Source organism: Bos javanicus, chromosome 2, assembly GCF_032452875.1.
Source record: "Bos javanicus breed banteng chromosome 2, ARS-OSU_banteng_1.0, whole genome shotgun sequence".
Taxonomy (NCBI): domain Eukaryota; kingdom Metazoa; phylum Chordata; class Mammalia; order Artiodactyla; family Bovidae; genus Bos; species Bos javanicus.
The window spans coordinates 118,798,954-118,869,560 of record NC_083869.1 but is presented as its reverse complement, the minus strand read 5'-3'; the positions used below and the strand labels follow the sequence as shown (position 1 = coordinate 118,869,560).

The following is a 70,607-nucleotide window of genomic DNA, read 5'->3' as shown; positions in this document are numbered from 1 at the left end:
TGGCAGCTGGGAATCTGGTCTTGACCTTGCTGTACCTCACTTTCCTCATCTGTAAATGAGGCTAACGATAGTAGACGCCTCACAGTTTGTTTGGAGGAATGAACGGATTTTATTTATAAGCGTGTAGGCCACAGTCTTGAGACGTGCCCTGTGAATGGCGGAGGCTGCTGTCTTAGCCTTCCTGAGGTCTCCTTGAGGGGTGGGGTGTCCAGGGGTGGAGGCGGAGCCAAGACTGGGGAGTGGCTGAGAAGACATGTGAGGACAGTAAGGAGCAGATGTGGGCGGCGGGCAGCACAGCTGGGGGGCAAGAGGGTCCAGGGGTCAAAGGGCTTTTGCATGAAAATAGGGGCTTGGCTTCACCCTTACAGGGATGGAGAAGCTTTTTCATCCTCCAACCCAGGATAAAAAATTTTTTTTAATTAAAATTAATTCAAAGATTTCCAGGAAGGAAATGAACATTGTTTACTGCAACGGCAGAGGGCTGAAGATGGGCTCATTATTAAGGTGTTGCGAGACAATTCATGGCAACAAAAGGACCTACCATTATATCTCCATTAACAATTTTCATTTTCATGCAGCAAAGATAAAAATATGTGTCCATGAGAGAGGGCTGGGAAGGAATGAAGTGAGGAGAAGACACTCACAAAGAGAAGTAGGACAAGCATTTAATAACTAAAGTGGGAGATTGTTACACTCCCAATGGACACATGGGTTAAAGAAGGAGTGCCCTTTACTCAGCAGGAAAGTGAAAAAAGGAAAGCCTCATGAAGAGAAAAGTATTCCAAAATGATCCACTATTCCCCCAAGTCCTCAAGAAACGTACAGTGTAACTGGGAGCAGGTGTCAACGAGCCTGGGAGGCCGGAGGTGAGAACCTCCCAGGGACCGGGCAGGAGGAGGGGCTGCGGCCTTGTTAGCCAAGCCCCAGTAGGAAAGACCAGGAAGCTCCCTCCATGGTCCAGCCCAGGACACCGTCCCCCTAGAAGGCCAGACTGCCCAGGGCCTTGAAGCATCTGGACAAGAAAGCTAGGGGTGGTAACTTGGAGGCATTCACGTTCAGACTCCCTGGAAGTGCTAGCCCCACTTGCATAACTCGCTGGCCAGGATCATGACAGGAGCCGAAAGGAGAGCCCAGACCCAGATATCTGAGCATCCAGAACTTTCTGCCTTCACCTCACGCTGTACTTCCGGAGACAGCCGGAAGGGGCGTGTGGGAGGGGAGGGTCGAATTCTAAAGCTTTGTTGCCCGCCCCCACCATATTGTGCCTGCTATGAAGCGCCATGACCTTGATTCTGTTAGCTGCCCCGAGTGCTGAGTTTCCGGGTGGCTGGACACTGTTGGTCTCTGCAGGTGCTATTAGGGTTCAGCTGTCTTTGCCAGACGACTAGGGTGCCTGTTGCAAGCAGTCCTCAGGGACTCGGTTCAGGCCTCCGAAAAGGGCCTTGTCTGCACTGCAGTGGACTGAGTCAGGCAGGCTAAAGGCACAGATCGAGTTTGGGGACAGATGTGTGGCTGGGCCTGGAGGTGTGGTATTGAGGGTGTCTCCCTGCCTGCCCACCCTCAGTTTCTCCTGCCTTCACGTCTCCGTTGAGCCTGCCTCTTATTTCTGGGAAACCTTCCATCAGGAAGGGTTCATTCTCCTTGTTGCTATTTTTCCTTTTTTTCTAAGCAACCCTTGAGGCAGACATAACATCCAGGAGGTCTCAGCAAGTACCAGATACTTGCTGGGGCTCTGACCTCTGCTGTCATGTCAACTCCTAAAAACAGTGTTCTGAAGCAAGTCCTACTGTCTGTCTTGACCATCACTGCCTGGTGAGGCATTTGTTGATTGAATGTCTGATCCCTAGTTTAGGCAGCCAGCCGAGTTTGCCAAGTGGTTATCTTGTTCAGTCACTAAATTGTGTCCAACTGTTTGCAAGCCCGTGAACTGAAGCATGCCAGGCTCCACTGTCCTCTACTATTTCCCTGAGTTTGCTCAAACTCATGTCCATTGAGTTGGTGATGCGCATGGGCCAGGCTCCTCTGTCCATGGGATTTCCCAGGCAAGAATACTGGAGTGGGTTGCCATTTCTTTTCCGAAGGGATCTTCCCAACCCAGGGATCAAACCTCCTGAAACTCCTGCATTGCAGGCGGATTCTTTACCATCTGAGCCACCAGGGAAGCAAAGTGGCTTATATGGGGAGTGGCTACTGAGCCTGGCTGGCCTGAGGCTTTAGGAATTAGGCTGCCTCTGATGCCAGTGGCCCTTCTATCAGACCCCCAACCATCCCTTTCCCTTCCCGATTCCTTCTTGTTACTGCTGTTTCCCTCACTGCACCCTGACCCTGTCACCTGAGAGAGTCTGTGCTGTGTCCGGTCCCTGAACTGCCCCAGCCTGCAGTAACTGGTCCTGAGAAGAAAAGCTCTGGACTATGTCAGACCGTTCTGTTTTATTGGACAGCTTCCTGTATGACGTTTGAGTCAGTGTATATGTTCCTTGGGGCCCCTTAAACTCCCCTGCCCCTGCTGCTGTCTGGCCAGCCCTCCGATTATGCAGAGAAACCCCTGAATCCCCCAGAATGCCAAGCTCCTCTCCGCCTTGAATCTGCACTAAGACTGTTCTCTGTACCTCCAGTATCTTCCTCCCCAACCTTGTCCTTGCCCCTGTTCCCAGAGCAACCCCCTCTGGGCAGGGTTGAGAGGCATCCTCTGACCCAGCACTCACAGCCTGCAATGCCCCCCACCCCCACCCCGTGGACCACTCCTCACCTGGAGGGGATGCTCCACGAGCACAGGAAAGGCTCTGATGCTAAAGGAAAGAATAAAGCAGCGTTGGGAGAGGGTGTGGTGATTCCCCAGTGCTGTGAGCTGCTCTATGGCAAACAGAATGGCTTGTTCCTTGATCTAGGAGTGACTTCCAAGCTCGGAGGCTGCCCAGGAACATGCTGAGAGTGAAGGTTCTAGCTCCACTGCCCTCCTGCTCTGGGCTCCCCAGCAGGCAGGTCAACAGGGACCCACCTGAACTCCCAAGGCCTCTGATTTGTTCCAGGTGGTGAAAGGTGGGGCAGGACCAGAGGGGCTGGTTCTGGGACTTTTAGCAAAACCTTCTAAGAAAAAGTCTTCAGAGTTTTGACTTTGATTCCCCAGGGCAGTGGCTGCGGTGAGGGAAGGAGAGGAGCTGGGTAGAGAGGCTGGAGCCATGGGTCAGCCCTGGACAAATCTCTGCCTGGTCCATCCCTAACAAGCCAGCACACTCTGAATCTCTCTGGACCACACGTTCTCCTGCCAGGGCTCAACCATCACTCCCTTGATGAGGATCGTTAGCAAAACTCTTCAAGAAAGGAGGTGGAAGATAACTTGTTTGTGTTAAACGGGAGGAAATATGGACACACGGATGCATACATGCTGGTGCAGAGAATCTGAAAGAAGCTGCAATCAGGGGTCCCCCCAGGGGAGATGAGTACTGGATTGGGGGACAATGGTGGGGCACAGACATTTTACTCTCTGTTTACATATGTATTTGAATAACATGTATGCATTCAGAATTAAAAATAAAAAGCCACAGCAATAAGACACAGAGATACTCATTAAAAAAAAAAAAAAAAAGCCAGAACAGGAGATGAGTGAGACTCCCTTTGAGGAGGATCTGTGTGGTGAGTCACTCTCTGCAGGGTCCCCAAGGCTGACCCCTTCTCAGGGCTCCCATGCCCCATGTCCTGGACACCTGCCTGTCTTCTCCTTATTGCTTTCCCCCAAGATTCCTGGCCTCCTGCTGCTGCACTCAGAGGGGCCTCACCTCTGCTTAGACGGGGCCAGGGACCTGGGGTGGGCTCGCTTGTGGAAGGCCTGTCTTATGCCCTGCCAGCCAGCGTGGGGTACCATGGCCCAATGCAATGAATGAACTTGGTTCTACCCATCACACAAGCACCGCTATGATGGGATCGGGGACAGTGAGAGCTTAAAGGGCTGTCATGGTTCTGTCAAGCTCTTCCTTGAATGATGGGGGGGCTCGGGCTGGGGAGGGCCAGGTGATTCACCCACAGTCACACACAAGCTGTTGATTACTTGGAGACCACATATGTGGGAATGAATCACCAAGGCCCACTTTGGAGAGTTTCTATTCCTGGAGGCGTCTGAAAGCGACGGCCTGCCAGGCCTGTAACATCGACCTGTGCCTTGGTCTTTAATGGGATTCCTAGTTCCTCCTGGGCAGAAGGGGAATCTGCCAGGCTCCTTTCAGCCCAGACTTCCCTGCATCTCTGGAATCTGCAGAGGTTCCCTGCTGGTAGCATCCTGGGGCCCAATGGTGAATATCAGCTCTTGCTACACTGGAGAGACCTCTGCTCCCAGGGCTCCTGAGAGCCGTATCACCCCAGGCTGACCCCAATCCCTGTGGAAGCTGGGCCCAGAGAAGCCAGGGCTGGGGAGCAGCCTGGCAGCCGTGCCCTGTCCCTTGAAGACACGCAGGCAGGGGCTAAGGTGTCCCCCTAGGCTGTCCTTCCTAGCCCCCAAGTCCTAAACATGAAGGCTTCCAACACCACCCTCCTTTCTGTGGGCAGCAGTTCTGAATCCTAAACCCCAGATGTGCTGGAAGCCACGAGGGCCCTTTTTCAGAAGCTTGCTGCTCCTGGCGTGACACCAGGCTCTGAACCTCTGCTGTGGGTGATGTGTCCTCTTTCAAAGGTTCCTCACGCCCCGGCTCAGGCAGTGGCTCTTGACTTGTTTTCTTTTGTTGGAAGCTGAGCGAGTATGCAGACCCTCTGAGAGGGCACAAGAGCCCAGAGCCTCTTCCTGACCACATCCCCCAACCCCTGCCCAGGCCACATTCTAGCCATACTTAGGAAGGAACTCCCACCCCCACCCCAGGGAGCCCCTCTCCAGATCCTAGAGGAGAAGCCTTTCTGCCAGATGAGACTGATGCAAAACGGTTTGATATATGTGATCCCACCCCCTCATTTCACAGACGAGGAAGTTCAGCCCCAGAAGGGGAAGTGCCTCTCCCCAGAGTAAGGTGGTGACCATGCTGGGAAATGACATCTCACACCTCGCTCAGCTGCACTGGACTCCCAGGAGGTAACAGCCCCCAGGCGGCTCAGAAAACCCGATGCACCCGGAGTCCACCCACTGACGTTGGTCTCGGGGACCGCGAGGTGACTTTCCTTCGGGGTCTGGGCTCCATCGGCAACTGCCCCGACTCGCCTGGCCGTCTTAGACGTCAGGGACAGCAGCAGCCCCCCCGGGCAGCCTTCGTGACAGCAGCAGCAGCAGGGGAGGACTGGTCTGTCCCTGATTGCAGGTGACATTTTCTATGAATCCTCAACTTCCTCCTGATTTGACTCAGAGTGGCAGCATGGGCTGGGTGGGGAAACCTCGCTGTAGGCAGCCCAGGAGCCGTCCCCAAGGGAGCTCGACTTGCGTGTCCCCACCTCCCTCCCTCGGGTCGGCTGCCTGCTGCCCCGGAATTGGGGCCGGGAAAGCACCAAGAGGCCAAGATGACAAGCTCTAGGAATCACCCTGCAGCCACTGAGCAAAGTGCTCACGGCAGGCTAGAGCTGCACTCGGGAGCCCAGGCCAGCCCCTTGCCAGCTGGGTAATTTCCCTGGTCTCAGTGTACCTCTCAGGGGAAAGGGAGCAATAAGAATTTCTTCCTCACAGAGCTCTTGAGAGCAGTAAGTGATGGAAGTGCTTGTCCCACAGCTGCCCACCCCGTAAGCTTTCAGCAAGCTTTGGCCACTGTTATATCTTATAACTAGATTATTCTCCAACCCTCATCAAGTGTCTCTTGGAGAAGCTAGAAGGGAAGTTACAGCATTTCTTACGAGTGGAAGCGGAGAACAGGAGGTGAAGGAATGTCTGTAGGACTGGCCTGGAATAGGCTGTGTGCTCCTGGGGCGGTGAGACAGGGGTGGAGGTGTGCTCAGGGCAGCCCTGGACTCCACAGAAGGCTTGGTGCTCTCGAATCTGGCCAGTCATCCCAGCTGCACAGGGCACGCCTATCACCCTGGAGCTGCTGCAGACCAGGCCATTCACTCGGCCCCTCTTTCATTGAATAAGTCCTTGTTGAGGGTCTGTTTTGCGTTTGCTTCATGAGGTGGTATAAAGCGCAAAGGATATATGGTCATTGTCCTGGGGTTGTTGGAGGAAAGCAGGGACTTGCCCCAGTGGCAGGTGGCCCTACCCGGCCATAGCAGGGAAATCACATCAGATGATGCTGGTGGTTTGTGAAAGTGGATTGAAGGAAGGGATGGGGTTTTTAGGATGGGAGGTGAGTCTGAGGGGGTCAGACTGTTGGGTGGTGCCAGCTGCTGAAAGGAGTGAGAAAGGGGTTTACCAGATGGATAAACCCCTGGATTTACCAGGTCTTCTTGCTGGTGATAGGTTTTCCAGGTGGCTCAGTGGTAAAGAATCTGCCTGCCAATGAAGGAGATGCAAGTTAGACCCCTGGGTCAGGAAGATCCCCTGGAGAAGTAAACCCACTTCAGTATTCTTGCCTGGGAAATCCCATGGACAGAGGAGCCTGGTGGGCTACAATCCGTGGGGTCCCAAAAGAGTCGGACACAATTTAGAGACGAAAACAACAACTTGCTGGTGATGCTAGTGGGGGTGGGGTAAAGGAAAGATGGAGAGGTCCAGGATGTGAGTCCATTGGAGGCCCCTCACTACCTGTTTGAGCTTGGGGGAGTGCTTTGGTTTCTGTGATCCTCCTTGTCTTCGTCTGTAAAATGGGCATAATTATAATAGCATCCCAGAAATGAGCGTATTGAGTTCCCTCCGTAGAGCACTTAGCACAGAGCTGGCCACATCTCAAATCCCTGAGCTCGTCTCTGCACTCCCCCACCCACCCCTACTCCACCCTCACCAAGCTTAGTGTGCAGCTATAGCAAAATTCTGGACTCCCGGAAATTCTGTGTGCTCCATCCCCTGTGTCCTGTTCTTTCTTAATCATGATCCCCAGAAGCCCAGCTCAGGTGTTAACCGATGAGTTTACTCACATTGAGGTGTTAGTAGCAGATAACTGCATTCAAATAAATGCTTATTTTCTGCCTTCAGGGCTCACCACTGCCTCCCCAGAGAAAACTGGAATTTCAGGCGAGGATGCTCCTCCTGCCATGACACCCCTTCAGCTGTCCTGATGCCGCTCTGCCACCAGCTGGCCCTCCCACCTCTGAGTTGGCTCACACCTCTGCTCTCTGTGTGGATGAAGGATCACGGCAGCACAAGAGAAGCTTCTTAGCCTGCAAACCACCTAAGGTTGCATTTTTCCCATTGCTGGTGTTTTCTGGAAAAGCCAGGACTTTCCAGAAGTGTGTGGCTTGGTCTGAGCCACACAGCTGGGTTTAGATGCTCTTGCTGTGGAGACATGGGATCAGGGCTGCCCCAAGAGGGGTGCTGGGTCCTTGAAGGTGTGGGTAGCTCTGGGTCCTGACAGCTGCAAGAATCACAGCCCAGCGTGGGGTCAAGTTGGCAGTCAGAGAGCCACCATGGGCCCCTGTCCCCAGGGCTGGGCGGTGCTGTGTGGATTAGAGAAGCCAGACAGGCCAGAAAGAGGCCCCACAGCCAGAGAGAAGCAGAAGCAGAGCAGGGGCCTCAGGGCTCCCAGGCCCATCCTCTTTCATGTACAAGATGTTTCCTCTCTTCACCAAACATTAGAAAAACACATATTGCCAGAATATTCTATCTCAGCCTTTTTTTTTTTAAGCCTTTCACATATGTGGATTTTTTTTTTATATAACATTCCAAATAAACAGATATTCTGCCTCTGCCTGCATATCTCTGGGGACAGAGAGCTCATTGCACGGCCAGTTGGTCTGCTCTCTGACTTCCAGTGGAAGATAGGTCTGCTTCCTACAGCATCTGAAACTTCCTGTTATGGCCCCATGGAGTCATACAGTGGAGCCTATCTTGAGCCTTGGAGATGCTGATATAACATCTCCAGAATGATGGAGGCATCTCCAGATGACATCTCTAGAATAGCTATAAAAATATCTATACTTCTATGGCTTATGAGCAACGCTAGTCCTTCCTTTATGTCCTCCTGTGTTGGGGCATCCTAGGCTCTCCACATGACGCCCCTGCAGACTGACAGCCTCTGGGGCCTGGGTGCAGTGCAAGGGCCACTTGTCACATGTCCCCCATGTTCCTCTTCTAGAGTGTCTGTGTGTAACTGGGTTCACCTCATTTCTCACTGTCTTTCCTGTCTGCAAGAATACTTAGAAATGATTTTCCTTTCAGCTGTGACTTCACTGGTGTTTCATCTGTAAATATTTGTTCCTTTCCAATATTTCGGCACTGTACTTCTGACTTTATCTCTGACACATTACTTAAGAGACTCCTTAACAAGAATGCATGAAAATGCCTATTGTATATTATGATTAATACCGTCAGTGCTGCAGCAAATACTTATGTTTTCTTACTGTCTGCAGAAAAACGATCTGAAAATTGAAGGGTGAAATTGCCATTGCCTTGGAGTCCTTGGCTGGGCCCGGGAATGGGATGAATTTGGTGAAAGATACTTGCCGTCTCCATAACAGAGTGTATTCCCCCGATTTATGACTTGGTCCTCACTAATTTGTTAGTTCTACATTATTAATTGAGCTGCTCAGAGCTCCAAACAGCTCTGTCTGCTTGATCAATGATATTCTAAGAGGGGAGCATTAGGGTCTCTATCTGCAATTGTATTTCTTTCTCTACTGTTTTGCATTTCTGCTTGTTCCCATCATGTACAGAAGTACATGGAACATAAATTTTGTATTTTAATTGTTTATTATAGCATTTACCTTGTAGGGTCTCCGTATTAAAAAAAAATGACACTGTCACATTTCCTTCCTTTCTAGTGGTCTGTGTATCTGATAATCCATAGATGATCTCATCATTTTACTCAGCTTATGCCTTTTTTTGGGGTGTTTCTTATCAACACAAGATGATTGGGTTTTAATTTTTTTGATCAGATTCCCCCCTTGACAGGGAGTATTGCAGTTAATATAATTATTAGTCAGTATGGCATCACCGACTCGATGGACACGAGTTTGAGTGAACTCCGGGAGTTGGTGATGGACAGAGAGGCTTGGCGTGCTGCAATTCATGGGGTTGCAAAGAGTCGGACATGACTGAGTGACTGAACTGAACTGACTGAACTGATTATGATTTGATTGTAATTGTTACATTTGTCTAAACCTCCATGGGGTTGCCCCTCTGCTCTCTATATTGAGGTATTGCAGTTTTTTTCACTTTGTTTCTATAGTGAATTTTCTCTTCCTTTTGTCCCTTTAAAATAGACAAGATAATTTAGCCTAAATAACCACTTTAGAAAATAGTCAAGTTTAACGACTACATTTATTTCTATTAATAGCTCTCTCAACTTTGGGAGAATTGTGCTTAAAGATCTTCCCTCCTCTTCACCCACTCTCTGGCCCTTGAATGATCATCTGGCAGTTTGAGTCTCTTTCACATGGTTCCTTCCTTCTTAAAGTGAAGTCGCTTAGTCGTGTTCTATCTGCAAACCTGTGGACTGTGTCCAGGTATTTTCCAGGCAAGAATACTGGAGTGGGCTGCCATTTCCTTCTCTAGGACATCTTCCCGACCCAGGGATTGAACCCAGGTCTCCTGCATTGCAGGCAGACGCCTTACCATCTGAGCCACCAGGGAAGTCCTTCCCTTTATGTTACACACAATTTTGATGATGTGATGACTGACATGCAGGCAGAGGAAACCTTGCTTTTATCATGGATTGGTTTCTTGTGGCTATTCTCTGGTCTCTTAGGTGGCACCGGCTTTTTGCCTGTCCAATTCCTTGTCATATCATGCTTTGTTCTCAAGTTCCTCTGATGCTACATGTTGACATCTTTGACCTGGCAAGATGTATGCCTCATCAGCTGAGTATCTTTCAGTTCAATGCATTCCTTTAAATTCTGTGTAAACCTCCCTTCTACCCCCGCCGTGCCTACAACACAGACTCAGATGTTGCCTCTTTGAAAGGAAAGTCAAAAGCTGTTGCTATTTTTCTTCTTTTGCCCCAGCATTTAATACATTAAACCATTTAAAAATTGTTTTCATTTCATTATTAATTAGAAAAATACACACACACACGTAGAAGAAAAAGAGAGATAAAGATAAAAGATTTAGTAATCACTCACCATTTAACCGTTTGAATGCAACCAGTGTTTGGCATATGGAAATTTTTTTTCTAGGTTTCTTCCTTGTGTGTGGGTTTTTTTAATCATATTTGAAATCATTCTGAATGTATAGTTCTGTAGTTTGTGGGTTCTTTATTTAGCGTAGTCAGCATAAACATAATATAGTCAGGCAAAAATTTTCCATTGAGTAGATTTACCGTAGTGAAATTGAGCTCTTGTTGACATTTAAGTGAATGCATGTATTTTTTGCTATGAGAAAAAGATGCTAAAGTGAACATATTTCCGTACACATTTTTTCCTTTTTTTTTTTTGCATAATTTACTTAAGGTAAATTTTTAGAATCACTGAATGAAACCTTAAAAAAGATTTCTAGGGCTTGTAATATAAGTTATCAATTTCCCAAAGTTGGGTACATATCTGTATGCTCACTAGCATATTGATGATTATTTTATGGAATCCTTGTCAGCATCTCTAGATAATATAAGCAAAAAATTTATTTCTTCGTAAATCTTATGGGAACCACTTGTGTCTTTTTCTGTTAATCTATTGTGTGTCTTGATATTACTCATTTTTTAACACTCTTCATAGCAAAGGAACATCATTTATCTAACTTATTTGTTGTATTTGCTTTCCTTCAGTATATTCTTAGATGTTAAGCTTTTTTAAACAAAAAGAAAATTTCTAATTTTTGTACAGTCAAACCTGTTCTACCTGTTTTCTGATTCTTTTGCTTTTCAATTATTTTAAGTTGCAAAGAGCTTTTCCTTCCTTCCACTGGCTTTTATGAATTGGCCACTAAGTTTTCATGTAGTTTTACTATGGTTTGATCTCCTGAAGTTTTTTTCGCTTATGAATTTGGAATTTCTTTTTCTACTAGGTGTGAGATGAGGATTCGAAAGTTAGTTTTTAGCCCCCAAATTCTTCACTGATAGTCTTAACATCATTTATTGACTAAGCTTTCTATTTGAGTTATTTTTTATTTATTGTTCTTATACTTTTCCCTTTTTATTGATTGATTTTTTAAATTTTTATTGGCGTTTATTTGCTTTACAATGTTGTGTTAGTCTCTGCTGTACAGTGAAATGAAGCAGCTGTATACATGTATATATGTATATGTGTGTGTGTGTGTGTGTGTGTATATACATGTATATATCCCCTCCCTCTTGGACCTTCCTCCCACCCCACCCTCCCATCCCTTTAGGTCATCACAGAGAACCAAGCTGAGCTCCTTCTGCTATACAGCAGGTTCCCACTAGCTATCTATTTTATACATGGTAGAAGGCAATGGCACCCCACTCCAGCACTCTTGCCTGGAAAATCCCATGGATGGAGGAGCCTGGTAGGCTGCAGTCCATGGGGTCGCAAAGAGTCAGACATGACTGAGTGACTTCACTTTCACTTTTCACCTTCATGCACTGGAGAAGGAAATGGCAACCCACTCCAGTGTTCTTGCCTGGAGAATCCCAGGGACAGGTGGGGCCTGGTGGGCTGCCGTCTATGGGATCGCACAGAGTCGGACACAACTGAAGCGACTTAGCAGCAGCAGCAGCAGCAGTGTATATATGTCAATCCCAATCTCTCAATTCGTCCCACCTTCCCCCTTCCTCCTCTGTGTTCACATGTCCATTCTTTACATCTGTGTCTCTACTCCTGCCCTGGAAATAGATTCATTTGTACCATTTTTTCTAGATTCCACATATATGCATTAATATATGACATTTGTTTTTCTCCTTCTGACTTCACTTTGTATGACAGACTCTAGGCCCATCAACATGATGGAGAGGATGTGGAGAAAAGGGAAACTTCATGCGCTGTTGGTAGGAATGTGAATTGATACAGCCACTGTGGGGAACAGTATGGGGTGCCTTAAAAAACTAAAAATAGAGTTACCATATGACTCAGCAACCCCACTACTGGTCATATACCCTAAGACTTAGTCTTTCAGTTGTATCCTATTCTTTGAGACCCCACGGACTGTAACCTAGCAGGCTCTTCTGTCCTTGGGATTTCCCAGGCAAGAATATGGGTTGCCATTTCCTTCTTCAGAAGATCTTCCTGACCCAGGGGTCGACCCTGCAGGCAGATTCTTTACTGCTGAGCCACCAAGGAAACCCATAGTCTGAGAAAACCATGATTCAAAAGGACACTTGTATTAATTCAGGGGAATACCTCATTTCTTCTTATTGTTTCTGTTAATTGTCTAGCATGTTGTTTGGAACTTCTGGGTGTCGGCAAGTGTCCAGTTTCAATAAGAATGCCTCTTTTTTTTTTTAAACTATTAAATGCAAAGTTGGCCGTTAATGTGAACAGGTTACTCTTTATCAGGTGTAAGAAGTATCCTTCTCTTCCTTCATTTAAATGACTTGTGGAAAAACTATCATACAATGCGATGGCTTTTCATTTTTGTCCTAATGATGTAACGCACAATATTAGCAAATTTCCTAACATTGAAAAAAGGTCTTACATTTCTGTGGTGAATATGACTTGGTAAAATGATGAGTTATAATTTTAGTATATTGAGTTCTATTTGGTAATATTTTAACTCAGATATTTGCATCTATTTTCATACATGCATTTGAGCAGTTTTCCTCTTTTGTGCTACATTTGTCAAGTTTTGGTGTTTGGGTAAATTAGTTTTATAACAAATTCTTGATTATCATTATCTTGTGTATCTGAAACTATTTATAGAGTATGGGAATTATCTGGTCCTTGAAAGTTAAAATATGCTAGAGCCCCCCACCTCTAGATATATTAAAATCTATTTATTCTTTGATAACATTCTCAGTTTTACTCATGGCTTTTGATCTAATCAATACCACTTGTGTTAATTCTTGTATTAATTGTGGTAAGTTATGTTTTGCCCTTAAATTGTCAACTACTTCATGGTTTTTAAGTGGATTAGTAATGAGGTAATTTCTTTTTATTTTTTTCTCTCTCCTCTATTAGTCTTAGAACACCTTCTCGTTTGTAGTTTTGCTTGAATCTTGTTTATCGATCACAATTATTAGAGGTGTTTGTATTGTTTAGTTTACTCTTCACCTCCCTCTCTCTGCCAAAGAATTAAATTTACAGATTCTGGTTATTTTCCTCTTTGCTAATTCTTTTATTTTCACTTTTATCTTTATAAAAATTTCCTCAATTTCTCTATTACTTTAGTGTTCTTTTTTTCCCTAAATGCCCATGTTGACTGTTTCAATCATTTATTTAGTTTTCTTAAAAAAAAAAAATTCAAGCTGTCTGGGCTATGTATTTATCTCTGAGAATAGTTCCAGCTGCATCTTGTGAAATTTTTTTTAAACAATCAATCCAGAAAGCTCTTGTCATTGTTGACTATGCCCCATGCATTTTGTTTTGTAATCCTGGCTTTACTTCGTTTTTAAAAAGCCAATTTTGTTTATTTCCTAGGCTTCTGTGTATTGTGGTCAGAGTATATACCCCACAAAATTTCTGCTTTTCTTTTAATGGAAAGCTTTGTTCTTGCTAGACAGGTAATTTATCTTAACAACTTTTTCTCGGATACTTGAGAAAAAACCAGACTATTTATTTAAAATAAAATCTAAGATATTAATTAAATTATATTCATTACATTATTTATATAATTCTGTATCCTAATTTACACTTTACCAATTTGATCTGTTCGAATCTATTCCACATTAAAATCTGAAACTGCCATATTTTTGCCAATGGCTCTTGAATTTTAACAGTATTACTTTATGTACTTTTATACAACATCATCTAGTGCATAAATTACTATATTTGTCACAATTTTTCTTTTATTAATATAAAATAAGCTCTTAATCCTGATGTGTAGTTTTATTCTTAATTCTACAGTGCTAGGTATGAATACTGCCACTCGGACTTTCCTTTTGCTCATATTTGTCCGATATCTCATCCTGGGACTTTTACTTTGAGTATTTCTGTCATTAAGTAAGTGTGTCCTTTACAAGCAATAAAGAATTGCATTTTATTTTGTAATTGAACTGAAAACATTGGTTAATTTTTAAAATTTTAAATCTCCAAAGTTTATTTGGAGAATGTATTTATTTGGAGAATGTAATTTCTATGCTTGGTTACTTTTTCCCATTCTATTACTCCTTGACTGTTTTGTCTGATTTGTTTCTCTTTATCAACTTTAGTGATTTTGAGGATAAGCATCCTGTTTTTAATAGTCAGTTGTTAGGTCAAGGTTTAAAAAATCTTACGCTTTCTGTAACTATCAAAGTTAAAAAAGAAGACAGAACAATGACCTTTAATTTCCCTTTTATGTAATGTTTTCTTTTCCCGTGTCCCAGTACTCTCTGTCATGCTTGCCCTCTGCAACCCAAGAATATCTTCCTTCTTCATTACTTTATCTGAGGTATTACAGCTTGTCTTTTTTAAAGACATGGAAGATCTCTTAGGGCTTCCCGGGTGACACTATTGGTAAAGAACCCACCTGCCAATGCAGAAGACACAAAAGATGCTGGTTCAATCCCTGGGTCAGGAAGATCCCCTGGAGGAGGGCATGGCAACCCACTCCAGTACTCTTGCCTGGAGAATCCCATGGACAGAGGAGCCTGGTGGGCTACGTCCACAGGGTGGCTCTGAGTTGGACACGACTGAAACAACTTAGCATGCACGCAAGATCTCTTTTACTTTTTTTTTCTTCTAAATCTGTAACTATATTCATCATAGCTTTGGTCTCTTTCCAGTTTCCTGCTTCTGATTCTCTGAACTTGCCCATCTTGATGTTTGCATCTTTTATTGTTGGCATCTCTTGGAGAGCTGAAGTTCTGCCTCTTGGAGGCAGTTTCCCCCCATCCCCTCTGAAAGCCATACATACCTAGTTGGCTTTTTATGATCTTCACACCTGAACAGCCACCCAATTGGGCATGAAGTTCTTATGCTCAAATTTAACCCCTTGAAACTTTTCTGGTGTTATTTTTTTCAGAGAGGTTTCCAGGAAACTTGGTTTATTTATTCACAAAGTTTGTAAGCTTTTATATTAATGACATTTAAAGATGTTAAGTACTGGAGGAGGGCATGGCGACCTACTCCAGTATTCTTGCCTGGAGAATCCCCATGGACAGAGGAGCCTGGCGGGGTACAGTCCATGGGGTCTCAAAGAGTCAGACACAACTGAGCGACTAAGCACAAAGATGTAAGTGGGACATCTGAGAGTGGCTTTCTTTCCAAAAACTGCATAAAACATGGTTCCTCTAATCCAAGTTCTCGTCTTCTCTGTGGTGTAATTCAGCCTGCCTCTCAGGCATCAGCTGCTTGCGGTTAACAAAGTTCCTCTCGGGCCCTTCAGGTCTGTTCACAGACTCAATTTGCTTGATCCATGACCTTTCCCCATTCATCTTATTTCCTTCCTAGTATGAAGCTGGGACCAGGGCCCTGGTGACTGACAGTCCAACTGGGGTCATGCCCACCTTGAGCTGGTTCTAGCCAATGACGGGGCTCTGAGGAGGCACTGGTCCTGGGAGATTCCTGCTGGACATGGAACTTGAACAGGTGACTTGTGCTTCCAGTATCTTCGACGACCTGAAGAGGTCTTCATCATTCTTAGAGCTGCACTATGGTCTGAAGTTCTTCCTACCCAACTCTTCCTTCTCTCTCTCCTTACACAGGTGTCAGACTGCTTTGCGGTCTGAGGGCTCTTCCTGTCCACTCCTATTTTTGTTGTTGTTTAGTCACTAAGTCCTGTTTGACTCTTTTGTGACGCTATGGACTGTAGCCTGTCAGGCTCCTCTGTCCATGGGATTCTCTGGGCAAGAATACTGGAGTGGGTTACCATTTTCTCCTCCAGGGGATCTCCCTGATCCAGGGATCAAACCCACAGTCTCCTGTATTGACAGATGTGTTCTTTACCAGTGAGCCACCAGGGAAGCCCGTACACTCTTGTCTCTCGCCCTTTATCACACTGGCCTTTCCCTTAATATATCTGTCAAATGCCTAAAACTGTCTCAGCATTTGCTTCTCGGCCTCCCCCCTGCACCATCTTACAGTTGATTCAGTCAGTTGATTCAGTTGATTTGAGCGGATCCCAGAGCTGGCCAGAACAGGTGCCATCCACAGCCCCAGACAACAGGTCTAGAGTGGGAGGTTGCTAGCCACCACTTCAAGTGGATTGCTTTTTATTTGCAGCCCATCTTTGGGGGAAAAAAAAATGACTTTTACATCTTGCTGCAGCCTGGAGGTTTTTTTAATCTTATTCCAATGAAGTTCCTGATCTTTTTAGAAAAAAGATTGTTCCCTTTCAGAGGGGATTCAGGGGATTAATTTTTCAGATTCTTTGCTCACTCTACCATTAGCTGGAAGTATTTTTTTTCAACCTGGTTTCTTATTGCCAATCCATGGTGTGCTTTTCTAGCTTCAAAAATTAACATTTGAAAAGCTCACATTTGAAGTCGTTCAGCAATTCAAATGTGACCTTTAGGATTTCCCTGCTGGAGGACACTGATAGCTGACTTTTATCTTTTCCACAGGAATACTTGTACACGAATAATTGGTACAGTCAATTCAGACAAGCACTGGAATCTTAGAACCATTTTTTTTTTTTTTTACCATTTCTGTTAGTTTTTCATCAATTTGTTCAATTCACCCATGTTTTGGGCTTGAATTTGGGTTTATCTTTAAACATCACTAATTTTTTTTTTCCTTGGCCACTTTAGTTCTAATCTTTGAATCAGAAGCAATGAGCTGGGTTCACACATGGAGTCTGCGTGAGCATGACCCAGCCCCAAACGGATGCCCCAGGTTCCGTTTTTTTGCAGTCTTGTTGAATCTCTTTAAGCACAAGCTTGTATTTGCTCTTATCTTTGTGGTTCTTGGTTTTCTGTTGTTTCTGATGTTGAAGGTGACTTCTCTTAGCCAAATGAGTCTTCCTTTTTGGTGCTGCAACACTTTCAGTTAGATCCAAATTGGGTTCTTTTCTGTTCTTTTTGTCATTTTTGAAACTTATCTTGTTGGTTCCAAACTATTCTAGCTATTTTTTTTGAGATAAGCTTGTTGCATAGTTGGGGATATTCAGCTGGGAGAGGGCAACCCCCCAGCTTACAGTTAATTTATTCCAGGCTTCTAGGGTTGGGGCAGTTAAGTTCCACCTGGGACTTACACTGCGCAACTCCAGGAGGTGCCATTCACACAGACCACAGGAGTCTGAAGCTTCTGATATGAGTCAGTACATTTTCTTAGATCTTCCATGATATAAACCTATAAGAAAAGTTAGCACATAGGAAAGTGTTGAATTTCTGGAAAGGCACCAAATAATGTATATTATATATTTACTATATAGTGCTCAATGGATGAGAGATTAAATATATATATATATATATACACACACACATACACACATATATTTCTGTTTTTGCCAGCAGTTAGAGAGGATTTGGGAATGGCATTCTATACAGGGTCTTAAAAATACTCAACTGCTGCCTTCCCAAGGGCTTGTGATCTCTATCTGTCTGCTGGTATCCAGCGACCATCTGCAGCCACACCTGCAACCTCGGACCTCTTGTTCCTGAAGCCAGCTCTAATTTTCTCTCTGTTCAAAGGCCTTTCTTTGCCTTAGGGAGACCTCAAGCCTTCACTTCACTTCCTGGTGACTCAGTGGTGAAGAATCTGCCTGCAATGCAGGAGATGGAGGTTCAATCCCTGGGTGGGGAAGATCCCCTGGAGGAGGGCATGGCAACCCACTCCAGTATTCTTGTCTGGAAAATCCCATGGACAGAAGAGCCCAGTGGGCTACAGCCCATGGAGTCACAAAGAATTGGACATGATTTAGCGACTGAGCACACACACATGCACAAGCCCTCACTTCACTCCCTTTGGGCATGTTTTTTCTTCCATGTTTTTCCAGTCTCTGTATGGTTTTCTTCTTGGAGAGCAAGAGGCTCTAGCAGCTTCAGGCTTTATCCTCCCAATTTCAAATCCCAAAGAAAAAGCCCCAACACCCTTCCTAGAAACCCAAGCAAGAGGTTCATTACTTTTCATCTGCTCTGGGTCAAAATTTCACCCCTGGACCTATAAATGAACCAATGACAGTGTCCTGGGGAATGTGATGCACTGATTGCCACCAACTGGACAGTTAGGGGTGGGGTCAGCTCTGTCCAACCTTAGGGGTGAGGGTGAGGTGGAGCAGAGGGGCAACATACAAAGAGGAACTGGATTCTGAAAACAGCATTTGAAGCTGTACAATCTGCAGCTAAAGTCAGCAGTGCTCTAGTTTTCTTGTTTCCAGTCCTGTGAAATTCTCTTTGATGAAACCAGTTTGGGTCAGGACTTATGGTCTTGCTGATACTTTCAACAGAAAGACTTCTGATCAGAGAAAAGGGAACAGAGAAAGGGTCATGCGTATTCTGTTTTTGTAAAAGATAAAGACACATACACACACGTATGTACGTATATATCTATCTGTATATATATATACACACACACACATATATATATATATATCACAGTGATTACATCTGGGCAACAGAATTAGAAGGTGATTTTCCTTCCTGTGTTTTCTAATTGTTGTTTGGAGAGCATAGATTGCTGTGTGATAAAGGGGATGTGTTCATGAGTCTCGACAAAGTTGTTTGACTCCATTAGTTCTATAGAGTAAGAGGAACTTCATCTCATCTATTGTTGACATTGTAGGAAGGAATATGAGCCAGCAGAACCACAGTGAAAACTGCTCCTTCAACGATGTGAAACAGCTGATGGAAACTGTGCAGTTGGCTGTCCACATCCCTACCTTCATTCTCGGTCTGCTCCTCAATGTGCTCGCCATCCGAGGCTTTAGCTCCTTCCTGAAGAAGAGGTGGCCTTGCTACACTGCCACCTCCATCTACATGATCAACCTGGCAGTCTTTGACCTCCTGCTGGTGCTCTCCCTCCCATTCAAGATGTTCCTGTCCCGAAGGCAGGGCTCCTTCCTTCCCTTCTGTACTCTGGTGGAGTGCCTCTACTTCATCAGCATGTATGGGAGCATCTTCACTATCTGCTTCATCAGCCTGGACAGATTCTTGGCCATCCGGTACCCAATCCTGGTCAGCCACATCCGGTCTCCCAGGAAGATCTTCGGGATCTGCTGTATCATCTGGGTGCTGGTGTGGGTCGGGAGCACTCCTGTCTATAGCTTCCATGGCAAAGTGGAAAATTACACGTGCTTCAATAACATGACTGATGGCACCTGGAGCGCCAAGGTCTTCTTCCCTTTTGAGGTCTTTGGCTTCCTTCTGCCCATGAGCATCATTGGTTTCTGCTCCTCCAGGAGTATTCACATTCTGGTTGCTCGTCGGGACCACACCCGGGACTGGGTCCAGCAGAAGGCCTGCATCTGGACTATTGCAGTCAGTTTGGCTGTCTTTGTGGTCTCCTTTCTCCCCGTCCACCTGAGTTTCTTCTTGCAGTTCCTGGTGAGGAATGGCTTCATCGTGGAGTGCAGAGCCAAGCAGAATATTATCTTGTTCCTGCAGTTGTCCATGTGTTTCTCCAATTTCAATTGCTGCCTGGATGTTTTCTGCTACTACTTTGTCATCAAAGAATTCCGCATGGACATCATGGCCCACCGGCCTTCCAGGAGCCAGCTAGTCCACCAGGACACCCTGACCACCATGGCTAAGGGAAAAAAGTCATGCCTGGAGGAAGGAAACCTCAACCTAAATGCCATAGTGAATATCCCTTCCCAGGGCCCGGATGTGGTGGGCTGACAAGTGGTGCATTTACTGGTGTGCCCTCCCTCTGATGGTCACTTGAATGCCATCTTTGCTCGCTGTGGCCCCAAAACCTTTCCTCTGAACCCAGACAACTTGACATAAGCCACTCAGTGTCAGTATCTGGGGAACTCTGAAGAACCCAGGTGAATTCTCAATTTCTCAGTCTCCAAAGCAGGAGGCCTTTGACTATGTGGATCACAACAAACTGGTAAATTCTAAAAGAGATGGGAATACCAGACCACCTTACTTTCCTCCTGAGAAACCTGTATGCAGGTCAGGAGGCAGCCATTAGAACTGGACATGAAACAACTGGTTCCAAATTGGGAAAGGAGTACATCAAGGCTGTATATTGTCACCCTGCTTGTTTAACTTATATGCAGAGTACATCCTGCAAAATTCTGGACTGGATGAAGCTCAAACTGAAATCAAGATTGCTAGAAGAAATATCTACAACCTCAGATATACAGATGATACCACCCTAATGGCAGAAAGCAAAAAGGAACTAAAGAGCCTCTTGATGAGGGTGAAAGAGAAGAGTGAAAAACCTGGCCTAAAACTCAACACTTGAAAAACAAAGGTCATGGCATCTGATCCCACCACTTCATGGCAAATAGGTGGGGGAAAAGTGGAAACAGTGACAGATTTTATCTTCTTGGGCTCCAAAATCACTGTAGATGGTGACTATAGTCACAAAATTAAAAGATGCTTGCTTGCTCCTTGGAAGGAAAGCTATGACAAACCTAGACAGCATATTCAAAAGCAGAGACATCACTTTGCCGACAAAGGTCAGTAGAGTTGAAGCTGTGGTTTTTCCAGTAGTCATGCATGGATGTGAGAGTTGGACCATGAAGTAGGCTGAGTGCTGAAGAATTAACGCTTTTGAATTGTGCTACTGGAGTAGCTCTTGAGAGCCCCTTGGACTGCAAGGAGATCAAACCATTCAATTCTAAAGGAAATCAACCCTGAATATTCACTGGAAGGACTGATGCTGAAGCTCCAATACTTTGGCCACCTGATGCGAAAAGCCGCCTCATTGGAAAAGACCCTAATGCTGGGAAAAATTGAGGGCAGGAGGAGAAGAGGACGACAGAGGATGAGATGGTTGGATGGTATCACTGACTCAATGGACAGGAGTTTGAGCAAACTCTGAGGGTTACTGAAGGACAGGGAAGCCTAGGGTGCTGCAGTCTACGGGGTCACAAACTGTCAGACACGACTCAGCAACTGAACAACAACAAACACACGAGGCAGAAGAACTGAGAGAAAGAGACCATTTGAATAAGGCTGTTTTCCAACTCTCCTCTGTCCTTCTGTTAGGCTAGAAGATTCTGGGAAGGAAGAGAGTTAGGAGAGAGAATCAGGAGGGTTGGGCATGGAGGAAAGATGGAGTGGGAGGGACTGATGAAGCTCCTTTTTAGTTTGGGATCCCGGGGTGGAGTGGTTGGACTTTCTGGTCTCTTCTGGAGCTCTGTTGACCAATGACCACATAGAGATGCCAGCAGAGGGGGTGACTGGGGAGAGCAAGTATGCACAGAGAACCCCAAGTTTTCTTTGGGCCTTGGAAAGGCCTGAGAGGTCACCCAAACCTTCCTGTCCCCAGGAGAAAGCTGCAGAGGGACTGAGGGGGACTGGTGTGGACCAGGCTGTGTGAAGCTGTGGACACTATGTGGAAGCAGTGGGGACAGAGTGAAAAGCTGTTGGTGGCACCTGAGAGCCATGAGGGGACAGGATATACCTGGGAAAGGTAGGCGACAGAACAAGAGCTGGAAGTGGACAGCCCATTCCTCATTGCTATCTGAGCATCTGCTGCATGGAGTTTGAGCACTGGCCCAGCGGGGAGGAGAGGCAGTAGTGGCAAGCCTGGGAGAAGAAAATTCCCGGACGTGACCAGCCTGCTCTGTTGAACAGGCTGGGACGTTGTTGGTTTAGTTTTAGTTTTAGATTTAGTTGGATTTCGTTCCCTTGAGAATGATGAGAAGGAATCTGGCTTGATTTGGTACAGCCAGAGAAGAGCAAGGTGTTTGACTTGCCCATCAGAGTCCTGGCTAGGCAGCTGGCTATGGTGGCACTGTTCACAGAGCTGTCCCTGTTCTGTGGCTGGGAGGGAGAAGATGAGAGAGCCAGGGACAGGGATGGAGGACCCATCACAATGAAACAGGGCTCCTGGCAGTTCCTGGCTGGAAACTGTAAATAATTGACTCAGGGTTTGGACTGGGCTTCTCTGATGCTCTAGACAAGGTGCTGTGGTGACAGCTGAAAGCCTGCAGATGACTCAGCTGCTCTGGGGAGTGAAATGATTATCAGGATAAATTATAGGGTGGTTTGCAAGATGGAGTGAGTGGGATGAAAAGTGATGAATGAGACGATGTGCACAGAGGGGAAGAAGTCTTTAGGAGGAAAAGAAGCCACCTTCTACCTGCAGCGTAAGAGGGGAGCGGATGGGGGGAGTGCAGTGGGGGAGAAGAGGGCGATTTAGATAAAACCCTGAGTGGGGATGAGGGGAGGTTGGGTAATTGCCCAAGTCTTGAAGTGCTGGGGTTCTGCGAGGGGTGGGGTGGGGGGTGGGAGTGGCAGGAAGGATGGAGGGCAGGGTGGCTTCCTGCCTGAGAACCCTCAATTTGACCGAGAGCAGTTGACGATCAGGAGCCTCGCCTTCTCTTGCCTCCCCTGTGGTCAGTGGTCAGGTCCCATTCCGTGGGGCTGGAGGGAAGGGTGAGGAAGAAAGGGTAGAAATGGAGCAGTGATCATGCCCAGGACCAGAGACTCTGGCCCTCAGACGGGGCTGCACGGGGTGCCAGATAGAGTCAGGGCTCTGTGGACCCCAAGATGAGTACTGCCCAGCTGCCCCAAGCCCTGAACACTGCTCCTCCTGCCTAGGGCTACATGGTCCCATGGCTATCCTGGACGGAGGCACACCTGTGCCACTCTCAGAAAGCCAGACATGCATCAGCAGGACACTCGGCTGGATGCTGTCAGAGCCCAGGGTGGGTGGAGTTATGAGTCGCCCCTCCCCCAGTTTCTCTCTTTGAGCCAGAAGCTGGGAGCCTGCCTGGTGGAGCTGAGTGGACAGTTCATGCCACCATTGCATTCAGGGCCAGACAGGCTTCTAAAGAGGAAAGGGATGAGGGGACCCTGACAACCCATCATCCCCAGTGATGGAGATGTCTGTAAGCATACAGTCTTGTGGGCAGCATGACTCTGCCTAAGCCAGGAGACAGAGGGTGGGAGGGGAGTCTAGACTCAAACTGTGTAATTAACTGTTAGGTGTAGGTCCTTGGGGGGATGTGATGGTATGGGGGGATGTGATGGTATGGAATGGATGTCACAACTGTGGACCTGTGGGTGAGCTGTGACTGATCCCAGTACTCTCGGGGGGAGGAGATGGATCTGCTGTCTCTCCCCAGGGGCACCCATCCTGGCCTGTGGGGTGGGGCTGGGCACAGGTCCAGTGCTGCAGGCCAGGCTTCTCTGTAGGAGGGTCCACCCTCGGGGCTCAGCCTGGCCCCTAATCAGCAGTCAGGCCCAGCTGACACAGGAGGGGCAGAGGGGCAGGATTAGGGTCAGGGTGCTGATGAATCCACCTGCAGCAAGTAGCAGTCTGTGAGTTGGGGACAGCTGTGGAAAAACCGAAATTGTCACCACTAAAATCAGTGCAGGCTTAGGGACGTCGTCTGGGCATATATGTGACCTTATTTGTACTCCTAATCTGAAAAACTCTGAGATACACTTGCTATACGGACATGTATGAAACTAAGACAATTAATTGGAAATGGCAATTTGATTGATCTGATTTTCCAAATAAATAGATTCCTGTGATGCTGAGTAATAAATAGATTCCTGTGATGCTGAATAACCTTGTGTTAGGCTACACTTATTGGCTCCAGAAAAGAGCTGGCAGCTGATGGCCCTCGTCAGGGGACCCAGTAATCTTGGTCAAAGGAACTATGAAAGGGCCAGGTCAAAGAAGCCACCTAGACACTGAGTCTGGGACCACAGAGAACTGCACTCTGGCCTCACAAGCATAGCTGGGACCTGTCCCAAGTGGCCAGGAGCCAGACCCTGCAGGGTCACAATGCAGCTCCTCACAGTCACTTGGATATATCTGGTTCTCTCTGGTGGCAGCTGGGCCCCCTGGACCCCACAGGCTGTGGTGCTGAGTCCACCTCACCCTGCTACTGCCGTCTTGTCCCACCACCACCATGATGCTGGAGCCACCTCCAAAGGCTCTGGTTCCTCTGCACACATTGTGCAGCCCAGCACAGGAGACCTGCTGACCATGAACAGGCTGAAGACACAGGGCCAGTTCTCCAGGAGCCTTCCACCAATGACCCCTCCCTGCTCTGACTGCCCACTGAGTGAGTCCATTTCGCCCAGGTTAGATCTGATTTTTCCTTCATGGCTCATCCCATGTGAGTACTTCTGACCTATCCAGCACTCCTTGAGAATGTGAACAGCCAGGTGCTGCCTGTTCTCCTGAGCCTCCCAGAATCCTGAACTCAGTCCAGCTGTGGCCTGGGTGCCAAGGGACGACTGGGGATACCCATGCTCCATGATGGCTGTTGTGGACTGAATTATGTTACCCATCCTCCCCACCAAATCAGGTTTATTATTTTCTTGGTCTCCAAAATCACTGTGATGGTGACCACAGCTTCAAAATTGAAGATGCTTATTCCTTGGAAGGAAAGCTATGACAAACCTAGACAGCATATTCAAAAGCAGAGACATCACTTTGCCTACAACGGTCCGTAGCGTCTAAGCTATGCTTTTTCTGTAGTCATATGCAAATGTGAAAGTTGGACCATGAAGAAGGCTGAGTTCAAGAATTAATACTTTTGAATTGTGCTGGAAAAGACTCTTGAGAGTCCTTTGGAGTGCAAGGAGATCAAACCAGTCAATCCTAAAGGAAATTGACCCTGAATATTCATTGGAAGGACTGATGCTGAAGCTCCAATACTTTGGCCCTGATGCAAAGAACCAACTCATTAGAAAAGACCCTGATGCTAGGAAGGATTGAAGGCAAAAGGAGAATGTGGCAGCAGAGAATGAGATGGTTAGATAGCATCACTGACTCAATGGACATGAACTTGAGCAAATTCTGGGAGATAGTGAAGGACAGGGAAGTCTGGAGTGCTGCAGTCCATGGGGTTGCCAAGAATCTCAAAGAGTCTGATACAACTTAGTGACTCAACAACAGCAACCCCAATCTGTATGTTGAAGCCCTAACCCCCAATATGATGGTATTTGGGGATGGGACCTTTGGGAGATACTTAGGTATAGATAAGGTCCTGAGGGTGGAGCCCTTGTGTTGGGATTAGTGCCCTTATGGGAAGAGACACCAGAATGCTTGCTTCCTCCCCCTCCTTTCACTGAGAAAAGGCTCTTTGAGGACACAGTGAGAAGATGGCCGTCTGCAGCACAAGGAGAGAGCCTTCAGCAGACATCAACCCTACTGCCACCTTGATCTTGGACTTCCAGCTGCCAGAACTGTTGTTAAAGCCACCAGGTCTGTGGTATTCTGCTCTGGCAGCACAAGAAGGCTAAGACAACAGCCATCTTCGGCTGACCCAGAAGCCACCCCACATCTGGACCACGATGTCCCTTCAGGGGGTAAGGATGGATGCTCCCTTGAAATATCGGCCTGCAGGGAGCTTTTACATGGAGAATGCTAGTCCACAAACTGCACTCGCCACTGTATTCCTGTTGAGTCTTTCTCTCTCCGGAGACCCTGTGAAGCCGAGAGTCATTGTATGAATGCTGTGTAGCTGCCACAGGATACAAATGACATTTGCAGTGAGATGACAGCCTTGTTAGCACAAATAAACAGAGTGCACGGAGGCTTGAAATTGTTCAGACCTGGTGGGCGACTGTAGAGACTAACAGAGGTTAAAAAGCATTCTGTTGAAAGATAAGAGAACAGTTGAGAGGTACAATTGTGTGGGTGTGAGGAGAGTCTGGTGTGCAAAACAGTTAAGAGGTAGAGACAGAGGCGTCCCCACATAGGAACCGTGTGGGGATGGTGGTCATAGCCACATCAGACCCCCCTCCATCAACCCAAGAGCGTAGGCTGTGCTATGGGCTGTCACCTGCCAGGGCCACTGTTAGACCCCACTTCTGAGGGGGACAGAGAACTCAAAGGTCTGCATAAAAGTGCCACAGAAGGTCTGGGGAAGGAGGATTGGGAATAACCCCTGAAATCTCCATCACAGCCACCTCTTGCTTTTTTTCACCTAGAGGCAGCTTCTCCAGTGTTCGCAGAATGCAGAGCCATGAATGGACATTTGATGGAGAGCGTATGGCAGGCAGGTCAAGGTGGGCACAGGAGCCTGGGGTGGAAGGACCAACAGACGTCTTTCTGCCCTAACACTGGCCTGAGCATCCCATCCTCCCACCCCCACCATAAGCCTGCGAGATGTGTCCTCCAAACAAAGGCACTGCAGGAGGGCCTACAGGGCGCTTGATCGGGAGCTAAATGTGCCCCTCAGGGCTTTGAGGTCTTTGAAGCCTTGTCACTTCAAAGGCTGACGTCACTTCCCCTGGGGAGAGGGGCCCTGAGTTCACCCTGAAGCCTCAGACACACTTTGTTCTGTGGCCCTCGAAAGCAACCCTGCAGGGAGGCTGTTGAGATCTGGGAATCCGAGGGGCACCTATAGTCATGCAAGAGGAACCTCAGGGTGCGTCTGTGTAACGAACGTCTCTGTGAAGTGTGTTCCCGGCCAGAGAGCCCTCTCTGCCGGTGGCACATTGTGGATGGTGGTGCACAGACATGTGTGTGTGTGGCCTCTCATTCAAGGTGTGAGGGCCAGTAGAAGCCATAGAGAAGTTAGGGAAGAGGTGCAGTTATCAGCTTTGACCTGGCTAAATGCAGAGGATCCAAGAAGCTGATTGTCATGGCTGGTGGTGCCTGAATGACCCTGACTTGGGAAACATAACAGGCGTTCAATGACCCAGGGACCATCGTGTGAGGTCCAGGATCCAGCCACAGCTCTAAGGGTGGATGGTAGGGTTTCATCCTTCCCTGAAGGACAGGAGGCCTCATGGCCAAAGGTCTGAGATGGTCAAGGAAGCTTCCAAAAGACCTGGGACCAGACAGGTGGGCAGACCACCCCCAAGATGTGCTGGATGTTATTGGCCCTGGGTTCTGGGAGGGGCCACCTCCAACAGCAGATACAAGCCTCTTGGCTGTGCTTTCCTTCCCATTTTTCTGAGTCCTCAGCACAGACTTCAAGTGGTAGCTGGGTTCACCTCTCACTGATTGGAATCACGCACATGCAGCAGAGTGGAGCAGGTGTAAATGCAAAACCAGGAGGCATATGGGGACCTTGTCAGCACATCTGGGGGCAGGAGACCCAGAAGTACTCGGGGAGGGAAAACTGGCAGGAAAATGCACTCCTGCAAACTAATAAAAGATGGGAGCAAGGTGAACATTCTTGGAGTATGAAGAAAATTTGACTTCAAAGGCTGGGACATTGAAGTCACATGGATGAAATGGGGATGAAAATTGATGTCATGGAGCTGGAAACTTGATATTTCTCTTTTTTTAAAAGATTTTTTTGGATGTGAACCTAAATTTTTAAAGTGTTCATTGAATTTGCGACAATATTGCTTCTGTTCTATGTTTTGGCTTTTTGGCCACGAGGCATGTGGGATCTCAGCTCCTGGGCCAGGAATCGAACCATATCCCCTGCACTGGGAGGTGAAGTCTTAACCACTGGACCCCCAGGGAAGATTTCCTCCCTGGGACCTCATGCTGCAAACCCATTTCTAGAAAGAGACTGGTGCCTAATCTGTAGGGCTGCTATAACAAAACACTGCCAACAGAGGGGCTTAAACAACAGAAATTTATTTCTCACAGTTCTTGCAGTCTAAGTTCAAGGTCCCGCAGCGTGTGGTTTCTGGTGAGAGCCTTCAGGTGCCTTTTCAGTGTGTCCTCAAAAGGCAGCTCAGCTGGTAAAGACTCTGCCTGCAATGCAGGAGACCCTGGTTCGATCCCTGGTTCAATCCCTGGGTTGGGAAGATCCCTTGGAGAAGGAAACAGCTACTCTCTCCAGTATTCTGGCCTGGAGAATTCCATGGACTGTGTAGTCCATGGGGTTGCAAAGAGTCAGACACGACTGAGCAACTTTCACTTTCACAAGGCAGGGAGAGAGGGCAAGAGAGACAAGCACCTGAGCTCTGGTATCACTTCTTATAAAGACACCAATCCTGTCAGATCAGGATCTCAACTTTACGACCTCATTTTACTTAATCGCCTCCTAAAAGCCCTATTTCCAAATGCAATCACATTGGGGGTTAAGGCTTCAACATATAAGTTTTCTTTGTGGGGGAGGGACAGTTCAGGCCTTGCATACAGATTTACTCTGTGACCTGGAACAAAAGAATCACTGTGCTTCTTTTGTTTCTTCAATGCATATATAACCTGCTCTGAGCTCAGCAAGCCTTACTGTAGCTCCAGCTACAGTATTATAGTATACTCTGTATTACTGTACTGTATATTACAGTATACAGTATATTCCAGCTCCATCATCTGGGGCTCGCTCCCTCTCCCAGGACATACCTAAGCCCTAGGAATGGGGTCCTTTGATGGCTGCCCTATTTACAGGGGCCTCTGAGTCTCAGGTCCTACTGGTCACAGCCACGGTGTCCATGTAACAGGCTCTTCAAACACTTGGGCAAGAAGCTCCTCCCTGCAGCCCCTGAGAACTCAGTGTTAAGTGGTCTTTCTCCTTCAAGCCCGAGGCTCTCTTTGGCCATCCTGACACTCCATGGGGTGGCAGAATCTTGTCCTGGCTCTTCCAAGGAACCAGCCCAGGCCTGCACTCTTCCAGGTTTGGGGGCTGGTGCTCTAATCTTGAGCCCAGCCATACTCCTCTGTACCCCCTAGCCCCTAATCCTGCAGGGCTTTTTTTTAAACCTGACCTTCGGATGCAAAACCTGACTTCCTTTTCAGATAGAGGTAACAGAAGAGACTTCTCACCAGTGTGCCCTGGTCCTGTGGTCCTGATGGGCAAGTGCCCTTTGCTTCTGCAATGGAACCACCTTCAGCTCCAACTCAAGTCCACTGACCTCATATTTCCTGAACAGCCACTGTGTGTCCACTCCTGTGTGAGACAAAAAGGACAGAACTGGAGGCTCAGAGCCCCTCTGAGAGATGTTGAATACATGGGGATCGGAGAACAGGGCGAGTCCTGAACCCATACCACCTGTAGATCTTGTATGTGGCGTGTGGTTTCTAAACTTAAAAAAAAATCACAGTGGCCATTTAAATGACAGGCCATGGTGGTCTGATATGTAAAATGATAAAAGAAGAGCAACATCGGGGGTGGGTCCCCCAAGTGTCGCTACAGAAGCACCCCAACGCAAGCTGGCTTAGCTGTGGGCTCACAGAAGGTGTCCTGAAGCCTGTGGTCTGAGTGGCCAAGACCGTGGGGCTCTGGTGGTACCCACAGATCCCCCCACTGCCACCTACACCTTCTCCCAGCCCCACTCTCTCCTCTGAAAGACCTGGCTTCCTCCCCAGACTGAAGCCTAAGGGTGTCTTGCAGGTTGGGTTTCCTGAAAAGCTAGCTGCCTCTGAGATGGAGCTTAGCATGTGGGTGGTTTTTCAAGGAGCCTCCTAAGCAGTGGGGGTGGGTGGGAAAGTCGAACTGGGATGCAGGCCTGACGATGCCTCAGCCAGTGCCCACAAGACCCCTTCAGCCCTGAGGTCTGTCCCGAGTTGTCCCAAGTTGGAATGGGACCCACGCCTGCAGACCGCAACTGACCCAGTCTCAGATGTCAGCCTTGGAATTCATGACCTAGCGTAGGCGGCTCCCTGCACCGAGGGCCTGAGAGCTGCTGGGCGGTAGGTCACTGCAGGGAGGCCCGGGCCACTCCTCCACCCAGAAGTGAGCAGGCCTAGTGCCCAAGCCACTCAGCTGGATGTCCAGCTGGGTCTGGGAGGCGTGATTGAAGGATCATGTGTGGCTGGCCCCAGGAAGCAAGTGGCCGGGTCTGGGAGAGGTGGGAAATCACAGAGGGCAGAGTGAATCACCTTATTTCAGAAAGGAAAGCAAAATGGGCAGCTGGGCAGAGAGAGCCCTCCGGAGCAGAGGTGGCGAGAGACCTCAGTGCCCAGGTGCGGGGTCTTCAGAGAGACCAGACCAAGGGGCCCTGCCTTGAAGTGTCTTTGGGACTCTGTGAGGGCGCGGAGTATGTTCAGGGCAGCTCCCCGATCCTGAGTGGGCCGATGGGGCTGGGGCTGAGTGGTGGGCTTTCTCAGCACGCAGCTAATGCCTCTTGTTTCCTGATAGCTGGGCGGCACAGAGGATGAGCTGAAAAAGCCCCGGTATCCGTCATGTGAAAGAGTGATGTCCAATCCCAAGGACCAAGTTCAAACATGTCACCTATTCAGGGCTCCCTCCTCCCTTGATTGGGACACTTGGGGGCTGTTAGGGACTGAATATTTGTGCTCCCCTCTCAATTCATACGTTGAAATCTGCCACCACCCCCGCTCCCCCGCTCCCCAGTGTGATAGTATTAGGATGTGGGGCCTTCAGGAGGTGGTTAGGGTCATGAGAGTGAACGGGATTAATACCCTTATCAAAGAGACCCCAGAGAGCTCCCTCACTCCTTCGGCTGTGGGAGGACACAGTGAGAAGTTAGTTAGCAGTCCAGGACTGGGAACAGGACTTTCACCGGATCCCAGCCGTGCTGGCGACCTGATCCCAGACTTCCAGCCTCAAGAACTGAGAAATACCTTGGTTGTTTAAGCTGCCTGATCCATGGCATTATGTTATAGCAGCCTGAAATAAGACAGGACCCAGTTTAGTGATTAGGGAGACAGAAAACGCTGGGATTCCCAGATGGCGCTGCTGCTAAGTTGTGTCAGTCGTGTCCGACTCTGTGCTACCCCATAGACCCTGGGATTCTCTAGGCAAGAACACTGGAGTGGGTTGCCATTGCCTTATCCCCCAGGTGGTGCTAGTGGTAAAGAATTCACCTGCCAATGCAGGAGATATAAGAGACCTGGGTTCAATGCCTAGATTGGGAAGATCCCCTGGAGGAGGATATGGCAACCCACTACAGTATTCTTGCCTGGAAAATCCCATGGACAGAGGAGCCTGGTGGGCTACAGTTCATGCGGTCACTAAGAGTCAGATATCACTGAGCACATACAACTACTTGAGAAAATTGTTGTTTACAAAAATTCCCCTTCAGAAAACAAACCATTTGGGAAAGTCCTTGTAGGTGAAAATTGTGGAACTGTTCCAAGAGACAAGGGGGCTGTGGCCTGTTGCCTCAGAAAGGGAGGAAGGAGGGAAGGAGTTGGGGTTAGGAAGCGGGGAAGAACCAGAAGGATGGTAGAGGGCATGTGTGACCTGGACCACCTCTAGTTCATGGTGGACATCTTGCAGCGCCTGGTGGGAGCAAACATCATAAAACCGGGGAAGGAAGGTTTGGTGGCTGGTGGCTAGAAGCAGCACGGGAAAGAAAGATGCTGAAGGAGGTGAGCCCTAGAGTGTGTGTCTGTCCTGGGGAGAGCTCTGCCCCCTAAGCCCCCTAAGACACTGGGGTTCCAGTCTGGTTTATCCAGGCCTGCAAGGGACAGGGGAACCAGGGTAAACCTAGGGGACTGAAGATTGCCTGGTGCCTGTGGGATCAGACCTGGCCACAGTCACCCCAGGTGAGTTGAACACTCGAGCCCCTGAGACCACCTCCCTCCTGTGGACTGAGCTGGCTACGGCCCAGCCCTCAGCCCTCGAGAGTGAGCTACACTCAATTTGAGCTTCTCCGGGCCTTGCAGGCAGTCTGCCTGAGAATGGTGAAAGCTCAAGTACTTGGTTTATTTATTTAATTTTTTTTTGAAAGTGAGAAACATCCCAAGAGCTTTATTGTAGAGCAAGGAACCTGTCAGGAGCAAACCCATGAGGGGCAAGTCCCTGCCACAAAGACAGAACCCAGGTGCTCAGGACCACCTGTGAGTACAGGTGCCTCGACACCTACTAGAGACGAAAGGCAACAGCACTATGATTTCCACAATTTCCTCAAGGCAAGTTGGCATTAGAATACGGAGCAATAACGGCAGGGTAGCATTTTGTGAATCCAAGGATCTGGGGTCCTGGTTCAGTTTCAGAGAAGGTAAGGGCCATGACCAGGGAAAGGAGTTGAAGCCCAGCCTCAAGATCTCCAGCCACTGCAGTTTCGGTTAGCAGGAGGAAACTAAGGCCCCCAGGGCATTGGGGTGCTCAGGCTCCTGGATAGAGAGGCATGACAGTCGGATCTTGGGGTTCACTCGAGTCAGGAAAGGGGACTCCCCACACTGGAATCGCTGTAGCTGAGGAGCTTCTAATGGGATGATCTTGGAGGGTTTTCTCTCCAGCTCAAAAGAAAGCACCATAGGGCGGAGGACAGAGAAACTGGTCCAGAGGGTCCAGAGGAAGAGAATCAAGGGCTCATCCACCTCAGCTGAGGACTCAAGTTGGGCTCCAGGCCCCGTAAATTGCAAGGCCACTTTCCCCGGCCCTCGGACAAACTCGAGGAGGGAGGTCCACTCACTGGGACACAGCCCTAGAACTGCTGCACTTGATGATTTCTACAGGTCACCACAGCTTCTGCAGTCCCATCCTCCACCAGGAGCCTGATGCTGGCCTGGCTTACAAATGTCTGAGTGGGGCAAGCGGGGCTCTGACGAGGACACCTTCCCTGTGGGCAGATGCTGGTACAGTAAAAATATGGAACGCTTCACAAATTTGCGTGTCATCCTTGCGCAGGGGCCATGCTAATCTTCTCTGTATCGTTCCAATTTTAGTATATGTGCTGCCAAAGCGAGCACAAGTACTGGGTTTAAAAGGTCAAGGCTGACTCCTGGCGCCTACCATGACTGCTGCGTGCTCATGGCCACGTTATCCCATTCAGTGCACTGTGCCTTGGCTTTAAATGGAAATAACAGCTCTAGCTACAATGTAGCAACACACAGAAAATGTCTGGCATGTGGTAAGGGCTCCATAAATATTAACTCTTTGGATTGTGGTGAGGTTCTTCTTCTTTTTTAAACAAAAAAAAAAGTGGCCAGTTGTTCTCTGAGTGGCCATGCATCTTAATCAGTTTTGTGGCATGGATTCCTCCTGCAGTTAGGGGAAACCCATGGACCTTCCCCAGGATCATAGTTTTAAATGCATGAAGCAAAATGCAGAGGATGTCAAGGGAAACCAAATATACTGAGATACCTTGATCAGAATTGAAGAGTAGTTATGTAACAATACTGAGAACTTGGATAACATCTAGTGACAGGTTCAATAACTTATCATGATCTTGAATTAGTGATGAGCTGAGCTGAAATGGTATTTAAAAATATCTGCAGTAACCGTAGTGTGATGTGAAAATAATAGCTGTGATTTCTATTGCTGACAAAGTCCCAGGCACTGTCTATACTCCTGTGGTGTGATGCCTATGAGCACCAAGGAAGGCAAGGCTAGTTTCAGTGGCTGATTAGTGAACATAAGTACATAAGGCTTTTCCTGCACCAGTTCATACCTTGCCCTTGAATTCCACTCCTGATCCCCAGGTTAAGAACTCCTGATTTAGGCAGAGACAAGGAGTACCTGGAATGTATTTTCTTCCTCTGGAGAAAGATCATTTGTGTGCCCTCTTTATTTTAACTTTAGATTTATTTTTTATTGAAATGACATTGGCTTATATGTAAGTGTCTTGTGTACATCATATTTCTACTTCTGTATACCCTGTAGTGTGCTCACCACAAAAAAAAAAATGTAGTCTTCATTCATCACCATAATCACCATCCCCTTTACACAATACACACCCCTTCCTCTCTGGGAACCTCTACCCAGTTCTGTGTAGCCTCTTGGTTATACAAATGTGGGCCAGCACAGGCGCCAGCCTCTTCCTCTTGGGCTGTGAGCTGTCGGGCTTAGCAGAAAAGGACTCACCCCTGCTGGTATCCGTGAGGCTCCCTGGCACTCTCTGAAAACAAAGACACCCACATCTCAGTCCTCATCTCTGAGATGCAAAGTCAGGCACATCTGTCCTGGTGAGCTAGCGTGATCCAAGGAGCAGTGGCAAGGAAGAGTAGAGAAGCCCTCCAAGTAAATCGCCTTGAGTGGAGGGGGATTTTGGCTGATATGCTGTTCTCATTTCAAAGGCGGAAGGCTGAGGCTAGCATGGAAGGAGGCTAATGCTAATTACCATGCCCACTCAGCCGCCCCGCCCCAGGGGCCATGATTTGGGAAGTGATGACTGAGTGTGGGGAAATAGACTAAGAAGAGAGGTAAACTTGCACCTTGGAGAAGGCAATGGCACCCCACTCCAGTACTCTTGCCTGGAAAATCCCATGGACAGACGGGCCTGGAAGGCTGCAGTCCATGGGGTCACTGAGGATCGGACACGACTGAGCGACTTCACTTTCACTTTTCACTTTCATGCACTGGAGAAGGAAATGGCAACCCACTCCAGTGTTCTTGCCTGGAGAATCCCAGGGACGGGGGAGCCTGGGGGTCGCACACAGTCGGACACGACTGAGGTGACTTAGCAGCAGCAGCAGCAGCAAACTTGCACCTACTCCATGAAGGGCGCCCATCCTCTGGGGCAGCAGATGGTCCGTGAGAGCAAGCTTCAACAGTGACACCTTGTGACAGCAAGGAGCAATGGTAGCAGTGGGCTCTTGGGACCCTGGTTCTCCTGGTGTAAGGAAACGAAGCTGACCTCCCCTTGGATGCTTAGATTTTTTAAAATAATTTTGGGAAACTCTCTTCTTGCCCAAAAGACACACAGGGACCAAAGCCATGAACTGAGGCAATGAAAGAAATGTGAACATATTTGTAATCTAAGTTGATGAAGCAGGTCATACCAGCTCCATTATCATCATATCATAATATACGATAATTTACTATTATTACTGTTCCTCCCATGTGTTGCTGTAATAAGTTCCGCTCTCAGAGGATGAACTTACATAACCTTATCATCACCCCATAGAGCATCTCCAATCACACCAGCAGATCCAGCTTCTGGTGCAATTGAGAATTCTGTTTCCCAATTCCTCCAGCACCCCCTCCCCAGTAGTGCTCCCCACTCCACCACCATCTGCTTTCTTCCCACTCTTCAGCCTCTGCTCTTAGGAGTTGTTACTCCTGGTATAGCTGTTTGGCTATGTGGTTCTTTTTGGGGGGGATATTTACAATGAAACCAGACAAAGCTGTAACTCAAAGAAGGAATCAAGAGAGCAAAAGCATTAGTCACTCGGTTGTGTCTGACTCTTTGCACCCTTGTGGACTGTGTAGCCTTCCAGGCTCCTCTGTCCACGGAATTCTTCAGGCAAGAATACTGGAGTGGATTGCCATTCCCTCTTCCAAGGGATCGTCCCAATCCAGGGATGGAACCTCGATCTCCTGCATTGCAGGCAGATTCTCTACCATCAGTCTCCAGGGAAGCCCCAAGAGGACAAAGGGGAAACACTTTTAGAAACACCCCCATGCTTCTGAAATTACACAAACAGCCTGCATGAGTAAGGTGCTGCAGACTTCCAAGGGCTGTCGAACACCCAGTATCAGCGCACCTGGGGAGGGGTCCTCAGAGGCGAATGGGGGTCCCTGAGCAGAGAATGGGGCTTGAGTACATGTTAAGTTGCAGTACATTATAATCCATCTCTATTAGCCCTGTGCTTCCATAGAGCATCCCACACTCAATAGCCCACATCAGTCATCCATTATAGGAGAAGGGAATCAGAGACGTGTTCCATGTGAGTCAGACACACAGACTTGTAGGACCCAGGGCTAAGATGGAGGATATTGCAGTTTCCTGGAAGGCTCCTAAGACTATTGTAGGGACGTTGGAGGGAAGAGTCAATTCTGACTCCATGTTGGATCTGTTACTTTAACCTTTGCTTCCTGTTGCTTTTGTTCACTAAAAGCATACTGCTTATACATAATGGCCTGCCTTGGGGAGCCCTGCCCCTCTGCCTGAATATTAAACCAAAGTGCCTTTGTTCAGGATGCTGTTCACCTGGGGAAGGCTACAGGAAGGAAGGCTTGCCATTCTAGGACATATTTGCAAGACTGCTGAGCTTTATACTTTGCTTCTTCACTTCCTCCCATCTCTCTTCTGTAAAAGAACCTGGCATCCAGACCCCAGTAAGATGGTTATTTTAAGACATTAGTCTGCCATCTTCTCGGTCATCCAGTTTTCTTAATAAAGCCATGTTCCTTGACTCAACACCTCATCTCTTGGATTTATTGGCCTGTTGTGTGGTGAGCAGAGTGAGCTTGGAGTTGGTGAAGGGGACACAAGTGTTCCCACTGAATGTGGGATGAAATCGCCTTCTGTTTGGAGATTAAAGTAATGGTGACCCCACAAAACTGAGGACTTGGGGCTAGAAATAGGTATAACAGGACTTTGCCTTGGAACGGAACCTTTTCACAGATGTGGAAACAGATGTGAACGGAAGTTTGAAAGACGGCAGCTCTCTAACTCCTGGGGGAGGGCTCTTTCCATGGCACCACTTTGGGTCTCTTCTTGGCCCCCCTCCCCTCCCTGAGATCCTCTTGGGGCTCTTCAGACACCCTGAGCTGTCATGGCATGACCAGTCTGCCCCCAAGATGAATGCAGCATGCCTGCCAGCCTCCCCAAGTCAGCACCTTATAGAGAGCAGATTTCTCTCCTCTGTTCTGCCTCATTTGTTCCTCCATTACTCAGGGCACCAGCCATGGAGCTCTAAATAGAAACAGTCCTGCTTAATTGTCTCTCCCAGTGAGCACTCTCATCCCCCTCTCTGCCTCGAGGGTCTGGCACAGGCTGGGTGCACAGTGGAATCGTTAAATGCCTGCTGACTGACAGCTTCAGCCAATACCATTGTCCCAGCCTGCACTTCAAGTCAGGAGAAAATGGGAGACTTGACTACATCTGGATCCTGGGCCCCATAGCACCTGCTGGAGGTAACAGAGAGTCAGGGTCCCCTCACCACATCGCTCATCCCCAAAGGTACAGGGAGCTTCAGTCCACCTGGTAGGAGTGATGACTATGCTGGGGAGACTGGGGTGTCCCACATCACCAACTGCAAAAAAGATCACATTTCTCATAAGGTTCAAATAAAAACTCCAATGTTAAAGCAAGAGGTACTTGTGGCTTGAGATAAAGTCTCCAGTGACAGTGTCACATAGGGATTCAAAAAGTGCAGAATCTGAGTCACTGAGACTTGGGGGGAGGTCACGGGCTTTGAAAGCCCCTGGTGGCTCAACCTGGCCCAAGGGATGGTGAAGACACAGACACCCAGGAGGCTATTGAAACGTTGAGATGAAAATGTTCCATAAAATGTGAAAGGGGAAAGGAGTATTATTTTCAAATTAACATACTAGTCACCTTTTATGGAATTAAAATATATCTTTAAAAATCCACATATCAACTACTCTCTGACATGTTTAAACAATGAAGCTTCAGCTAGACAGCACCCTCCTGCCCCCTGGACAGGATGACCAAAAGTGTCAGCCTGTCAGCACTGTGGATTTCCCAGGACATGCGACAGTTAGTGGGAAAGCTGGCAAAGTCTGGGGCACACCCAGACACTTTGGTCACCTTATGTTCATCAGCCTGGCCTCTTTCTATCTGGGGCATCTGCCTGCTGCATTTTGGCTGATGAATCCACATGGGTTGCTGGTAAAGCTGCATGCCCAGCAGAGACAGGTACGTGTTGCTGTCTAACAGCAACGGATTCAAACAACTGGTTGTAAGAGCAAGGCCTGAAGATGGTAGCAAGGGGGGTGGAGAGGCAATGGTGCTGGGGATCTTGGATATTAGTGAGTGAAGCAGCTGAGATCTCTTTGGGCCAGAATGATGAAGAAAGTCTCCTGGGGAGCTGGAGCCCAGCCAAGTCTTGATTGAATGAAGAGGAATCCATCACTGTTGGAGAAGAAGCAAGGCAGTGCCTTTATTGATGTATGAGGCCTCCAGTGTCCATATGTCAATTTCTGGGGGAGAATCAGGTGGGTCCCTTGGCTGTTCCTGAGCCAGTTTCTGTAACCAGAGGATGAGGTGTTGATCAGCTAGATGGTCTCATGACTGTCTCAGAGCGGGCAGAGGGGTGCTGATTGTCCACCAAAAGCATCCCTCAGAGAGGAAGAGGAGCTCCGAAAAGGAAATAAGTGTGGCTTAGGTTTGAGTTCCTTGGAAAGCAGAGCAGGAAGCAAAGGCTCTGTTGTTGTTATTGTTGTTGTTCAGTTCCTCAGTTATGTCCAACTCTGCGACCCCATGGACTGCAGCATGCCAGACTTCCCTGTCCTTTACAATCTCCCAGAGATGGCTCAAACTCATGTCCATTGAACCAGTGATGCCGTCCAACCACCTCATCCTCTGTGGTCCCCTTCCCCTGATGCCCTCAATCTTTCCCAGCATCAGGGTCTTTTCCAATGAGTTGGCTCTTCTCATCAGGTGGCCAAAGTATTGCGGCTTTAGCTTCAGCATCAGTCCTTCCAAGGAATATTCAGGGTTGATTTCCTTTAGGATCGACTGGTTGGATCTCCTGGCAGTCCAAGGGGCTCTCAAGAATCTTCTCTAGCACCACAATCCGAAAGCATCTGTTCATGAACAGTACGAAAATGTAAAAAGCCTCAGTGCAGCCCGTTTATTAGGGAGCAGGAGAGGGAGAAGGACTATGTCTGGGATGGAGGGGAACCCGTTCTGGAGAGAGTTATGGAGCTGAACACAGCTTAGTAACACAGGTCACTGGTTGCTCAGTCTTCTAGGGCCATCCTCTGAAAAGCCATCCAATTCTCAGCACGGTCCTGCAGAAGAGAAGGGAGACCAGCTGTCCACAGGCGCTCATCTCTCGTTGGTTCACCTGCCGGGTGTTACTTGCCAGGCTTCCCAGCTGCTCAGGGGCAGGTGTGGGGGTCTCACACCCTCATGGTGAGGGAAGCCCCAGGCAGGAAGTATACAGTGTGGACAGGAGACTGGAGGCCACTGGTCCAAGTCCACACAGAGATGGTGGCCTCACAGCAACTCAACGACCCAAAGATAAGTGAGAGGGTCCAAAGTGACACTGAGAAGCGTCGGATCCAGAGGGGCCCGGATAGTGCTCAGTGAGATAAGAGTGACCACTATCCCCCTCCACACCCTCTGGTCTCTTGCCTCCGCTGACGCTGAGACCACGGCCAGCCGGCATTTGTACAGAGACAAGCAGGGCTGGAACAGTCTCTGGGTCAAGGATAAGTCAGCTATCTCTAGTGAGAACCAAGGGACAGGTCTTCGTGCCCCACCCCCCGAGGAAAAGGCAGGAAGAGCTTCTTTCAGTGGAACCCAGAGAGATCTGAAAAGGTTGCTCAGTGGTTATTTCTTAATAATTAAGCTTCCCTGGGGGCTCAGATGGTAAAGAATCTGCCTGTAATGCGGGAGACCTGGGTTCAAGTTGGGACGATCTCCTGGAGGAGGGCATGGCAACCCACTCCTGTATCCTTGCCTGGAGAATCCCCATGGAACAGAGGTGCCTGGTGGGCTTCAGCCGATGGGATCGCAAAGAGTCAGACACAACTGAGCAACTAAGCACACACACACACAAGCTTGAAGAAGTCACAAACTCCAGGAGCCCTGTCTTAAATGTAGTGGGGTCTGTGTGGGGCAATGTGGGACTCGAGAGTTAAACAGCGAGATTTGAAATGTTGCCAAAGGACCTGGAGGAGCTGCAAGCACATGAGAAGCCGAACATCTCAGAAGAACCAGGGTCCGCCCAGCACCATCTGTGGGCAAAGAAAGGGGAAGGATCTGGTCTCCAGTCCCCATGGGGCAGGACTCTGCTCATCTCACCATGTCCAAGTCAAGCCCCCGCCCTCCTCTCTCTGCAGGTGCCAAAGGTCATGGAACCCCAGGAGCTGTGTCCCATCCCTTGGCCTTGAGGGAGGATGTGTGTGAGGGTGGCCTTTGGTGGCTGTTTGTGGGATTTGATCATGTCTTCCTGTGCAGGAATGGTCAAGGCTTCTGTCTGATGGGGACCTGGCCAAGGTCAAAATGACAAGTGAAACAAGTGACATCACGAAACTGTGAAAACATGTGGTCTTGATGACAGAGTTTGTCATTTAATGTGAACCCAGCACATAGGTTCCCTGCTTTGCATTTTTGGCCCCCATCTCCATGGTACCCTGGAGTTCCCCATCACAACACTTAGCACACCACCCGACAACTTCCAGTTTACTCTCTATCCCACCAGACCTGGGGCCCTGGGGAGGGCAAGGTCCGTTTCTTTTTCGCCATCCCACGCCCAGGGCCGGCCACGCTGCAGGCTCTCAGCCATGCTCTGAATGCCAGTGTTTTGTATCTTGGTCTAGATGGCAGGTCTACCTAGGCCAGGGAGGCTGGCTATGCGGTCTGTGAGCTCCCAGAGGGCAAGGCCATGTCCTGCTCATCTCTGTCCCCATTCCCCGGATAGGACCCAGCAGGTCGGGGAGCTCAGAGCTCTTTGTTGAGCAAATGACTGACATCAGCTCCTCACTCAGCGCCTTTCTGGCTCCATCTCAGCCTTTGGTCCGGGTGAGCCAGAGCTTTCCTTCTCCTAACAGATTGGAAAACCGGGACAACACCCTCTCTGTGCAGAGGCAGGAGGGGATGTGGTGGGGTTTCCTTTTTGCCCCCTGAGGACAGCGGTGTGCAGTGTTCTCATCTGTGGATGCCCACTTGCCCCAAGGAGGGGCAGCCGCTTGACTGCCCCACAAATCTGGTAGGAGACAGCCCTCCTGAATCAGCACAGCAAATTCCCTGGGCTCGGGACTGCCCAAGGGGGCTGTTAAAGCCTGGGACTTGGTGTGCATCACCGAAATACTGTTCTTCCCAGGGCTTGTCCCAGTTCTGGGAAATGCGAGTTGCGTTAGCAGCAACAACAGGCAGGAGTATAACGCCAGCTGGAGGGAATCCAACTGGAATTGCTCCTGGTCTCAGGCACCGTCTCTGCTCAGCAAAGCCCAGCCCTGGAGCCCTGGTGACCACAGCCTCCCGGGGAATGATGGCAAGAATGGGGCCATCAGGCCCTGCTGGGGGGATCTCTGGAGCCAGTGGGGCAGCCTGTGTGGGGCAGCTCTGCTCTGATGGGTTCCTTGAGAGAAGAAATGACTTGGGTGGGTCACACTGCAGGCCAAGGAAGTGGGTGCAGCCTGGGCGGTCAGAGGCTGGGATGTCCTCCACGACACCCAGGAGGTGGGGACACTCCTGAGACAGAGGGCATCTCACCCCTCTAAGCCCACACTGTAAGGCCCCAGTCAGCACAGCCCAGGCCTGCCCCTGCCCCCCACTCTGGCCCATGAATAGGGCATCTCTGAACACCCAGAGAATCAGGTTTTCCCCTCTCTTTTGAAATGGGAAGAAAGGCCTTTGGCTTCTCAGATCGGTTAGAGCTGCCTCATTTCCCATATCACTCAGTGTTTCATCAGATTGCTGCCAACTGCTTCCAGTCGCCCAGATCCAGAGAGCCCTGGGGATGCCCCAACCCAGCCAGCTGCACCCCTGCTTCCCTCCAGGAATGACACAGCCTGGGCCCCGCAGAGTGGGGGTCTCGGTTCACTAATGACCTGCCAGGGCTGCCCTGGCAGAGGCTGGGGCAGGGGTTGCAGGGGTGAGGGTCGGGGGGTCTGTCCTCTTCCAAGCCTGGAGTCACCACTTCTTTCTCTTCTCCAGCTTCATTCTTTCCATCCCCACTAACTTTACAAGAGAAGATTTTGTGGAGGCCCCAGGAGTTCAGTTATAGTTTTACAACCATCAGTTATTCCCAAATGGTAGGAGCCCATGGGGGAGGGGCTTCGTGTCAGGAGGGGCTTCTCCTGACACGAAGGGGTGGGCAAGTTTAGCATCCTTACACAGGAGGGGAGGGATGTGTCCCAATCTGGGGAAATTGATGGAAGAACAACACTGCCCCCCTCCCCAGAGGTGCCTGTAAAAGACCTTCCAGGAGTGAAACCCAGAGCCTCAGGCATCCTGCTGCATGGCCAGGAGAAGGGGAGGAAGGCTGGGGGATCTCTGGTGAGGACCCTAAATAGGCCAGAGACCAGAGAGAGGAAACATCAAAGGCAGACACCGAAAGGCCTAATGGTGGGGAAAGTTTTCCACTGTCTTCTGGGTGTTGTGTGTGTTCAGAATTATCTGATACTCATATTGAATTCTTTTAAGCTCCGGACTGCGCTTATACACTCTTCCAACTATTGTGAGCTCAGTCGAGAGCTTATCTAATCCTATCCATAACCAAATCAGATAAAAATTATTATCTCCCATTTACAGAGGAGAAAACTGAGACTTGGGGAGATTAAATAACTTGCTCCAGTTCACTGTAGCCAAAGACAGCCTCAAATAACTTCATCCTCTCCTGTACACGGGTGTTACTTTCTCTGCCTAAGAGATGGAACTTATGGGGACTTCCCTGGTGGTCCAGTGGCTAAGAATCCACCTCCCAATGAGGGGGACTTGGGTTTGATCCCTGGTCAGGGAACTAAGATCCCACATTCTGCAGGGCAACTGAGCCTGTGTGCCGCGACAACTGAGCCCACCGACTCCAGAATCCACACGTCACAGCGAGAGAGAAGCCCACGCTTCTCAACAAAAAGGTCACGGGTGACGCAGCAAAGATCCCATGTGCCGCAGCTAAGACCTGACACACCCAAATAAATAAATGAGTTTTAAAAAAAAGAGAGAGAGAGAGAGAGCTTATATCGCTTCTTGAATCTGGGTTGGGCCCAGAACTTCTTGACCAATAGAACGGAGAGGAGATGAAGTGCTGGGACTGCCAAACCCAGGCATTAAGAAGGCTTAGGGGCTGTGACTTCCTCCCTTTCGGAACCCAACCTCTAAGGTGTGGGGAACCCAGGCCGTCCGGAGGAGAGGCCCACTGGGAACAACATCAAGGCTCTTGGCTGATGGGCCCAGCTGAACCCTGAAGTGATGTGAAGCTATCTTAGAAGTGTATCTTCTTTCCCCCATTAAGACAACTCAGCTATGATACATAGGGTAAAGTCCAGCTGTCCCCACTGAGCCCTGCCCAAACTGTAAAATCTTGAGTAAATACCTGCTACCCTAAGCCACGGGTTTTGCAGTGTTTATTACGCAGCAATAGGTCACCAAACAACTGCACAGCTGGTAAACGGCAGCAATGGGATTCAAATCCAGATCGGGTAGTCTGAGGTTCACTCTCTGACCACTGTATCCCAGGGCTGACCTGCCACCCTGACATGCAGGGCATCATTTGACCCATCGCCCCAAGATGAGGCTGTGCAGACTTCCTTTTATGTCCAGGATGCAGGCTGGATACCCTCCGTCTCCAGGAACCCTGGAGTGTCTGAGCCTTCTTCCTCTCACAGCTGCTGAAACTCCCAGCCCTGCCTGGAGGATGCAAAGTGCTGGCCTGGGGGTCAGACTCACTGCTCCAGCCTCTTCTCAGCCACTGAACCAGCTGTCTGCTATGCCCACGGGGGCCACTTCTCCCCACATCCCCCTCTGGGTGTAGATGAAGAGTCCGCCAGCTGAAAGAAAAAGAAGTCAGAGGCAAGCGAGGTCGCAGAGGCTGTCCTATGTCTTCCTGCACCTCATCACTGAGGTCAGCTCCCGGGAGGAGACTTGCTACACCCTTTGGGGATCTGAGAAAAGAGGAAAATAGTGTCCCTTAGTCAGATTGCTGTTGTTCAGTCCCTCAGTCTTGTCCGGCTGTTTGTGACCCCATGGACTGCAGTACGCCAGGCTTTCCTGTCCTTCACCATTTCCCAGAGTTTGCCCAAACTCACATCCATTGAGTCAGTGATGCCATCCAACCATCTCATCCCCTGTCGCCCCCTTCTCCTCCTGCCCTCAATCTTTCCCAGCATCAGGCTCTTTTCCAATGAACCGGCTCTTTGCATCAGGGGGCCAAAGTATTGGAGTCAGATACTCCAAAATAAAGGACTTGGAAAGGAGGTGGCCCCAAACCAATCCTGCAGCTCTCACCCCTCCCCCACTCCAGGATGCTACCTGGATAGAGCCTGGATAGAGTCTGGAAGGAGAGAATGAATAGCATCCTACGTCACTCGACCTTTTGCTAAGTGAGAAGGGCTTCCCTGAGACTGCCAGGGGACTTGTTTCTGCTGCTGAGATGGGCGATCCTGAGGACCTGGTGAGTGATCAGCACCTGAAGAGTGACTGGCTGTGGCTGGAGCTGCCTGCGTGGAGCACAGAGCAAGCAGAGGTGGCTGTGCAGGAGAACCAGTGCATTGAAAGATACATGAATGTCTCAGAAGCTGTTCTGGGTTAATTGAATCCAGCCAGGGAAAACTGGAACTGGTGGAGCGTTCAGTGGCGCTGAGATGAAGCAGGAGGTGGGGGTTGGGGGGAGGGTGGATCAGAGGTTCCCACAGGTGCCAGAAACTCCATTCAGTTTCCTCTCCTGTCCCTTGTCTCCTCCCAGGCCTGCGCTAGCCCCTCTCCCCCATCAGCTGGTAGCCTGATGGGGTGGGGAGGGGGCAGAGAGGAGGGCTGGAAACACAAGGCAGACAGTGGGGAGTGGCTGGAGGGGCTTCCCTGCCTGGACCAGAGGGGCTTCCCCATGGTATGGGTCTCCACAGTGGAGGGGGCAGCTCCAACGTCCATGAACTTTGGAGTCTCCACTATTGTGCATAACTCCAGGCTATAATTACTGAAATCGGATTTTTGTGGCTAAAATTGACCTGAGGAATTTTTATTATCTTGGATTGACCTGAAAAATGAAGAAACTGACCTTAGATTTCATCCAGGGTTGGGGAAGAACCAACCCCACAGAATGGGTTTGAAAAGGACAAGGGAAGAGAGGATGAAGTGGTTTTCTGACTACCCACCTTGCTCAGTAAGACTGTTATACAAACAAGGAAGAATTCGGTGAATTTAGCCAGCAAGGGATTTATTGATAGGCTACTGGATGGCTTGGAAAATCAGTGGGCTGGAAAGGCAGCTCCAGTGACTGGGTGGTGACAAAGGGGACCCTGAAGAGGATGCCACTACCTCCCTCTGCCCACAGGGCACTGGGGGATGCAGTCTTCATATGTTTCTAGAAATTATAACAGGGGGCAGCCACCATCTCCCCCATCAAAGCCTCGTTGGTGGGGAAGATGCCAAATCCAGGCCCATGATTCAGGTGCTGGGCCCTGGAGGAAGGGGAACTGACAAAAAATGTACAAAAAGGGTGAGTCTATTGATCACTCTTAAAATGGAAGTAACAGCTGCATTTACCCCCCAAATTATCAAGATGACATTTTCTGCCACCAGGCTCAATAAGAATTTGAAAACTAGACTGCTCTACAAGATAGTCGAGAAAAAATAAAGATGCTTTCTCGCATGCCTGAGTTTGCAGCTATGAGATTCCTACTCACCCCAGAGACGATGCAAGAAATGAACAAACTGAATCAGTGAAAGCCCCGGCTTATGCTTGAACACAATGGGTCATCTGCTCAGTAAGCGTTGGATAAGGATGCTGGTTAAAGTCATGGTCTTCCTTCTCGCCCCCTCCTCTCCCCCCTCAACTATCTCGCCACTGCCCAACTAGGGGCAGAGCCTTCCCCCCTGAGGGGCCAAACGGGGCATGTGAGTGCTTGGTCTCACAGGTGGGAGGCTCACTCTGTGTTCTGGGCTACTGGAGCCTGTGTGGCAGACAGCAATGCCAGGAGACGCAGCATTGGGTGGGTGGGGGGTGGCAGGATCAAGACCTTGCTGATGCTCTGGACCCACCCTCCTGAGCTGGCATCACCCATCTCTGGAGCCCCCCAAGCCCTGGACTCCAACATCCCTTCCAGCCCCCCACCCTCTCTCAAAGGACTCAGCCCCAGAGGGCCATAGGTGCCATGTCCTCTGGCCCATGGAGGGCGGACCTCTTGCATTTCTGCCCTGTTGCATTTCTGCCCACCCCCAGCCCCAACCACTCCTCCTCACCGCCCTTCCAAGCCCTGATAAATTCCTGGGACGCCTACTCTGGTCACTGTGAGGTCTCTCTTTCCTCTGAGTCCCATGCTGCCAGGTCACATGCAAACCAGTGTTTGTAAAGCTAGAAAAGACTTAGTCTTTTCAGAATGATTTAGTCCAAACTCTCCACTTGATTTACTTTTTGGCTACACTGCGTGGCACGCGGGACTGTTAACCCACCATAGCTGTACAACCACACCGGTGATCACTGGCAGAGTCCAGACCCCCGGACCCACAAACCCCAGCCCGCCTTCTCCCTCCAGGGGTGCTGCACACACTGCCTCGGGTGTCTGCTTCACACATGGGTGCTGTGCCTCCCCACAAGGGCACGTCCTGTGGGGATGGGCTCTTTCTGCTTCTCAGGTGGGCAGCAGGTGGTGCCCAGAGCCCACCAGGCATCTCTGGGGTGGGCAGAAGCCTGTCTAGCATTCCCTCCCTAAGCATTTATTGATGCTCTGAGGTCTCTTATAAGTAAGACTCTAGCACCAGTGGGTGGTAACTCCTTCAGGCAGAAGGCTGAGAATGGTTTCCATGGAGACCACCCAGGCTCTGGTTTCCATAGCAACGCTTGCAAGAGGTTAGAGCTTCCTACTTATGTCAGCTTAACATTTCCAACTGCTGTACTGGCCAACCTGGGACTAACGCAGGGTTTCCTTTCTAGGATGGGGGACAGATCTCAAGGGACAGAGGGGAAACAGATGAAACTCTGAGCGGTTAGCTGACAGTGAGGCTTCCCCTCAGCTAGCAGGCCCTCCTCCAACCCAGCTGCAGGGTATATACATGCCGAGTCATGCACACACTTAAAATATAAAAAGAGCACATCTTCGTGATGTGGAAGGATTAAAGTCTTACAGCTCCCAGCCACCTCTGTTCTCCAGAGGTAACTGGTTGTTACAAGGCTTTGAGAATCCGTTCAGGGGATTCCCTGGTGGTCCAGCAGTTAAGAATTCACTCTTTCATCACAATGGGTGCACGTCTGATACCTGGTCAGGGAACTAAGATCCAACATGCTGCATAGTATGGCAAAAAAAAAAAAGCGAATCTTTCCAGAAGTAGTATATGCACCTCCACAGAGCTAGTTTTTAGAAAGTTCACAAATGGCATATACATATATATATATATATATATTTTTTTTTTTTTCCCTTGCTCTGCCACCTGCTTTATCCTAATTACAGATCTTGGAGAACTTCACACATCAGCACAAATAGGTCTACCTGATTCTTTGCAATGACGACAAAATACTGCTTTTTTTTCCCCAAAGCTATTTCTTCAATTGGAGATCTTTGGTTTGGACTTCAGTTTATTGCTATTACAACAATAAATATCCTCGTACATATATTTCTGTATACTTGTTTGAGTATATCCATAAGATAAATTCCCTGGGGTGGAATGGCTGGGTCAAACACATCATTTTAAAATTTGAAATTTTTAAATCTGATTCTTGTCAAGCCAATTTACTGCCACTATTGATGCAAGAAGGCTTATACACACTTAGGAAGAGTGGGTATTATTAAACTTAAAACAAAACCAGAAAACCAATCTCTCCCAACCATGCTATTAGACCAGCAAAACTTTAACATAAAAGCCTGACAAGGACAGTATGAAAAAGGAAAATTACAAGTCAGTCTTAATAATAAACATATCTAAAACTGCTAAACAAAATATTTCCAAATAGAATCTGATAGCATAGACACAAGATAATACATCCTGACTAAATCGGTTATTGGGATTCCCAGGTAGTGCAGTGGTAAAGAATCCACCTGCCAATGCAGGAGATGTAAGAGATGCAAGTTCGATCCCTGGGTTGGAAAGATGCCCTAGAGGGGGAAACGGCAACCCACTCCAGTATTCTTGTCTGGGAAATCCCATGGAGAGAGGAGCCTGGCGGGCTACAGTCCATGGAGTCGCAAAGAGTCAGACACAACTAGTGATCAACACTTTCACTTTTGTCCTTTCTAGTATAAACATTGAAAGAATACTTTTTTGAGGTTAATTAAAGAAGTTACCTTCTAGTTCTAATTTTTATTTTTAATCAAGGATATATGTTGAATTCTTTTATCAAATGTTTTTTCTGCATTTATTCATATGACTACATGTTTTCTCTGCTTTAATGAGTAGCATTAATAACTGATTTACATGCATGCTCGAATCGTGTCCGACTGTTTGCCACCCCATGGACTGTAACCCAACAGGCTCCTCTGTCCATGGAATTCTCCAGGCAACAATACTGGGGTGGGTAGCCATTCCCTTCTCCGGGGTGGACCTACACTCAAAGTGAATTCCCTTTAAAATCGAGAACAAAATAAGATTCATAGCTACTTCCATGGTAGCGGAGTTTCTAGTCAGTGAGGCAGGATAAGAAAAAGAAATAATTAAAGTTTTAATTATTTGAATGGAAGAAACACAATCTACTTATAATCAATACAGTTGCTCATACAGAAAACACAAAAGAATACTTGGGCAACCTCTTAGAATAAGAAAGATGGCTTGGCAAATTTGCTGAATCAATAGTCAAAAATAAGTTACATTTCTGCACACTAGCAACAAATTGATATTGTAATTATTAATTATAGTATCTGCTTTTGAACTGTGGTGTTGGAGAAGACTCTTGAGAGTCCCTTGGTCTGCAAGGAGATCCAACCAGTCCGTTCTAAAGGAGATCAGCCCTGGGTATTCTTTGGAAGGAATGATGCTAAAGTTGAAACTCCAGTACTTTGGCCACCTCATGCGAAGAGTTGACTCATTGGAAAAGACTCTGATGCTGGGAGGGATTGGGGGCAGGAGGAGAAGGGGATGATAGAGGATGAGATGGCTGGTTGGCATCACTGACTCGATGGACGTGAGTTTGAGTGAATTCCGGGAGTTGGTGATGGACAGACAGGGAGGCCTGGCGTGCTGTGATTCATGGGGTCGCAAAGAGTCGGACACGACTGAGCGACTGAACTGAACTGAACTGAATTATAGTATCAACTGCATAAGAGATTTAGGAATAACCTAATGAAAGCTGTGCAAGACCTCTACTGGGGAAAGTATGAAATTATATAGGAAAATATTAAAAATCCAAATAAGTTTTAAAAATACCATGTTCATGGATCAGGACAGTCAGTATCATGACAATTTCAATTCTCTCCAAGAGAATCTATAGATTTAATACAAGTCCAATAAAAACCTCAACAGAATGTTTCATAGAACTTGATAAATCATTCCTAAAATGCATATGAAAATAAAAGGCTAAGCATAGTCATGGCACTGCTGGAGAAAACCAAGGTGGGAGACTTGCACTTGTCAGATGTGCACACCTTATTTTAAGTGTGTTTATAGTTCAAAGAATAAACCAACAGGACAGACTGGAGAGGCTAGAAATAGACCTTATACATGTGGAAGCCAGATCAATGCAGACACACACTGTAGCTCAAGGAGGAAAAGAAAAAACCCCATCACAAACAGAACAAAAGAATATCACTCATACTACACCAAGGAATAAATTCCAGGGGATTTGAAAATGTAATATACACAACTAAGAAGAACAGAAGAAAATTTAGGATAATCTCTCTCCATTCTTTGGATAGGAAGGCTTTCTAAAACAAGGTGCAATAAACCCTAACTATAAAGAAAAGGATGGAGGGAATTCCCTGGTGGTCCAGGGGATAGGACTCTGAGCTTCCCTCACTAAGGGCACAGGTTCAATCCCTGGTCATGAAACTAAGATCCTGCAAGCAGCATTCTGCTGCTGCTGCTGCTAAGTCGCTTCAGTCGTGCCCAACTCTGTGCGACCCCATAGACGGCAGCCCACCAGGCTCCCCGTCCCTGGGATTCTCCAGGCAAGAACACTGGAGTGGGTTGCCATTTCCTTCTCCAGTGCATGAAAGTGAAAAGTGAAAGTGAAGTCTCTCAGTCGTGTCCGACTCTTCACGACCCCATGGACTGCAGCCCACCAGGCTCCTCCATCCATGGGATTTTCCAGGCAAGAGTACTGGAGTGGGGTGCTATTGCCTTCTCCATAAAATATATAGAGAAATTCTACAAGTTGATAAGAATAAAATGAAGCATCCAATAGAAAAAGGCCAAAGAACACAGACATTTTATAAGACAGGTCTGATACACATGTGAAACTTGACCCAGTGATCAGGGAAACTTTCCTAGTAATCAGGAAAATTAAAATTAAAACCATAATGAATATCATTTTACTCTCAATCCATTAACAAAAAAATCTCAAGGGTTGTTAACATGAAGTGTTGGCAAGAACTTGGGAGCGTCTCTGGTGGCTCAGACAGTAGGTAAAGAATCTGTTGACAACGGAGGACACTGAGGTTCATCCCTGGGTTGGAAATATCCCCTGGAGGAGGGCATGGCAACCCACTCCAGTATTCTTGCCTGGAGAATCTCATGGGCAGAGAAGCCTGGTGGGCTGCATACAGTCCATGTGGTTGCAGAAGAGTTGGAAATGAATGAGCAACTAAAAACAACAAACAGCAAGAATCTGGAATGAGAAGGTTGCCTATGAGGTACAGGTGAGAAAGTACATCAGTTAACTCCTTATAAGAAACAATCTGGTAGAATTTTTATGAGTTGAACATTTGCATACTGCATGACCCAAAGATTGCCTTTCTAGGTATATGTAATAGGGAAAGCCCTGCAGAGGTGGACAGAAGCCTTATTGAAGAAATATTCATTAACATTTTGTTGTAATAGTAAAAAAAAAAAAAGCAGAAAGAAGCCAAAGAGTCATTGTTAGAACAGGCAATTACATTATACATTCACATAATGGATTGATACACAGCAGTATAAGTGAATTAAATGTGATTATGGGTGTCAATATGAATGAATCTTAGATATACAAGGCTGAAGGGAGGACAACAAATCAGAGAACAATACAAGCACTTTATTACTGCTTTTACAATAGTCAGATCTAAATAAAATTACATTAAGGGCTTCATAGATATGTGGTTATAAAGACTTATAAAGGGAAGCAGAGAAACTCAGGACAAGAGTTAACCTGGATTGGTTAATTAACATAAGGAGATTGGCTAAGAGATGGAAAATTGATATGCTTTTGTGATTGTCCTTGAATCTAAGAATAGATGTATTAATATTTTTAATATCTATCACAGGATATAGAGGTGGGGGGCGGAGAGTAGAGGCTGGGATGACATGAAAGCCTCAGAATATGGGAGCCAACAATTCGTTGCACCCCTGAGCATGTGTGTCTTGCCCCATATCTGGAGGTGGTCAACTTCTCCACTCAAATTGGGGCTAGTTTGGTGACTTGCTTTGATCAATAAAGAGTTGAAGTAATGCTCTAGAACTTCTGATTCCAGGATTAAAAGGACTGGCAGTTTATGCTTCCTCTCATTTGGTGCTCAGTTGCCAAGCTATAAGGAAGGCCAGGGTATTGACTGGCAGCTGTTCAGAGCCACACCCTCGAGAGCAGGGGTCATTTTTGATGGTCCAGCCCAGCTTAGCCTTCAGCTGAATGCAAAGAGAAAGGGAGCAGGTAACCTACAAGGACTTAGATCCGTCATCGTGGATCTCAGCCATCCTGCAGAATTCAGTCCTGGGGTGGTCTGTTACTCAGCAGCAAGGGGAACAGTACATACAAAGAATCCAGTGGTACTGGCAGGCTTCTGCTTCATGAGTCGACTGTGGGGTCATTGTGTGTCATAACTTGTGTGCTCAGCTGCTCAGTCATGTCCGACTCTGTGATAATGTGCAGCCCACCAGGCTCCTCTGACTTTGCAATTTTCCAAGCAAGAAAACAGAACGGGTTGCTATTTCCTACTCCCGTAGATCTTCCCAACCCAGGGATCAAACCCACACCTCTTGAGTCGCCTACACTCAATCCAAGGCAGGTGGATTCCTTACCATTGTGCCACCTGGGAAGCCTGCTTCAACTTACATGCTGGCAATTCACAGATATAATCTGAATGCATGAAATGCTTCAGAATAAAAATATTTTTATTAATAAAAATACCCAGACTTATTGCAGATTGTATCTCCCTAGTTTTGATTTGTATTTTCTATGTAACTGTGATTAAACATCTGTTCCTATTTGAGCAATGATCCATTTGTATTTCTCTGTGAGTTGCCTGCTCATATTCTTTGCTACTTTATCTATTGGGTTGTTCATTTTTCATATCAATTTATAAGAACTTAGCATATTAAGGAAAATAGCCCTCTTATGTCCAATGTTTCTATTAATCAAGTATCTCCCCCCGTTTGCCACTTATAAAACTTGACTTTGTGGTATGTCCTGTTGCATATAATTTTTAACTTTTCATTAGTCCAAACCTGTATACAGGTCAGGAAGCAACAGTTAGTACCGGACATGGAACAACAGACTGGTTCCAAATAGGAAAAGGAGTTATGTCAAGGCTGTATATTGTCACCCTGCTTATTTTACTTCTATGCAGAGTACATCATGAGAAACGTTGGGATGGATGAAGCACAAGCTGGAATCAAGATTGCCAGGAAAAATATCAATAACCTCATATATGCAGATGACACCACCCTTATGGCAGAAAGTGAAGAACTAAAGAGCCTCTTGATGAAAGTGAAAGAGGATAGTGAAAAAGTTGGCTTAAAACTCAACATTCAGAAAACGAAGATCATGGCATCTGGTACCATCACTTCATGGGAAATAGATGGGGAAACTGTGGAAACAATGACTGTTTTTATTTTTTTGGGCTCCAAAATCACTGCAGATGGTTGATTGCAGCATGAAATTGAAAGATGCTTACTCCTTGGAAGGAAAGTTATGATCAACCTAGACAGCATATTAAAAAGCAGAGACATTACTTTGTCAACAAAGGTCCGTCTAGTCAAGGCTATGGTTTTTCCAGTAGTCATGTATGGATGTGAGAGTTGAACTATAAAGAGGGCTGAGCACAAAAGAATTGATGCTTTTGAACTGTGGTGTTGGAGAAGACTCTTGAGAGTCCCTTGGACTGCAAGGAGATCCAACCAGTCCATCCTAAAGGAGATCAGTTCTGGGTGTTCATTGGAAGGACTGATGTTAAAGCTGAAACTCTAGTATTTTGGCCACCTGATTCGAAGAGCTGACTCATTTGAAAAGACCCTGATGTTGGGAAAGATTGAAGGCAGGAGGAGAAGGGGATGACAGAGGATGAGATGGTTGGATGGCATCATGGACTCAGTGGACATGAGTTTGGGTAGACTCCGGGAGTTGGTGATGGACAGGGAGGCCTGGCATGCTGCGGTTCACGGGGTTGCAGAGAGTCGGACACGACAGAGCGACTGAACTGAACTGTCATGGGTATCATGCTTAAAAAGATGGCCCTCCTCTAAGATGATCTTTTAAATCATCTCAAGTACTTTTATGGCTTCATTTCATGCCTAAAAAGTTTGAATTAATTTTGTAGAGGATGTAGGATGCAGGTTAATTTTTTGTCAAGATGACTATTTAGTTCCAATAAAAAGAACTCAGAAATCCTCCACTAACCTAAATTTAAGTCAACAACCTAACTCTTGTATCTTAAGTCAACTTCTGGACACTCCATCGTGTCTCACTGATCTTTTGCTTCGCTACACCAAACTCTTAAATTATGTTTTACATCTGTAAACTGTTCTCGTTTCAGGATTTACCTGTGCACTCACCATGTTTACTTTCCCCGAAAGAACTGAATCTATCAGTTAAATGTCAGTGTTTTAATTGTGATTGCATTGCATTTAGATTGGGGACTGTAATAGGACACGACACCTTTGCAAGATTGACTTTGGAATTGAGAACAAACACATGTCTGCGTGAATTTGAATCTTTTATATCCTTCACAGGATGACAGAGCTTGTGAGCCAAGGTTCTAGGCACCCATTCTGTCTGCAGGGTAGGACCTGGGTCACACCCCTGGGCTCCACTCGCCACAGCTCCCATCCCCTCCCTTTCTGCAGAATGTGAGCCTGTGACTCACACCAAACCTCAGTTCAGACCCAAGATGGTTACTAATTGCCCAGAAATTGTGAACACGACACTGTTCTTGTGCTTAAGGACAAGCAATAATGATGTCATCTTCCGTGTGGAACTGAACGGGTGGTTTATAGGCACTTAAAAAGCAGCTTGACCTTGGGCAAACTGCATAATCTCCGGCTTTTTCCTCCTCCCTTGCCTGTAATAGGTGAATCCACCTGGTTCAGGGTGACGTGAGGACTTAAGGGAAGGAAGAAGGGGACACCTACATTCCTTGGCTGAACCACGGAGCACTGCTGGATGTCAAGGCCCAAGAACTTCTCCTGCCTGTCTCCTGCATGTCCACCTGCACCCCCCTCAAAGCCCAGTCTACAGGGTGGAGGTGCACCCCTCACCCACCACCACCACCACCACCCGTGATGTGTGTAAAAATAATCAGAAATATATAAATACAATTTATGTATGTATGTGTGTATTTAGTCACTTAGTCGTGTCCAACTCTTTGGGACCCCATGGACTGTAGCCCACTAGGTTCTTCCGTCCACAGGATTTCCCAGGCAAGAATACTGGAGTGGATTGCCAATTGCTTCTTCAGGGGATCTTCCTGACCCAGGGATCAAACTCGTGTCTCCTGTGTCAAGATTGCAGGCAGATTCTTTACTCACTGAGCCGTTGAAGAAGCCCAATTTATATATGTTAGAATGCAATATATATTTAGACACATACATTTTATGTTTCCAAATTTATCTGAGTTTAAAAAAAAACCATGGGTCTATATCCACATCTCCAATTCTATTGAAGACCATAGGGTTGATTCCAGCCTCAGCCCTCCATCTCTCCCAAGCCAAAATCAGAAGTCAAAGATGTTTATTGTTCTACAGACACTCCTGAAAAGAGATCTAATTGAGAAAATATACAAAGCACTTCAAGAGTTTCATCTCCAGAGAGCACCAAAGTCTGACTGGAGGTGTCGGAGCCCTTCTCTTCAGGGCTGAGAACTGTTAGCATATCGAACGATCAGTAAAAACATGCAAAAGTGAGAAGGAAAAGGAAACACTGCATTCCCCCAGAGGGGACTGGAATTCCAGAGAGGAGGCAGGGTTCCCAAGTACCAGCTGGCTCTCCCTCCCCTCCCCCCACCCACCCATGGCATCCTACAAGAGCTCTACCCCGGGGACAGCAGGGAGCCCCCCTCTCTCCGAAGGATTGAGCATCCCTGCTCAGTGCTCAGCTAGCAGGGTCGCCCCTGGACAGGAGAAGACACCCCCACCCTGTTGCTCTGTGGCTGTGGCTGGTGGGGACCCCACATGTGCTCCTGGAGGGCCAGCGCCCCCAGCCCTGGCTCCTTCCTTCTTTGGTTCCACCCGGAGATTGATTGTGCTTGACGGACTTATCTGAACCCCCCACCCCAAACTCCAGGCTCCCACAGGTGGGCTGAAGGCACTGACTAGAGAGTCCTGGGGACAGCCCCAGGACAGCCACCTTCCCTTGTGCTCTGGGAGGGGCGGGGGGGGGGGGGTCCATTCTTGGGCACGTTCCCTCCATCCTCAGTTCAGGTCTGAGAGCTGGAAAGTAGGGGATGCGTGCGGAGCAAGCAAAAGGCCTTTTAGGCCTTTCCCAGCTGTGCAGATGTTCCTGAACCCCACTCCACACCCCCTCCCCCAACCCCTTCCCTTCGCCAGAACCCCACATGCCTGGTTCCTTCCGTCCTGTCCTTCCCCTTGGGCCACCAGTGCCGCTGTGGGCCAGGGCCCCAGGGACCTGACCTCAAGATGTTGGTCACAGAAACCATCTTGGGGCGTCCCCTCCCTCCCCCACACCTGAGAGGTCAGCAAAGGGGGAGGTCTTGAGAGGTCACAGCTCTGGTACAAGGAGGCGGGCAGGGCTGGAGAGAAACGGGGAGAGAAACATCACATCTACGGGGAAGGCGTCCAAAGTACAAGCTAAGCAGGGTAAGGAGGGCCAGAGAGTGGCCGGAAGAGAAAACGGAGAGGGTGGGGGCGGGGCCTGGAAGATGGGGCGGGGCCTGGAGGGCGGGGGCGGGGCTTCACACCACCCCGCAGATGAGCGTCTCCACCACGAAGGTGTTCTCAAAGTGGCGGATGGCGTTGCAGTTCTTGGCCTCTCGTTTGTTGATCCCTGGGAGAGAACAGAGAAAGTCTAGTAAGACCTATGTCCTGGCCTAGAACTGGCTGGGCCACGAAGGCCACCAGCCTCGGAGCCTGAGCAGGGTCTCAGGACCAGGGGTGGGGAGGCCCAGGAAATGATACCCAGTTTGACCCAGAGGCAGCATAGTAGATGGCATGAGCGCAGTAGCCGGAGTCAGACCTCACAGCTCTGCCACCTTCCTGCTGTGTGATCTCAGGGCTGTCTGTTGACCTGTCTGCACCCCTCCTTTCCTCATCTCTAAAAGGGACAGCAAGAATAAAAGATGACAAGGATGATGATGGTGATGACGACTCACACTGCCTTAGGAGGACACAGAGAGTGTAAAGCAGTGCCTGGCATGCAGTAAGTGCCCCGTTAACATGTGCTGTCGTTACTGCTGCTGCAATCCCAGCTCTCTGACAGCTGGTCTCCAGCTCTGGGGCCAGGCTCAGCTGGGCCGTGGTTTGGGCTCAGGGCAGGGGCCAAGGTGGGTGGAGATGGCCACTCACGCCTCCGGGTGGCCCGGCGCCGCAGGCGGTAGGTGTCCTTCCCGCTGCACAGGTGATAGATGAAGGAGCCCAGGGCCTCCTTGTCACTGACGTGCTCCGTGACCACCATCTCCTCCTGGATGATGTACGTCTGAGGGAGGTAGGTCCCCCTCTGCAAAGGGAGAGCAGCCCAGCACCAGGTCAGTACCCGGGCCCAACTCTCAGGGTCCCCAACTGCCCACAGACCTCCCCCCACCGACATCCTTCTGCTCACTTGAGTCCCCTCAGCACCTGAAATGCCCGTCCAACATGCCCACCCCTTCATCCAGAGACCGCATGGCTCACCCTTCTGATGTCCCCAGGCACTTCCTGCACCTGCATTGCCAGTGAGTCATGTGTGTGAGCATGCGGGTGTGTGTGGGGGGGGCATGTGTGTGTGTATGTGCGTGTGAGTGTTGGCATGTGTGTGTGTGGACGTGTGCTCGCACACGCACGAGTCTGCCCCCACAGCCTAGGGGAAGTGCTCCTCCGAGGCAGGGCCCCGGTCTCCTCCCTGCACTGCTGTCAATAGAGCAACATGGGGCACGGCCATGAATGCTAAGGAAGCTGGTCTCGGTTCTTAAGTGAGGGAGGCAGGAGTAGGGGACTGGGGAGGCAGAAAGGAGAGGCATTGACTCTGTGTGAGGGAGAAGGGAGCTGCAGCCAGAGGGACTGACTAAGGGTGCTGGGACCAGCTGACAGCAATGCCCAGGCCCCCCCATCCCTGCTGGCCCCAGAAATCTCCCTTGTCTCATGGTGGTGGGGGGACAAAGGAGGGACAAGACGCTACCAGGGTCCCGCTCACCTTCACATTCATGAGGAGCTCCCAGAAGTTGCGGGGGGGCAGTACGATGGTGGTGTTGAGCTCGATGACGTAGCACTTGTCCAGGGAGATGTCATGATAAGCGGTGAGACCCTGAGCAGAAAGAAAGGGCCACATCAGTGTCTGCAGGTGAGGGCTTGGCCCCGGCGGGCTGTGTGAGGTGTGAACCCACAGTGCTCCCAGTGATGTACCCCGGATTCCTCAACATCTAGGTGGGGCTCCCTTCTCCCGCTCTCCTTTCCTAGGCTGTATCTATAGTAGATTCCACTTACTAGATGAAAACACTATCAAATGCTTCAGTTGTGACAAGGATTCTTCTCGGGAGGTTACACAGCTGAGCTCTGAGAATCAGGGTAACGCCCGACTATGTATCTCATCAAATCTGGAAGGTCCGGCCACCCCTGTGGACAGCCGGGACCCTCAGTGAGCGGCTCCTCCCCACCCCCGAGTGCTGCATCTTGGTAAGATGTCAACGTGGAAAGAGCTCATTAAAAGGAACACTGGCCTCGCCCATGAGAGCCAGTGTCTGCAGCTGTCAGGTGGCCCAGGAGAAAATCAACCATGACGAGTTCATAGTCAGTGATAACCGCAAGAACTACGTGATAAAGGTGGGGTCTCTAAACCCCCGATGGACCTAAACCATAGACGTCTGCACCACAGTTTGTACTGCATGGTTATGTACTCCAAGTTTGTACAAAGGGTGTGGGCATTCTCCCTTCACGTCTGTTGCTCCTTCTGATGCCCGCTCTCCAGCCCCACCCCGGGCCCTGGCTGGCCTCACCCGCTGAAAGTCATGGATGATGTCCGCAGGGTCACCACCCCCAAACTGGGGCACGGGCACGTTGATGCGCTCATAGTTCTCCTCGAGGTAGATCTTCACGTCCTCCTCCAGCTCCATGCGAGTGTGGGCCTGGGAGGACAGGGAGTCTTCGTAGAGGACACCACAGTGGAAGAAGTTGTCTCGGGCCAGCTGAGCAAGGTGGGGAGCGGGGCGAGAGAGAGAGACAACCTGGTCACACAGGGCCCTCTGCGAGGCCCCTGCTGCCTGCCCAACCACTCCTGGCTCTGAAGGCCTGGGGAAGCGGGAAGGGCAGGGCTGGGATGCCCATCTCACAGATGCAGAAACTGAGAAACACGGGAGTCAGGGAGGGTGAGCCAGGTGTGCCAGTTCCTAGGAGGATGATTTCGCTGAGGCTCAGCTTCCTCATCTGTAAAACAAAGTGACCCCTTAGACCCCTTCTGCCCACCAAGTCCATGAGTCTATGGCGGTGAAAGGGGATGGGCCAGTGGGAGGACAGATACCCGAGAAAGAGCCTGGGGTGGGGTGGGGTGCCACCCTCCACTGCCACCAGGGGGTGCCCGCCCACCCTTCCTGCTGCCTCTGCAGGGGGCCCTGGAGACCTTGGAGGGCCAGGAGGAAGGGGGAGGGACTGAGAGGCAGCCTTGTTATCAGATGCTGGTGGCAACCCCACCTCCTGCCCCTCCCCAAGCTGTGTTCAACTTCACACAAGCCCCACCACCTCCCCGGACCTGGGCCTCCTGAGGAACCTTGATAAACGCGGTGTCCCCCGTTTGAAGGGCCCGCTTATCATTCCATCAACAAGGGAAGGGAGGTGGCCGGGTGCAACCGAGGCCACGTGACTGACTGGTGGCCGCGGCGGGGGGGCGGGGGGGGGGGCCCCTCTGGCTCCTCCAGGTCATGACAGGCAGATGTCCCTTTCTGTTTCAGCTGTGCTCTCCCAGGAGGGTGAATCATCACACATGAATCATACTGTCCCAGGGGTCCCAGGGCGCAGGCGCGAGGCTGCTCTGAGGTTCCCCATGCCCTGAGAACCAGGCATGAGTTGGGGCTGCAATCAGAGGGGAAGTCCAGGACAGCAGCACAGCTGCAACAGGAAAAGGCCCCAGAAAGCAAAAACCAGGAACCAGGGGGAAAGCAGGTCGTGGGGGAGGGGAGGATGCCAAACAAAAGGGGAAGTGGGTGGGTGTGCGGGAGCTGAGGTTTTAAGGGGAAAGTCACCCGGACTGCAAGCTCTTCAGTGAATTCCACCCTAGAGAAACTGGGGGACGAGGAAGTCAAAGCCCAGGGCTTGAGGGTGGGAAGGGGCCACTTGGGTCATAAGCGACTGGCAATTCCCAGCCTTTTGGTCACTGAGATTCCCCATGTTGTTATGTTTATGGTCATTAAGCAAACTTTCATTGAACTACCTTCCCTTCCGAGAACTTGGGGGCCCGGCCTCCCTCCCCAGGCAGATGACAGGCTGCTGTGACCATGGCCAGGTCTCTGGCCCAGCTTTGTGCCCAGGTGGCCTGGGCGAGCAGATGACGGGGTGTGATCTTGGGCGGGGGCCACCCTAACAGGGGGCGGAGCTGACTCTGTAAGCCACCCTCCACCTTTCATGGGTTGTAGCCCAGATGACCAGGCACAGAATGGGAATTCCTTTAAGCTCGACCTGCAGGGCACAGGGGGCCAGGCTCTGAAGGGCCTGCAGAGTTCTGGTTTCTGCTGCACCCCGAGTTTCTGGTGCTGATGCTCTGGGGTCACTGTGGGAAGGGGCTGCCAGCCTCACAGCCCAGATGCTAATCCTGGCTCCCCCATGATGGACTGTACTCCCAGGAGAGCTGTCAGCTTCAGATAGATGTGTCCAAAAAGACAGGTAAGGCCACTCCTCCAGACCCCACGGCAGTCAGAGGATGGGACCCCAGTCCTGTCTCGTGGACAGACCAGGGAGGAGGAGGAGGCTGCGAATCTTCTAGGCTTGTGGGGCACTCCTCCCACCTGGGAGGTGGGGTGTTCACTTCCTCCTCTAAAGGCCACTGTTTCTCCCCACCTCCCTCTGCCCACCTCACCTGAGCCAGGAAGAAGTATCTGTAGATGTAGACAGAGGCGAACACCAGGCCCATGAGCAGCACGACCATGCCCATCGACAAGTAGCACACGCCGCCCACGGAGCCCCCCTTCTTGTAGCGTTGGTAGGGGGGGCGCTCTTCCTGCGGACGGCAGTGCAGGGTCAGCCTCATGGTGGTCCCACGTCTGCTGGGGATCCCTCCCGCCTCCCCCATTCCCCAAAGTGAGGCCTTACCCTGCTGGCTGGCAAGGAGCCTGGGGAGCAGAGGCGGGGGAGGGCGATGCTCAGGACACACAGAGCATCATCTGGAAGGAAAGGAAGCATCCCCAGGCCCCCAGCTGTTCCCTCTAAAGAGAAACCGAGCCCCACCTGGAAGCCACGTAAAATGACCCATAGGGACTTGGCAAGAGTATTTTGAAGCCCCTATGCTATTAGTCCTCTTCATTATACCAGCTGTGACCACAGCAGATTCTTTCAAACTGGGGATGGTGGTGGGGGGCAAGCACAGATGTGACCTTGATGACCACACTGGGCCTCGGAACCTGTAGGAACCAGGGTGTACCAGGCAGGTTGGGAGCCACTGCATTGGACCAAGGAGGTTCCCAGTAGCTCACTGGTGGGGACAGGGCTCTAGGAGGCCCCCAGCATGGGCATGCATGCCTGTCCCCTCTGGCCACCTTAGGCAGCGAGCAGTCTGCTGGGCAGCGATGGAATCACCGGGCACTGGTGTGGAGCAGGCTGTCAGGAGCAGAGCCCACGGGGTGGAGTCTAGAGGCTTCTGGAAGCCAGGGCCCCTCTGCCGGGACGGAAACGTGGCTGTGGCGGCCAGGGCAGGAGGTTCCTGGAAACACCCTCTCTGGGGAGCCAGGCCCCGGCTCGGGACAAGTAGTTACAGGGCTGCCAAGAAGTAAACCATCCTGACCCAACTCCGGTCCACACCCGTCTGGGCCAGCAGTTGGAGGTGGGTGTGTAACTCAGAAACCCTGCTCTCCCCAGAGTACTGGACTGAGAGTCTAGTGACTTGGGGCTCTTACCCAGCTGTGTGGCCTGGGCCATCGCTCCTCTTTATCCTTGCCACCTCTGCCCTACCCCAGGCCTCATTCACCCTGGAGACCTCGTGAAGGCCCAGGCCTGGCTCTGCCTCCAGGGTCCACCATTCAACCCTGCCTCTATGGTGTTCGGACGCAGCTGGGTGAGTGTAGGGGCCGGTACCCCGCTCCACCCCCAACCTCGGGGAGCTGAGGCAGAGTTGGGGGTGCAGAGGGGAGGCCCAGAGCCCGGACCCTCTCACTGTCTGCTTAGCCCTCTGTGTGCTTCCACTCTTCACCCTGCAGCCAAGTGGCTGGGAGTGTAGACACAGTTCAGGTTGAAGTTGCCCAGGACAGGCCCTTACTAACTGCATACAGTGGGCTCAGCCTGGAAGGGGTGGGGTGCAGGCCTGCTGTGCTTGGGGCACATGGGAGGGTGGGACCGGGGCCTCAGAGAGCAGAAGGGCGTCCCCTGTGGGGCCGGGTGAAGCCTCCTGCCTGGGGCTCTCCCCTCTCCTCACACCCTTCCTGCAGGAAAGTGAAAGTGAAGTTGCTCAGTCGTGTCCGACTCTTCGAGACCCCATGGACTGTAGCCTACTAGGCTCCCCAGTCCATGGAATTTTCCAGGCAGTACTGGAGTGGGTTGCCATTTCCTTCTCCAGGGGATCTTCCCAACCCAGGGATGGAACCCTGGTGTCCCACGTTGCAGGCATAGTAAATGCCTGAAAGACGTACCCCCATCTCTAGGCACACGTACCACCAGGCCAGTGACCCCCACCCCACCCCCCTGCCTCCAGCACCCTGGGATGGAGACAGAGGATGGAGAGGTGCCCCTGCCCCTCCCGTCCCCCTCACAGGCTGGGCTATCTGCAGCCTGGGGCCTCTCCCCACCCTGGCCCTACTATGGGGTCCCTGTGATCCGAAGAAGCACCTGGTGAGACCACCCACCTGGCTGGCCTCTCCCCAGCACCCCGGGGCTCCCTGGCAGCACTGACCATGGTCACTAGTGCATGTGGCCACTGCCCACAGGACAGTTGCCAGCAGTGGGCAGGGGGCTGCAAGGGCTTTGACTCTCCAATGGGCTCCCAGGATCAGCACAGGACAGGGTGACCAACGGCCGAGCTTGGCGAGTGACTCACAGAAACAAGCCACCCAAGGAGCTCCAGCCATCCTAAGTGGGTCCCCAGGAAAGGTGGGTGACCCAAAAGATAGGCCAGGTACCACACCCCCCTGCAAATCCTGCCCTGGGGACACAACATTTGTATTCAGTGAGATGGGTGGGGCTGCAGAAGCCAGAGGTGCCCCCAGCAGGGGCCGCGTGCACGTGTAAGGGAGCCTCTGACCCTCCGACGGTCCTCCTGTGAAATGTGAACAGACTCTTTCTGACAGGGTTTTGTTGGGATTAAAGGAGACACAGGCCCTGAAAGCCCTTTGAAAAGGATCAAGTGTTAGATAAAAATAGCAGGTCTTTATCAGCTAAACCATTCCTTTTTAGGGCCACCACCGCAGCCAGCTGTCGAGGCTGCACTGTGGCCATGCTTTGCTCCAGAGAAGCAAAAGCAAGCCTGTGAGAATTGCTTAAAAAAAAAAAACAAACAGAAAACCACCCAACAACAACAAAAAAGTCAATGGTTATAAAGCAAGAGCGGGGTGGGGGCCTGTCCATAATTGAAGTTCAGGAACAAGGTGAGGCCTACCAGTTTTACAGCCGCCTTTCAGCTCCTGGTTGGGGCTGGTGCCTGGGGGAGGAGCTGGGTAGGGCACCGAGGTTGGGAGAGAGGTCATTAAGGATGGCAAGGGAGGAGGGGCCCCAGAGGAAAGTGAGGCCAGGCTAGTGTGGCCAAGAAGGACAGTCTCCAGCCGGGACCCCTTGATGCCCCACGCCCATGTCCTCATATGTCTCTGTGGAGGTCCCTGTGAAGGCTTGGGACGGTCCCCCCACCTTTCCCAGACGTGGACAGTGGTTCCTGATCCTGCTTCCCATGTGGCACAGTGGTAAAGAACCTGCCTGCCAATGCAGGAGACACAAGAGATGCGGGTTTGATCCCTGGGTTGGGAAGATTCCCTGGAGCAGGCAATGGCAACCCACTCCAGCATTCTTGACTAGAGGATCCCACAGACAGAGGAGCCTGGCGGGCTGCAGTCCATGGGGTTGCAAGGAGTTGGACATGGCTGAGCACACACACACATCCTGCCCCTACTAACGGTCCTGAGTGCATACCCGTGGCTCACGCCCTGCTCCCCTCCCTACCTGACACCCCTCTGCCCTGGCATTCCAGGGGCCAACTCCCCAGGAGCAACATGGCTGAGCAGCGGCGACTGGGGAGAGCAGGCCCAGAGCCTGCTGGTATCCCAGCTTCCAGACAGAGGCACTGGGAGGTAAAGCCCCACAGGGGTGGGCCGCCCTCCGAGGCCTCTGGGGAGCCTGGGCCAGAACCCAGGGCCTCATCCTTAGGATCCTAACTGCTCAGTGCACCCAGGATGTCGGCTGAGGAGGGTCCTTCCTGAAGTCGCCACCCCCACCCTCAGCTGCTTCACCTGTCATGCTGGAGCTCCAGGAGAATGCCTGCCCTCATATGGAGCAGTTACTCCCCAGCCAGGGATTTGGGGGGCTTCCAGGAAGCAGGAAAAGACAGTTTCCACGGCAGCTGGGCGTCCTGGGCAACAGGCCTCACTGTGCGCTTGTGTGGAGCATGTGGGCCACGTGTCTGGGACCCAGGAGGGGCCCAGGCCTCGGCCGGCATGTCTCACGGAGCCCACGGTAGTGTTCACTAAATGATTTGGCAAAGCCAGGGCCTCAAGAGTCTGAGGAACTCAGCCAACTGAAGCATTAACTCAGAAGACCTCCCCCCAACCCCCGCCACCAATCCCCTGCCCCAGGGCTCATGGAGAGAGCTCCCAGCGACTTTCCCTCAGTAACAATGTCCAGAATAGCTGCAAGCAGATGAAACTCCAGTTGCAGGCTGCGCGGAGGAGGGTGGCAGGGAAGCCAGAAATGCACCCACTGTGGGCGCAAGCCGACGGCCGTGGCCGGGATCCCCACCCTCACCTCCCCAGCACCATTCCTTCTTCCTGAGCATCTTTCTTTCCCAGGCTGCAGATCACAGAGACAAGGCCACCAGTGAGAGAGACACTGTGTGTGTGGGTGAGAGAGAGAAACAAGCCTCGCAGGGGTAAGGGGGCTGGGCCTCTTCGCAGAGCTGTGCTCAGAAGTGCAGACATCAGCGGGGTGAATGCTGAAGACTAGTCGTGAACCCTCCATCAGTGAAACCCAGGGTGGCCCAGGGACCCACTGCTGCCCCAGGAAGGGTGTGGGCTGAGAACACTCCCCACAGCCCTCTGCTCTGCTCATTTGCTCTCCTGTTCTGCTCCTGACAGACAAGGGGAGACCCCAGAGAACAAAGGCTGGGGAAGACAGACGCAGAGCCGGCAGAGCGCTCCTGGGGCACACGGTTCGCCAGGCACTGGCTGCGCTCCCCTGGTCTCACCAGAAACATTTTTTTCTTTCTGGTAAGAGAAACTCATCCTCTGTGGCAATCTGCTGACAGCCTGGAAACATGCAAGGACCGACGGGCTGAGGGGAGCACGAAGAGGAGAGGGAAAGGAGAGAGAAAGCAGAAAAAAGTCGCCGTGGCCCAAGCCCAGATGCCAGAGCCCCTCAGGGAAGGCCTGGGGTTGGGGGCAGGACCGCCCAGCCACGGAGGTCCTCTTAGCCCAGCCCACGGGGCTGGTGGGTGGGGAGGGGGCCCTGGGACCCGAGGATGCAGAGCCCTGCTCCACCCTCTGGGCTGGTTAGGGGACCCTCCCCCCACGCTCACCCCACTCCTGGAGACCCAGCTCCTTCCTGCCAAGGACCTGAGGCCGGGAGGTGGAAAGTGAAATCTGATCCCCAGGTATGTGGGCTGGGGGAGGGGGTGACATTAATCAAAGGCCAAAGCCAAGGAGAAAATTACAGCACTGCGAAGATGACTGTATTGACCTCACTTCTCCCCTCTTGGAGGCCCCCAGCCCAATCGTTCCTGTACATGCCCACACCTGGCTCTGTGCGTGTGCATGTGTATAACACATGGGTGAGCAAAGACAGAGGCAGATGGTGGGGAGAGGGGAAGTGGGCTGAGAGGCGTAGGGCTGGCCAGAGGGTGCTAAGAGGGGTGCTTCCCGTCCAGCCCACTTTCCGAGCTGGCTTCTGGCCAGCTGCCCATCAGTGCAGGCAACTCATTATCTCAGAGGCAAGCACCACGTGGGGAGGGTGGGCAGCTGGAGGCCCAGATGGGCCCCCACCCCCATCCCTCTCCGGCCCCACCGAGGCGCTTCCTTCCAGCAGCAGGTCTGGGGACAAAATCCTCCTTGTTTCACTTTTCTGCAGAGAAGCAGAGGGAGGCCCACAGCGAGGGCCCACTACCCCTAGCCTGGGCCCGGGGGCCTGCACTCAGGTTGACATTTTACTGTGACAGCTTAGAGGGTGGCTTCATGGGGGAGAGGCACTCAGGAATGCCTCTGTTCATCAGTTGGTCCTTCCAAGGCTTTAAGTCTTATTTTTGATTCAGTTCAGTGACCAGGGATGGTTCCAGGGTCACCCCCAGCCAAAAGAGACCTTCTAATAAGCTTTCCTCTGACAGCCCATGTGGTTCAGACAGTAAAGGATCTGCCTGCAATGCGGGACACCTAGGTTAGATCCCTGGGTGAGGAAGATCCCCTGGAGAAGGGAATGGCAACCTACTCCAGTATTCTTGCCTGGGAAATCCCACGGACAGAGGAGCCTGGCAGGCTAGAGTTCACGGGGTTGCAAAGAGTCAAAATGAATGAAGAACACTCGATATAATAGACTGAGTAACTAACACTTCCACATTCTGACAACCCATCAGCACGGGACCAACTCAAATGCCCTGTTTTGGTGAAGCAGTCCCTGCTCATGCTGTCCTGGGCTACGGTAAATGCTGGGCGCTTCCTGAACTTACTGGTGAGGCAGGTGGCCATGCAGAGGGAGGGGGTGGCCATGGCAGAGGGGCTTGCTCTACATCAGGCACTGGATGTGGGGGCAGTGTGCCCACTGGCCGGTTAAGGCCACAAGAGGTTCACAGAAGTGAACTCTCTTCCCAAGGCTCCAATTCCATCAGGGGACTGGCAGAGCCAACGTGCAACACCCAAAAGCCTCCCCTGACCCCTCAGGGCTGAGAAGCTGTGAAAGTTTATTAATAAGCAGATCTGATGTAAAGGTACTGGGGTATTAATCCTCCTCCTGGGGCCCAATGGCTCCCCCTTGCCAGTTAAGAGTGAGGGGACCCTGCCCAACTAACAAGGTTTGCCGGGGGTAGGGGAAGCACACTCAGCAGGCTCGAGGCCACTGCAAACAGCCCCCAGGGAAGAAGATGTTGATATTTCCATTTCATGCTGGGTGAGGGGGAAGAGAGGACACTGGACTTGGGAGCCAGAAGCTGGATGTCAGATACTGCCAAGGCGATGCTGGCATCCGCCATCCCTCCCGACACCACAAGCAGGCTACCACTGGAGAATGTGCGGCTCCTGCGAAATCCGGCAGACCTTCTGATGGAGTTTGAATTGCATCCTCCCACTGTCTGGCTGGTCCTCCCTCCTGCCTGAATCTTGTAGCTCTGGGCGTTAGGGTCCAGTTTTCCAGGCCTCAGCTGGGTACCTGGCTCTGGGAGAAGCAGCTGGGAGAAGAAAGGGGTGAGCGTCCTGCACTCTCTGGGGGCAGAGGGGGTAGGAAGGAGGTTTAAAGAGCCTCTTGCAAACTTTAAAAGCTGCAGGCCAGGCCTTCAAATAGGAAATGTCCCCTTCCCATCCAAGCATCAGAAGACGAAGCTGCTCTGATCCGGGCTGCAGAGCAAACCCCCCAACCCAGCCCGGGTGTTACTGATGCCGCAGTGACCACGCCAGGGCAGGGGAGCTCGCCAAGGCTATTCCTGGAATTCTGCACTCAGGGAATCTTTGCTCAGGTGTGTGACACCCACCTCTGACCACCCTCTCCTGTGTCCCCTTCTCCCGGGGCACAGGTCATTCTGCAGCACCCGGCCTGCCATACCCTAGCAAGGTTTAGTTGGAGCCATCAATTTGGGGAGGGGCCTTGGTGCTGAGGAAGACATCCCAGTAGCCAGCAACGGGATGGGCGGCGTAGACACCTTTGCCGGGGCCACTCCAGAGCCAGACTGAACCAAGCTCTCCCTCCCCTCCTCGCCCGCCACGCGTCCGGCCCCTCTGGGTCCTCCCCTGGTCAGACTCCTCGCAGCTCAGACAGTTTTCCACGGGCGGAAATGCCTCCTCTACCCCAGGCCCGAGGGAAAGAGGAGGAGGGGAGCTGGCGGGGGCGGGGTGCACCGAGGTCCGCCTCCACAAAGCGCAGGCTCAGGGATGGAGGGCACCGGGGCAACGCGGGCTGGACGGGGTAGCCCAGAGCTCCAGAGGCCGGGAGAGGAAGGAAGAGGAGGGCAGGGAGGCCCAGGCGGCCTGGGGTAGGGTGGGATCACGGCACCCAAACTCTCAACCCCGAATCTCGAATCCCGGACGTGCGGCCAGGCGAGTTCTGGTTTATTTTCATTTCATGTCTCATCACTTTCTGATCCACTAATTCAGGTGCGGACTAACAGTACATCCCTCGCCCCTCGCCACCCCCCCCCCCCAGCAGTCTCCCGTTTGGGACGAAATCCACAGTCCCTCCCCCTTCGTTGGCACCAGACCCCCCATCTCCTTTATTCCCCACCAATCACAACCCACCACCCTACTTTGGGGAAAACAATGTCCAACTCTTCTCCCATCCCCCACCTGGGGACTCGACCCGCGGCCCCTCCTCCCTGATTGGAACCAGACGACTATACCCCCCACCAACATTCCTCGAACTTTTTCGGAACAGCCCCCTCCCCTCTTTGGGGACCAGCGCCTAGGGCCCCCCTCCACTTTTGGAAGAGACCTGGAGCTCTTCCCCGCCTGGGACAGCGACCGGGCCCCCTCCGATTCTTCAGACTTAACGCTTTCTGCTGCCGCTGAATATCGGGACCCAAGCCCCCTCCCCACTTCCGGATGGGAAGACCCATCCCGGACTCCCAGCCCCCGCCCCTCCGCTCCAGACGCCGGGGTCCCGATTCGCCTCGGGCAGTCGCCGGAGGCAGCCAGGCGACCTTCGGTCCCCCGCACCCCCGGCCGCCGGACATCCCCGGCCCTTCTCACCCGAGCCGGCGTCAGCAGGATCTCAGCGGCCGGGGTGGGCGCTGGGGCCGAGGCCGAGGCCGAGGCCGAAGCCTTGTCGGCCTTGTCGCCCTTGATGCCGGCCACCGCCGGCTGGAAGCTTATCTTCACCATGGCTGCGCCGGCCCGAGCGTCCGCCCTGCAGCCTCCGCCCGAGCAAAAGCCACTCGGTGCAGCCTCTCTCTGTAGCACCGCCGCTCGGCTCTCCGCAGGCACCGGAAGTTTGGATCTCTTTCGGGTCCTTTTCTCTAACCCCACCCCCAGCCCTCCCCACCCCCGGCCCGCCCCCACCCCCACGAGGGAGGGCCTTGGCGCCAGCCGCGCCTGCGCCCCCTACCCGCGGTCGGGGTTCGCAGTGACCCCTGCCGGGCGCGCTGCTCCAACCTGGGAACGTCTGAGGTTCCCGCAACCGCTCACTCACTTAGTCCGTCCGTCCATCCATCCATCCATCCATCCGTGCATCCATCCATTCGTCCAATCAGGCATGGGCTCTGTCCCCCTCTGCCGCCGCCTTATCCCTTCCAGCTGCTTCTCCAAGACCAGCATCCTCAGAGTACACAGTCTTTGTTGAATCCGTGTTTGCCGGGCAGGCATCTTCTAGACAAGTTTCCCACCCCCTTTACCCCACTTCCTATCCCCTTCTTCAGAAATGCTGGAGCCCCCGGTGTACCTGGTCCCACCGCTCCGTCCTCCCACTTCCTCTTCCGACGTGTCCTGGGCCCTGCAAGGAGGCTTCAGGGCCAGGTGCCTAACTGTCTTTGTCCTGCCGTCCTGCCTCTTGAACCCATCTGCACCTCCTTTATTCTCCATCAGTCTTTTCCCTTCATCCTTAGTCCCGGCAGAATCTTCCTGACGGCCCCTGGGGGTGAATGCGGAGGATCAGGAGAGTAGAGAAATGAAGACAGCCCTTGTTCTTTGACTCTCTTGGTTACCTGCAGTAAGGGTCCTGTGGGCCATTTCTCAACCACCCAGGGGGATTCTGGCAAGTGTGATGGAAAGATCCGCAGGACAGGGTATCTAGAGGCTCATTCCTCATCTTGGGATGGCTTTGGTATGCTCACCACGCCCTGCTCCGTGACTCCTCTCACTCTCCGGTGGACCCTGCGGAGCAGCCAGGATTGGCCCCAGGGGAAGGTGTCCTGGAATCAACCCCTGCAACAGTTCATTTAGAAACTAAAATCTCAAATGTGAATTTTTACGTGTTGTACCTCTTTCTCCAAAATGAATCGTTGTGTGCTGTTCTTAAAAGAGATCTGGTTTATTACAATGTAAAGCACTGGTCATTTACAGCTTACCATCATAATTAAGCCCTAGAAGGTCAGTGGACCACTAATGGAAATGCAGTAGTCTCAGAAAAGTATCTACCACCACCCTCAGAGTTCTATCAGCTCTCCAGAGCTTATCCATTTTATAACTGAAAGTTTGTACCTTTTGACCAGCCTCTCCCTATTTCTCCCATCCCCAGCCTGTGGTAACCACCATGCTGTCTCTGGTTCCAGGACCTAAACTATTTTAGGTTCCACATATAAATAAGATCACAGGTAGCGTTTGTCTTTCTCTGTCTGGTTTAGTTCACTTATGCATAACATCCTCCAGGGTCATCCATGTTGTCACAAGTGGCAGGATTTTCTTAATTTTTATGGCTGAATAATATTCCACTTTATAGATACACCACATTTCTTTTCATCCATTCATCCATCAGTGGACATTTAGGTTGTACCCATGTCTTGGCTATTGTGACTAATGCTGCAGTGGACATGAGAGTGCAGATATCTTTTCAAGATACTGATTTCATTTCCTTTGGCTGTATACCCAGTAGTGGAATTGCCAGAGCACATGGCAGTTCTATTTTTAATTTTTTGAGGCACCTCCATACATTTTCCATAATGGCTATACCTGCTAAGTATATTAAGTATACTGAGGAGAGAGTTCTGCTGAAAAAAAATCAATAGAAGGATACAAATCTCTGGGAAATCTAATTAAAAAATAAGAGAGAAAATATCAGTCCATTTCTATATCTTATAGAAAGAAGATGTAACTATAGATAAGGTGGATATTACAAATTATAATGTATTTTATATATAATTATATCTAATAAATATAAATATCCTGAAGTGATGATTTTATTGAAAAGCAGTTTTTGGCCAAAATGGAGCCAAGAAGTAGTAGAAAATCTTAATGCCCTATAATCAAGGAAACCACTGGAAAAAGTTCTCAAACAATTATCTCAAAAAATAGTTCTGAGCAGCCAGACCAATTAACTGGATAATAATTCTTTCCAACTAAAGCAACAGTTAATTCCACTGATGCTCTGATGAATTTTAGGCATAGATGATATATTCTGATAGAAAAATCTGACAAATAAAAGAGAAAAACAATTTTAGTTATGAATAGAGATACA

The 70,607-nt window shown here is 50.1% G+C and overlaps 2 protein-coding genes and 1 non-coding gene across 3 annotated transcripts; 1 reads left to right on the top strand and 2 right to left on the bottom strand.

Annotated features, from left to right (window-relative positions):
- The first annotated feature begins 4,927 nt into the window (after window positions 1–4,927).
- GPR55 (G protein-coupled receptor 55) lies at window positions 4,928–23,655 on the top strand. Its single transcript, XM_061387939.1, has 3 exons — window positions 4,928–5,276; window positions 7,031–7,231; window positions 18,742–23,655. The coding sequence occupies exon 3, from the start codon at window positions 18,750–18,752 to the stop codon at window positions 19,794–19,796; it is 1,047 nt and encodes a 348-aa protein (XP_061243923.1). The 5' UTR covers window positions 4,928–5,276; window positions 7,031–7,231; window positions 18,742–18,749; the 3' UTR covers window positions 19,797–23,655.
- An 8,851-nt stretch (window positions 23,656–32,506) lies between these two features.
- LOC133236374 (U6 spliceosomal RNA) lies at window positions 32,507–32,613 on the bottom strand. The gene has a single exon (XR_009732860.1). It is a non-coding gene; the product is annotated as a U6 spliceosomal RNA (small nuclear RNA).
- Window positions 32,614–54,481: 21,868 nt separating this feature from the next.
- Window positions 54,482–68,484, bottom strand: ITM2C (integral membrane protein 2C). Its single transcript, XM_061387932.1, has 6 exons — window positions 68,189–68,484; window positions 59,980–60,120; window positions 57,911–58,099; window positions 57,112–57,222; window positions 56,289–56,439; window positions 54,482–55,770 (listed from the first exon to the last, which is right to left on the bottom strand). The coding sequence occupies exons 1-6, from the start codon at window positions 68,318–68,320 to the stop codon at window positions 55,679–55,681; spliced, it is 816 nt and encodes a 271-aa protein (XP_061243916.1). The 5' UTR covers window positions 68,321–68,484; the 3' UTR covers window positions 54,482–55,678.
- Window positions 68,485–70,607: the final 2,123 nt, after the last annotated feature.

Bases quoted from the DNA above. Each gene is read 5' to 3' on its own strand.
- GPR55 (XM_061387939.1), top strand. From the start codon at position 18,750: ATGAGCCAGCAGAACCACAGTGAAAACTGCTCCTTCAACGATGTGAAA.
- ITM2C (XM_061387932.1), bottom strand. From the start codon at position 68,320: ATGGTGAAGATAAGCTTCCAGCCGGCGGTGGCCGGCATCAAGGGCGAC. The intron at 60,121-68,188 runs GTGAGAAGGGCC...TGCCGTCCGCAG, and splicing joins TCCTGCTGACGCCGGCTCGG to GAAGAGCGCCCCCCCTACCA. The intron at 57,223-57,910 runs GTGAGGCCAGCC...CTTTCTGCTCAG, and splicing joins TCATCCATGACTTTCAGCGG to GGTCTCACCGCTTATCATGA.